This window comes from Triticum urartu, chromosome 2A, assembly GCF_056163025.1.
Source record: "Triticum urartu cultivar PI428250 chromosome 2A, HENAU_Tu73, whole genome shotgun sequence".
Classification (NCBI taxonomy): Eukaryota; Viridiplantae; Streptophyta; class Magnoliopsida; order Poales; family Poaceae; genus Triticum; species Triticum urartu.
Genome location: NC_141874.1, coordinates 4,608,214 through 4,679,918, shown reverse-complemented (window position 1 = coordinate 4,679,918; position 71,705 = coordinate 4,608,214). Strand labels below are relative to the sequence as shown.

General features: G+C 44.7%; 3 protein-coding genes across 6 annotated transcripts; 2 read left to right on the top strand and 1 right to left on the bottom strand.

Annotated features, from left to right (window-relative positions):
• Positions 1–30,298: 30,298 nt before the first annotated feature.
• EFS (histone-lysine N-methyltransferase) lies at positions 30,299–46,087 on the top strand. 4 transcript variants are annotated; one of them, XR_007294567.2, is made up of 19 exons: positions 30,299–30,599; positions 31,259–33,938; positions 34,037–34,235; positions 34,985–35,124; positions 35,384–35,463; positions 36,134–36,265; positions 36,351–36,467; positions 37,456–37,548; positions 37,838–37,915; positions 38,031–38,087; positions 38,324–38,990; positions 39,065–39,120; positions 39,993–40,174; positions 40,251–40,333; positions 40,423–40,502; positions 40,691–40,770; positions 44,215–44,260; positions 44,896–45,778; positions 45,861–46,087. XR_007294567.2 is itself a non-coding variant. In XM_048698026.2 (18 exons), exons 2-18 carry the CDS (start codon positions 31,316–31,318, stop codon positions 45,613–45,615), a joined length of 5,433 nt encoding a protein of 1,810 aa, XP_048553983.2. In that variant the 5' UTR covers positions 30,299–30,603; positions 31,259–31,315; the 3' UTR covers positions 45,616–45,859. The 4 variants fall into 4 exon arrangements, 1 of the variants encoding a protein (XP_048553983.2); XR_007294568.2 differs by having other exon boundaries at positions 30,299–30,603; positions 45,905–46,087; XR_007294569.2 differs by having other exon boundaries at positions 30,299–30,603.
• Positions 46,088–47,992: 1,905 nt separating this feature from the next.
• Positions 47,993–50,116, top strand: LOC125534967 (desmethyl-deoxy-podophyllotoxin synthase). Its single transcript, XM_048698027.2, has 2 exons — positions 47,993–48,993; positions 49,198–50,116. The coding sequence occupies exons 1-2, from the start codon at positions 48,091–48,093 to the stop codon at positions 49,831–49,833; spliced, it is 1,539 nt and encodes a 512-aa protein (XP_048553984.2). The 5' UTR covers positions 47,993–48,090; the 3' UTR covers positions 49,834–50,116.
• A 220-nt stretch (positions 50,117–50,336) lies between these two features.
• HXK3 (hexokinase 3) lies at positions 50,337–53,521 on the bottom strand. Its single transcript, XM_048697832.2, has 9 exons — positions 53,149–53,521; positions 52,823–52,973; positions 52,488–52,670; positions 52,207–52,281; positions 51,782–51,937; positions 51,445–51,540; positions 51,237–51,367; positions 51,059–51,140; positions 50,337–50,970 (listed from the first exon to the last, which is right to left on the bottom strand). Exons 1-9 carry the CDS (start codon positions 53,421–53,423, stop codon positions 50,620–50,622), a joined length of 1,500 nt encoding a protein of 499 aa, XP_048553789.2. The 5' UTR covers positions 53,424–53,521; the 3' UTR covers positions 50,337–50,619.
• Between the last annotated feature and the right edge of the window lie 18,184 nt (positions 53,522–71,705).

The window sequence follows — 71,705 nt, the reverse complement described above, 5'->3', positions numbered from 1 at the left end:
CGACCATGGGTTGAATTTTGGGGCGACTGACTCTATGGCATAAACGTCCCTTAGTGCGTGCTTGCGCTCCTGATAACCCACAAGTATAGGGGATCGCAACAGTTTTCAAGGCTAGAGTATTCAACCCAAATTTATTGATTCGACACAAGGGGAACCAAAGAATATTCTCAAGTATTAGCAGTTGAGTTGTCAATTCAACCACACCTGGAAACTTAATATCTGCAGCGAAGTATTTAGTAGCAAAGTAATATGATAGTAGTGGTAACAGTAGCAAAAGGTAACGGTGGCAAAAGTAATGTTTTTGGTATTTTGTAGTGATGATAGCAATAGCAATAGAAAAGTAAATAAGCGAAGAACAATATATGGAAAGCTTGTAGGCAATGGATCGATGATGGAGAATTATGCCAGATGCGGTTCATCATGTAACAATCATAACATAGGGTGACGCAGAACTAGCTCCAATTCATCAATGTAATGTAGGCATGTATTCCGAATATAGTCATACGTTCTTATGGAAGAGAACTTGCATGACTTGAGGATGGAGGGAGTACTTAAAAAAACTTGTGCTACCACTAAAGTGGGATGGCCCATACCCGAGCATTGCAGGCGATGGGGAGAGCTGCGGATAGCGCTAAAGTACTTTAGCTAGTGCATGAGCGACACCCCGCACATATTTTTGGGAGGGCAACTAACTAAGAGGCACCCCCTGACGGAGCCCTTCAAGGGTAACTTTTGGCGGGATGAGAGCATGCCACTTGGCGCGCTTTTAGCCGCCGCTACGTGTCGCGTGCTCGACGCTCCCTCAAGACTTTTTATAGGCATTTTCTAGTTTAGATGGTTTGTTTTTTAGGTTTTTCGGGTTTTGCCTTAATTTCCTGAGATTTTGAAGAAAAAACATATTTGGAAAAATAATTGCGTGAAAGTGTTTTTTTTTTGCTTTCACAAGAGGCACAGATTTTCTTCTCGTGGAGGCACAAAGTTGCTTCCACGAAGCCTCCTGGAAAGGTAAAAATGTGTTTTTTACTTCGGGTGAAAGAAAAAAATGTGTTTATTTATTTTTTTTTTGCTTCCACGAGAGACATAGATTTTCTTCTCATGGAGGCACTGGTTGGCTTCTGCGAGAGGCGAAAGGAAAGAAAGACTTCTTTTGCTTTTGCGATAAGAACAAGTTTGTTTTTTGTGGAGGCACATGTTTGCTTCCGCGAGAGGCAAAGAAACAACACATTTTTTCCAACGAAGAGGCACAAGATTGCTTCTTGTGGAGGCGCATATTTGCTTCCATGAGAAGTATTGTTGTGCCTCCGGAAAGCTAAAAAGAGAGAGAAAACGTGCTTCTGGCTATGATTTTTTCTATCGGTTTTATCCAGGGTTTTTTGTGAAAAAGTTCATCGAAACCTATTAACACAGTGTCTAGTTTCAAAGATCCCGGTGCGAGGAACCCAGTGGTGAAAGCGCTTTGAAATTTGGACGCATGTTTTGAGAGATAAAACATTTTGAAAAATGAATCTAAAAAAGGAAAAAACTCCCAAGCTACCACTTGTCAGCCCCTGAGGAGTTGAGAGTGACCTTTGCAAGAGGTACCCTTAACTAGTGATTTCATATTTTTAGTCCTCGGCTTTGTGTGCGGGGATGCGTCTGCCCAGGCCAGTAAATGAAAAACTTATGAATAGCCAATATTGGATCTTATGCCTAAGATAGATATGTGGTACTTAATTAAGATTTAATATTATCTATCCAGATGCCACACTGGCCAAGAATCATGATGTTGATATATTCCACATAACATATATTGTCTCATCAACAAACTAATCAACTCTGTGTTAAAATGGTATACATTGCTTGTCAAAATCATTGAGGGACTCTTAAGTACGTTTAAGACGCCTAATAAACTCATATGGAACTAGTTCTGCAAGTGCAAGCCATGCGGGACTCTGTGGGCTTGATCCTTGAGGGATCAATACCCATTTTACGGACAGTGTCCTGATAAAGCAGGTTAAGACTTCTGCTGCCATCCATGAGGACTCATGTGAGGTGACATCCGTCGATGATTGGATCGAGGACCAATGCTTCCGAACCTCCATGATGGATACTGGCCGTATGGTCTCTGTGGTCAAAAGTGATCGGACAGGCCGACCATGGGTTGAATTTTGGGGCGACTGACTCTATGGCATAAACGTCCCTTAGTGCGTGCTTGCGCTCCTGATAACCCACAAGTATAGGGGATCGCAACAGTTTTCGAGGCTAGAGTATTCAACCCAAATTTATTGATTCGACACAAGGGGAGCCAAAGAATATTCTCAAGTATTAGCAGTTGAGTTGTCAATTCAACCACACCTGGAAACTCAATATCTGCAGCGAAGTATTTAGTAGCAAAGTAATATGATAGTAGTGGTAACAGTAGCAAAAGGTAACGGTGGCAAAAGTAATGTTTTTGGTATTTTGTAGTGATGATAGCAATAGCAATAGAAAAGTAAATAAGCGAAGAACAATATATGGAAAGCTTGTAGGCAATGGATCGATGATGGAGAATTATGCCAGATGCGGTTCATCATGTAACAATCATAACATAGGGTGACGCAGAACTAGCTCCAATTCATCAATGTAATGTAGGCATGTATTCCGAATATAGTCATACGTTCTTATGGAAGAGAACTTGCATGACATCTTTTGTCCTACCCTCTCGTGGCAGCGGGATCCTAATGGAAACTAAGGGATATTAAGGCCTCCTTTTAATAGAGTACCGGAACAAAGCATTAGCACATAGTGAATACATGAACTCCTCAAACTATGGTCATCACCGGTAAGTATCCCGATTATTGTCACTTCGGGGTTAACTGATCATAACACATAATAGGTGACTATAGACTTGCAAGATAGGATCAAGAACTCTCATATATTGATGAAAACATAATAGGTTCAAATCTGAAATCATGGCACTCGGGCCCTAGTGACAAGCATTAAGCATAGCAAAGTCATAGCAACATCAATCTCAGAACATAGTGGATACTAGGGATCAAACCCTAACAAAACTAACTCGATTACATGATAGATCACATCCAACCCATCACCGTCCAGCAGGCCTACGATGGAATTACTCACGCACGGCAGTGAGCATCATGAAATTGGTGATGGAGGATGGTTGATGATGACGATGGCGACGGATTCCCCTCTCCGGAGCCCCGAACGGACTCCAGATCAGCCCTCCCGGGAGGTTTTAGGGCTTGGCGGCGGCTCCATATCGTAAAACATGATGAATTCTTCTCTCTGATTTTTTTCTCCCAAAAGCAAATATATAGAGTTGGAGTTGAGGTCGGAGGAGCTCCAGGGGGCCCACGAGGTAGGGGCGCGCCCTAGGGGGGTAGGCGCGCCCCCACCCTCGTGGATAGGTGGTGGGCCCCCTGGTCTTCATCTTTTGCAAGGATTTTTTATTACTTCCGAATAGATGTTCCGTGAAGTTTCAGGTCATTCCGAGAACTTTTGTTTCTGCACATAAATAACACCATAGCAATTCTGCTGAAAACAACGTCAGTCCAGGTTAGTTCCATTCGAATCATGCAAGTTAGAGTCCAAAACAAGGGAAAAAGTGTTTGGAAAAGCAGATATGACGGAGACGTATCAACTCCCCCAAGCTTAAACCTTTGCTTGTCCTCAAGCAATTCAGTTGATAAACTGAAAGTGATAAAGAAAAACTTTTACAAACTCTGTTTGCTCTTGTTGTTGTAAATATGTAAAGCCAGCATTCAAGTTTTCAACAAAGATTATGACTAACCACATTCACAATAACGCTTAGGTCTCAAGTTTACTCATATAAATGGCATAATCAACTAGCGAGCAATAATAATAAATCTCGAATGACAACACTTCCTCAAAACAATCAAGATGGTATCTCGCTAGCCCTTTCTGAGACCGCAAAACATAAGTGCAGAGCACCTTTAAAGATCAAGGACTGACTAGACATTGTAATTCATGGTAAAAGAGATCCAGTCAAGTCATACTCAATGTAAACTAACAGTAATGAATGCAAGTGACAGTGGTGCTCTCCAACTGGTGCTTTTTAATAAGAAGATGATGACTCTACATGAAAGTAAATAGATAGGCCCTTCGCAGAGGGAAGCAGGGATTTGTAGAGGTGCCAGAGGTTTTGAAATAGAGATGAATAATATTTTGAGCGGTATACTTTCATTGTCAACATAACAACCAAGAGATGGCAATATCTTCCATGCTACACACATTATAGGCGGTTCCCAAACAGAATGGTAAAGTTTATACTCCCCCTCCACCAACAAGCATCAATCCATGGCTTGCTCGAAACAACGAGTGCCTCCAACTAACAAGAGTCCCAGGGGGAGTTTTGTTTGCAATTATTTTGATTTAATTTGCATAAAGCATGGGACTAGGCATCCCGGTGACCAGCCACTTTCTCGTGAGTGAGGAGCGGAGTCCACTCCTCTTGAGAATAACCCGCCTAACATGGAAGATACAGACATCCCTAGTTGATACATGAGCTATTGGAGCATACAAAACAAGATACTTATTTGAAGGTTTAGAGTTTGGCACATGCAAATTTACTTGAAACGGCAGGTAGATACCGTATATAGGTAGGTATGGTGGACTCATATGGAAAAACTTTGGGGTTTATGGAGTTGGATGCACAAGCAGTATTCCCGCTTAGTATAGGTGAAGGCTAGCAAAAGACTGGGAAGCGACCAGCTAGAGAGCGACAACAGTCATGAACATGCATTAAAATTAATCAACACTGAATGCAATCATGAGTAGGATATAATCCACCATGAACATAAATATCGTGAAGGCTATGTTGATTTTGTTTCAACTACATGCGTGAACATGCGCCAAGTCAAGTCACTTAAATCATTCAGAGGAGGATACCACCCTATCATACCACATCACAACCATTTTAATAGCATGTTGGCACGCAAGGTAAACCATTATAAGCTCCTAGCTAATCAAGCATGGCACAAGAAACTATGATCTCTAGTTGTCATTGCAAACATGTTTATTCATAATAGGCTGAATCAGGAATGATAAACTAATCATATTTACAAAAACAAGAGAGGTCGAGTTTATACCAGCTTTTCTCATCTCAGTCAGTCCATCATATATCGTCATAATTGCCTTTCACTTGCACGACCGAATAGTGTGAATAATAATAATAATAATAATAATAATAATAATAATAATAATAGTGCACGTGCATTGGACTAAGCTGTAATCTGCAAGCATTTAATAAACAGGAGAAGACAAGGCAATATGGGCTCTTTTGTCAGATCAACAATAATGCATATAAGAGCTACTTCATCAATTTAATTATGGCCTTCTCCTATCGACCCCCAAAGAAAAGAAAAGAAATAAAACTATTTACACGGGAAAGCTCCCAACAAGTAAAAGAAGAACAGGAAATTTTTTGGGTTTTCTTTTTAATTACTACTACAAGCATGGAAAGTAAACTAATTAAAAGCTACAACTAATTTTTTTGTTTTTCTTAAGGTTTATTAAACACACAAGAAGAAAGCATAAAAAGGAAATAAACTAGCATGGATGATACAACGAAAAAGTATGAGCACCGACATCTAGCAATGAGTGTGTGAACATAAATGTAATGTCGGTAAGAAATACGCACTCCGCCAAGCTTAGGCTTTTGGCCTAAGTTGGTCTATGTCCACGGTTGGCCTAGCGGATATACATAATAATAGTTGGGGTTGTACTGAGATGCAGCGGCTATCGCCTCCTGAGCTGCAGCGTGGCGACGAGCGGCCTCTGCCCTCCTCTCGTACTCATCTGCCTCCTCTCTGGTAATAACATATCTTCCTTTTGCCTGATAATCAAAGAAGGCAGGAGCAGGGAGAGTAATACGGACAGCACGACGTTTGTCAAAGATTAAACGATACTGGAGAGGTGATTCATTCCTCTCGACAAACTGGTGGCGAACCATAGCATTAAAGTCTAGGTAAGCAGGAGGTAATTCAATATCATCATTACGTATAGTTACACCAAGAAAATCAGCTAAGCGGGTTGCATAAATTCCACCAAAGAAATCTCCATTAAATCTATTCAGATGCAACTTACGTGCAACAATGGCTCCCAAATTATAAGATTTATCTCCCAACACACCACTCCTAAGAATATGAGGTCGGGGCACACATGTGACATACTTCATCTTTACCGTTAATGCATCTACCTATGAAGAGAGCAAAATAATGTATAGCAGGAAAATGAATGCTCCCTATGATAGCTTGTGTTATATCTCTAGATTCCCCCACAGTTATACTAGCAAGAAAATCTCTAAATTCAGATTTGCGAGGTTCCCTGATACTACCCCATTGTGGAAGTTTGCAAGCAATGGTAAAATCCTCTAAGTCCATAGTGTAAGAATTTTCATAAAGATCAAACAGGACAGTTGGAGAATTACGTGAAGATGAAAATTCAAACCTCCTCACAAAGGAACTAGTGAGACAGTGGTACTGACGGCATTTTTCTTCCTCGAAGCTCACAAGATCAGCGTTACGCAAACATGCGTTAAATTCTTCCTTAATTCCCGCTCGATCCATAAAGTTTTCCGAAGGCCATTCACAAGGACGCACTAGAGCGTTTCTTGGTGGCTCACCATCAGCATCACGCATTGCAAGCCTGGGCTCTTGTTTCCCCGAAGAGCCCCCTTGGTACATTTTCCTAAACATATTTCTTTCTCTGAAAAATTTCTGAAATTTTTAGTAACTTCAAAATAAAAGTGAACCAAACTCAATAATATTGATAGCAACTACTCCTACAAGTGCCTAGAGCCTATATCATGCATCAAAACTACTTTTGACCATATAAATTTGACATGCAAGCTCAAGAACAGGGTCACCTAAGCAGCACAAATTTGCAATGAATAAAGCACTAGAACAAAAACTAATTGGACCAAAAATGGTAGCAAAATGAGCTTGGACTCGGGTTTGAGTTGGATATTCGTGTTTGTGGGAGGAAGAAGGAGTGTGTGGGTGCAGGAATAAGTGGAGGAGGGCTACCGTGGGCCCACGAGGCAGGGGGCGCGCCCAGGGGGGTAGGGCGTGCCCCTGACCCTCGTGGCCAGGTGCCAGCTCCTCCTGCTGTGTTCTCAGTGCCAAATATTCTCAAATATTCCAGAAAAAATCATATTTAAATTTCAGGGCATTTGGAGAACTTTTATTTTTTGGGTATTTTTATATTGCATGGATAAATCAGATAACAGACAGAAAAATACTATTTTTATTTTATTTAATATAAATAACAGAAAGTAAGAGGAGGGTACAACAGGTTGTGCCTTATAGTTTCATCCATCTCATTATCATCAAAAGGAATCCACTAACAAGGTTGATCAAGTCTTGTTAACGAACTCATTCCGAATAACATGGAACCGGAGAAATTTCGAATAACACTATGTTACCTCAACGGGGATATGCACATCCCCAATAATAAGAATATCATATTTCTTCTTGACAGTAGGAAGAGGAGATTCAAAACCTCCAAATATAATCGATGGATTTTTTCCAATAGAGTTGATACTATGAACTTGAGGATGTTTCCTCGGAAAGTGTACCGTATGCTCATTACCATTAACATGAAAAGTGACATTGCCTTTAGTGCAATCAATAACAGCCCCTGTAGTATTCAAAAAAGGTCTTCCAAGAATAATAGACATACTATCGTCCTCGGGAATATCAAGAATAACAAAGTCCGTTAAAATAGTAACGTTTGCAACTATAACAGGCACATCCTCACAAATACCGACAGGTATAGCAGTTGATTTATCATCCATTTGCAAAGATATTTCAGTAGGTGTCAACTTATTCAAATCAAGTCTACGATATAAAGAGAGAGGCATAACACTAACACCGGCTCCAAGATCACATAAAGCAGTTTTAACATAGTTTCTTTTAATGGAGCATGGTATAGTTGGTACATCAGGATCTCAAAGTTTCTTTGGTATTCCACCCTTAAAAGTATAATTAGCAAGCATGGTGGAAATTTCAGCTTCCGGTATATTTCTTTTATTTGTAACAATATTTTTCATATACTTAGCATAAGGATTCATTTTGAGCATATCAGTTAATCGCATACGCAAAAAGATAGGTCTAATCATTTCAGCAAAGCGCTCAAAATCCTCATCATCCTTTTTCTTGGATGGTTTGGGAGGAAAAGGCATGGGTTTCTGAACCCAAGGCTCTCTTTCCTTACCGTGTTTCCTAGCAACAAAGTCTCTCTTATCATAACGTTGATTCTTTGATTGTGGGTTATCAAGATCAACAACAGGTTCAATTTCTATATCATTATCATTGCTAGGTTGAGCATCAACATGAACATTATCATTAACATTATCACTAGTTTCAGGTTCATTACCAGATTGTGTTTCAGCATCAGAGATAGAAATATCATTTGGATTCTCAAGTGTTTCAGTAATAGGTTCACTAGAAGCATGCAAAGTCCTATCATTTTTCTTTTTCTTCCTATTAGAAGGACTAGGTGCATCCACATTATTTCTCTGAGAATCTTGCTCAATTCTCTTAGGGTGGCCTTCAGGATACAAAGGTTCCTGAGTAATTCTACCACCTCTAGTCATAACTCTAACAACGTTATCATTATTCTTACTATTCAATTCATTGAGCAAATCATTTTGAGCTTTAAGTACTTATTCTACTTGAGTGGTAACCATAGAAGCATGTTTACTAATAAGTTTAAGTTCACCTTTGACATTAGCCATATAATTACCCAAGTGTTCAAGCATATCTGAATTGTATTTCAATTGTCTATCAAAATAAGCATTAAAATCTTCTTGATTAACCATAAATTTATCAAAATCATCTAAGCATGGGCTAGCAAATTTAGTAAACGGGGTTTCAGCTTTATCATTCCGAGAACTTTTGTTTCTGCACATCAATAACACCATAGCAATTCTGCTGAAAACAGCATCAGTCCGGGTTAGTTCCATTCAAATCATGCAAGTTAGAGTCCAAAACAAGGGTAAAAGTGTTTGGAAAAGTAGATACGACGGAGACGTATCAGCTCCGCTTAGGGATATGAGTGACGTAGATCATATTCACTGTTTTTACCTCGGGGGGATTTCTTTTGCCCCCTATGTTTGTTGGTGAGGCCCATCGTCATCCTCGCTGGGTGGCCCTTTCCCCTTATCTTCGGTGTTTATCTTACCGGCCTGTTTGAAGACCCAACAGTTTCTATTGGTATGATTGGTAGGCTTGTCCGGGGTGCCATGGATCTGGCAAGGCCGATCTAGTATTCTGTCTAAGATAGATGGACCATCTTTGTTTCCTTTGAATGGCTTCTTCCGCAAACCGGGTTTAGAGCCACTGAATCCGGCGTTGACCACCGTGTCTTCGGTATCTTCATTGTTGCTTCGACGCTTGTGTTTGTTGCGTCGTGGCCTGCCATTGCCATCTCTAGCTTCGGAGGTGCCAGGGTCGCTGGTGTTGTTGCTTCTGCGAACTAGCCAGCTATCTTCTCACGCGCAAAAGCGGGTCATGAGTGCGGTGAGAGCTGCCATGGACTTTGGTTTTTCTTGGCCGAGGTGTCGGGCGAGCCACTCGTCACGGACGCTGTGTTTGAAGACCGCGAGGGCTTCGGCGTCCGGGCAATCAACAATTTGGTTCTTTTTAATTAAGAACATGGTCCAGAGTTTTCAGGCTGACTCTCCGGGTTGCTGAACTATGTGACTGCGATCATCGGCGTCTGATACGTCTCCAACGTATCTATAATTTTTGATAGCGCCATGCTATGTTATCTACTGTTTTTGGCAATATTGGGCTTTATTATCCACTTTTATATTATTTTTGGGACTAATCTATTAACCGGAGGCCCATCCCAGAATTGTTGTTTTTTTGCCTATTTCCGTGTTTTGAAGAAAAGGAATATCAAACGGAGTCGAAATGGAACGAAATCAACTGGAGAAGTTGTTTTTGGAAGGAAAGCTACCGGATGGACTTGGACCCCACGTCAGGAGCCAAGGGAGGTGCTCACGAGGGCGGGGGGCGCCCCCCCCCCCCCGGGCGCGCCCCTGCCTCGTGGGGCCCCCGAAGCTCCATCGACGTACTTCATTCACTCATATATACCTACGTACCCAAAAACTTCCAGAACACACAATAGATCGGGAGTTCCGCCGCCACAAGCCTCCGTAGCCACCAAAAACCAATCTAGACCCATTTCGGCACCCTGCCGGAGGGGGCAATCCTTCTCCGGTGGCCATCTTCATCATCCCAGTGCTCTCCATGACGAGGAGGGAGTAGTTCTCCCTCGGGGCTGAGGGTATGCACCAGTAGCTATGTGTTTGATCTCTCTCTCTCTCGTGTTCTTGAGATGATACGATCTTGATGTATCGCGAGCTTTGCTATTATATTTGGGTCCTATGATGTTTCTTCCTCCCTCTACTCTCTTGTAATGAATTGAGTTTCCCCTTTGAAGTTATCTTATCAGATTGAGTCCTTATAGATTTGAGAACACTTGATGTATGTCTTGTCGTGGATATCTATGGTGACAATGGGATATCACGTGATTAACTTGATGTATGTTTTGGTGATCAACTTGCGGGTTCCGCCCATGAACCTATGCATAGGGGTTGGCACACGTTTTCGTCGTGATTCTCCGGTAGAAACTTTGGGGCACTCTTTGAGGTCCTTTGTGTTGGTTGAATAGATGAATCTGAGATTGTGTGATGCATATCGTATAATCATACCCGCGGATACTTGAGGTGACATTGGAGTATCTAGGTGACATTAGGGTTTTGGTTGATTTGTGTCTTAAGGTGTTATTCTAGTACGAACTCTAGGGCTATTTGTGACACTTATAGGAATAGCCCAACGGATTGATTGGAAAGAATAACTTTGAGGTGGTTTCGTACCCTACCATAATCTCTTCGTTCATTCTCCGCTATTAGTGACTTTGGAGTGACTCTTTGTTGCATGTTGAGGGATAGTTATGTGATCCAATTATGTTAGCATTGTTGAGGGAACTTACACTAGCGAAAGTATGAACCCTAGGCCTTATTTCCATGCATTGCAATACCATTTACGCTCACTTTTATCATTATTTACCTTGCTGTTTTTATAATTTCAGATTACAAATACCTTTATCTACCATCCATATACCACTTGTATCACCATCCCTTCGCCGAACTAGTGCACCTATACAATTTACCATTGTATTGGGTGTGTTGGGGACACAAGAGACTCTTTGTTATTTGGTTGCAGGGTTGCTTGAGAGAGACCATCTTCATCCTACGCCTCCTACGGATTGATAAACCTTAGGTCATCCACTTGAGGGAAATTTGCTACTGTCCTACAAACCTCTGCACTTGGAGGCCCAATAACGTCTACAAGAAGAAGGTTGTGTAGTAGACATCAAGCTCTTTTCTGGCGCCGTTGCCAGGGAGGTGAGTGCTTGAAGGTATATCTTTAGATCTTGCAATCGAGTCTTTTAGTTTCTTGTTTTATCACTAGTTTAGTTTATAAAAGAAAACTATAAAAAAATGGAATTAAGTTTGTCTCATACGCTTCACCTTTTTAATATATTTCGTTAGTATGATGGAAAGGATAATTGTGCTTAGGTGCTAGAAGAAGAAATCTATAAAATGTTTGGCACTAAATATTTGAATGATGAGCATGATTGCAATGTTGTTAGTACGAATTCTTTGAATATCCATGATACTAATGATGATTGCACTAGTTATGATGAAAATGTCTCCTATAAACATGTCAATTTTTGTGGAGTGCATTGGGTTTGTAAGTACACACCAAATAGGGAAGATAGATATTGCAAGAGGCATAAGTACTTAGAAAATGAATTGTTGCAAGAAAGTCTTGATGATTGTGCTAAAAAATTCAATATTTTTCGCGCCCCTTGTGAACTTTGCAATGAACATGGTCATTTAAATCTCCAATGTAAATTGTTTCATGACCGAATTGTATCCAAAAATTGTGATAATTTGATTACCCTTGAGCATCATAAAGAGCTTAGTCTTATTTTGGGGTATGAGGAAATGAAACGTATAACTGAGGGTATTCCAAAGTTTAATCTTGATAAATTTCTTGATTTTGATCTAGAGAAGATTTATATGTATTGTGCGGTGAATTGCATTGAAAATCCTTATATTGCCAATTACATAAAGAAAAGAAAACAAATAGAAGATGAAGAGAATACTAATGAAAGGGAAGAGGCTTCCCAATACCCTCCTATTATTTCTTATGATGAATTAGGTAACGAGGAGGAGCCTCCTATTCAACCAATCTCATTAATAAGGAGCTACAAAAGGAGGATTGAACCCACACATGATGTGGTGAAGAAGAAGAAAAGAAAAAGGAAGAGAGGTAAAAAGATATCTCTCCCAAATAGTGCTGCTCCTATTACTATTGTGCCTCATGAAAATATGATTGTGGAAGATAATGATACCTCTTATGATCTTGAAAATCTTTTTGGCACTTTCTTGGAAGAATATGATAATTGCTATACTATTGGTGCTATCCATACTATTAATGATGAGAGTGATTATGCTTATGATATGAAAAGGCCCAAGCTTGGGGATGCTATGTTTGATGAAGATGATGTTTTTGAGAATATATTTGCTGCAATTAATGTTTGTAACAATCTTGGGGAAGCTATGATTAATGAAGATGATATTTTTAGTCTCCCAAGTTTTGATATGCAAGTTTATAATGCTGATAGCATGCCTGCTACTTATGATGATTATTGTGATGATACTTATGCTATAAAAAGTAGTGATTATATTTATAAAACTTGTCATGATTATGATTACCCCTTCTCTGAACATTACTCTTCTAATTTGGAAACAATTTATAATATTCGAGTTTCCTATGATGCTCCCACTATTCCGAATGAGAAGAATTTTGCTTATGTGGAGAGTAATAAAATTTCTATGCTTATAGATCATGAAAATAATGCTTTAGGTGCTGGTTATATTTTTGAATTCATTCACGATGCTACTGAAAATTATTATGAGGGAGGAATATATGCTTGTAGGAATTGCAATAGTATCAAGTTTCCTCTCTATGTGCTTAAAATTTTGAAGTTATGCTTGTTTATGCAAGTTGATTCTTGTTCCCACAAGTTGTTTGCTCACAAAATCCCTATGCATAGGAAGTATGTTAGACTTAAATGTGATAGTCATATTCTTCATGATGCTCTCTTTATGTTTCAATTCTTATCTTTTATGTGAGCATCGTTGAAATCATCATGCCTAGCTAGGGGTGTTAAACGATAGCGCTTGTTGGGAGGCAACCCAACTTTATTTTTGTTACTTGCTTTTTGTTCCTGTTTAGTAATAAATAATTCATCTAGCCTCTGTTTAGATGTGTTTTTATGCTTTTAATTAGTGTTTGTGCCAAGTAGAACCTTTGGGAAGACTTGGGGAAAGTCTTTGTGATCATGCTGTAAAAAACAGAAACTTTAGTGCTCACGAGAACTGCTGCCATTTTTATTTGGAGAGTGCTATTTAGTTAACTCTTTTTGAAGACGATTAATAGATAAATTCCTCAGGTCCATAAATTTATTTGAGAATTTTATGAGTTCCAGAAGTATACGTTTGATCTAGATTACTACAGACTGTTCTGTTTTTGACAGATTCTGTTTTTCATGTGTTGTTTACTTATTTTGATGAATCTATGGCTAGTAAAATAGTTTATGAACCATAGATAAGTTGGAATACAGTAGATATTACACCAATATGAATTTAGAATGAGTTCATTACAGTACCTTATGATTGTGATTTGCTTTCTTATACTAACGGAGCTTACGAGTTTTCTGTTAAGTTTTGTGTTGTGAAGTTTTCAAGTTTTGGGTAAGGATTCGATGGACTATGGAATAAGGAGTGGCAAGAGCCTAATCTTGGGGATTCCCAAGGCACCCCAAGGTAATATTCAAGTATAACCAAGAGCCTAAGCTTGGGGATGCCCCGGAAGGCATCCCCTCTTTCGTCTTCGTTCATCGGTAACTTTACTTGGAGCTATATTTTTATTCACCACATGATATGTGTTTTGCTTGGAGCGTCAATTTATTTTGTTAGGATTTTCTTTCTGTTATTTAGAACAATTTTTTGCATCTTTTATTTCAATAAAAGTGGCATTGATAGCCTTTACTATGCCTATGTTACAAGTGCACATGTTGCTGTTTGAAAACAGAAAGTTTACCGTTGTTTCAATAATTCCTTAGAAAATTCAGAATGTGATAAAATGTTGAAACCTTTTTAATATTAAGCTCTGATAAATTTACTACAGTGGGAACTTTCTTTCATAATTTTTGGAGCTAGGGAAGTATGGATGTTTCTGCATTCTTTAAAGACTATCCTGTTTAGGCAGATTGCTGTTATGTTTGCATATGTTTGCTTCTTTAATGATTCTATTTGAGGATGGGACTATTAAATATGCAGAGGCCTTTAGTATGAAATGTTGAATAATAATTTTAGTGATTTGCTACAGTAGAGTATGATAAGGTTTTGGCAATGGTTTATACTAACTTATCTCACGAGTCCTTGTTGAGTTTTGTGTGGATGAAGCTTTTCAGATTTAGGGAGACCGTGATATGAGAGGAATTAAGGAGACACAAAAGCTCAAGCTTGGGGATGCCCAAGGCACCCCAAGATAATATTTCAAGAAGTCTCAAGTGTCTAAGCTTGGGGATGCCCGGTTGGCACCCCACCTTTCTTCTTCAACAACTATCGGTTAGTATCGGTTGATCCTAAGTTTTTGCTTCTTCACATGATGTTTGCTATTCTTAGAATGTCATTTTATTTTGTTTTGCTTGATGTTTGAATAAAGTATCAAGATCTGAAATTCTTAAATGTTAGAGAGTCTTCACATAGTTGCATAATTATTCAACTACTCATTGATCTTCACTTATATCTTTCGGAGTAGTTTGTTGTTTGCTTTAGTACTTCACTTGTATCTTTTAGAGCATGGTGGTAGTTTTATTTTGAAGAAATAGATGAACTCTCATGCTTCACTTATATTATTTTGAGAGTCTTAAATGGCATGGTAATTTTCTTAAAATCCTAATATGCTAGGTATACAAGATTAGTAAAAACTTTCATATAGAGCATTGAATACTAAGAGAAGTTTGATGCTTGATGATTGTTTTGAGATATGGAGGTAATAATATCAAAGTAATGCTAGTTGAGTAGTTGTGAATTTTAGAAATACTTGTGTTGAAGTTCGTGATTCCCGTAGCATGCACGTATGGTGAACCGTTATGTGATGAAGTCGGAGCATGATTTATTTATTGATTGTCTTCCTTATGAGTGGCGGTCGGGGACGAGCGATGGTCTTTTCCTACCAATCTATCCCCCTAGGAGCATGCGCGTAATACTTTGCTTTGATAACTTGTAGATTTTTGCAATAAGTATATGAGTTCTTTATGACTAATGTTGAGTCCATGGATCATACGCACTCTCACCCTTCCACCATTGCTAGCCTCTCTAATACCGCGCACCTTTCGCCGGTATCATACACCCACCATATACCTTCCTCAAAACAGCCACCATACCTACCTATTATGGCATTTCCATAGCCATTCCGAGATATATTGCCATGCAACTTTCCACCGTTCGTTATTATGACACACTCCATCATTTGTCATATTTCTTAGCATGATCATGTAGTTGACATCGTATTTGTGGCAAAGCCACCGTTCATAATTCTTTCATACATGTCACTCATGAGTCATTGCACATCCCGGTACACCGCCGGAGGCATTCATATAGAGTCATATTTTGTTCTAAGTATCGAGTTGTAATTGTTGAGTTGTAAGAAAAATAAAAGTGTGATGATCATCATTATTAGAGCATTGTCCCAGTGAGGAAAGGATGATGGAGACTATGATTCCCCCACAAGTCGGGATGAGACTCCGGACGAAAATAAAAAAAATAAAAGAGGCCAAAAGAAGCCCAAATAAAAAAAAAGAGAAAAGAGGCCAAAAAAGAGAAAAGGCCCAAATAAAAAAATGATGAGAGAAAAAGAGAGAAGGGACAATGCTACTATCCTTTTACCACACTTCTGCTTCAAAGTAGCACCATGATCTTCATGATAGAGAGTCTCCTATGTTGTCACTTTCATATACTAGTGGGAATCTTTCATTATAGAACTTGGCTTGTATATTCCAATGATGGGCTTCCTCAAAATGCCCTAGGTCTTCGTGAGCAAGCAAGTTGGATGCACACTCACTTAGTTTCTTTTGTTGAGCTTTCATATACTTATAGCTCTAGTGCATCCGTTGCATGGCAATCCCTACTCACTCACATTGATATCTATTGATGGGCATCTCCATAGCCCGTTGATACGCCTAGTTGATGTGAGACTATCTTCCCCTCCTTTTGTCTTCTCCACAACCACCATTCTATTCCACATATAGTGCTATATCCATGGCTCACGCTCCTGTATTGCATGAAGATCGAAAAAGTTTTGAAAATGTCAAAAGTATGAAACAATTGCTTGGCTTGTCATCAGGGATGTGCATGATTTAAATATTTTGTGTGGTGAAGATAGAGCATAGCCAGACTATATGATTTTGTAGGGATGAACTTTCTTTGGCCATGTTATTTTGAGAAGACATAATTGCTTAGTTAGTATGCTCGAAGTATTATCATTTTTATGTCAATATGAACTTTTGTCTTGAATCTTTCAGATCTAAATATCCATGCCACAATTAAGAAGAATTACATTAAAATTATGCCAAGTAGCACCCCGCATCAAAAATTCTGTTTTTTTATCATTTACCTACTCAAGGACGAGCAGGAATTAAGCTTGGGGATGCTTGATACGTCTCCAACGTATCTATAATTTTTGATTGCTCCATGCTATGTTATCTACTGTTTTGGGAAATATTGGGCTTTATTATCCACTTTTATATTATTTTTGGGACTAACCTATTAACCGGAGGCCCAGCCCAGAATTGTTGTTTTTTTGCCTATTTCAGTGTTTCAAAGAAAAGTAATATCAAATGGAGTCGAAACGGAACAAAATCAACTGGAGAAGTTATTTTTGGAAGGAAAGCTACCGGATGGACTTGGACCCCACGTCAGGAGCCCAGGGAGGTGCTCACGAGGGTGGGGGGCACCCCCCCTAGGGCGCGTCCCCCTACCTCGTGGGGCCCCCGAAGCTCCATCGACGTACTTCTTTCACCCATATATACCTACGTACCCAAAAACTTCCAGAACACACAATAGATCCGGAGTTCCATCGCCAGAAGCCTCCGTAGCCACCAAAAACCAATCTAGACCCGTTCCGGCACCCTGCCGGAGGGGGCAATCCTTCTCCGGTGGCCATCTTCATCATCCCAGTGCTCTCCATGATGAGGTGGGAGTAGTTCTCCCTCGGGGCTAAGGGTATGTACCAGTAGCTATGTGTTTGATCTCTCTCTCTCTCTTGTGTTCTTGAGATGATACGATCTTGATGTATCGCGAGCTTTGCTATTATATTTGGATCCTATGATGTTTCTTCCCCCCTCTACTCTCTTGTAATGAATTGAGTTTCCCCTTTGAAGTTATCTTATCAGATTGAGTCTTTATAGATTTGAGAACACTTGATGTATGTCTTGTCGTGGATATCTATGGTGACAATGGGATATCACGTGATTAACTTGATGTATGTTTTGGTGATCAACTTGCGGGTTCCGCCCATGAACCTATGCATAGGGGTTGGCACACGTTTTCGTCGTGATTCTCCGGTAGAAACTTTGGGGCACTCTTTGAGGTCCTTTGTGTTGGTTGAATAGATGAATCTGAGATTGTGTGATGCATATCATATAATCATACCCGCGGATACTTGAGGTGACATTGGAGTATCTAGGTGACATTAGGGTTTTGGTTGATTTGTGTCTTAAGGTGTTATTCTAGTACGAACTCTAGGGCTGTTTGTGACACTTATAGGAATAGCCCAACGGATTGATTGGAAAGAATAACTTTGAGGTGGTTTCGTACCCTACCATAATCTCTTCGTTCGTTCTTCGCTATTAGTGACTTTGGAGTGACTCTTTGTTGCATGTTGAGGGATAGTTATGTGATCCAATTATGTTAGCATTGTTGAGGGAACTTACACTAGCGAAAGTATGAACCCTAGGCCTTATTTCCACGCATTGCAATACCGTTTACGCTCACTTTTATCATTAGTTACGTTGCTGTTTTTATAATTTCAGATTACAAATACCTTTATCTACCATCCATATACCACTTGTATCACCATCTCTTCTCCAAACTAGTGCACCTATACAATTTACCATTGTATTGGGTGTGTTGGGGACACAAGAGACTCTTTGTTATTTGGTTGCAGGGTTGCTTGAGAGAGACCATCTTCATCCTACGCCTCCTACGGATTGATAAACCTTAGGTCATCCACTTGAGGGAAATTTGCTATTGTCCTACAAACCGCTGCACTTGGAGGCCCAACAACATCTACAAGAAGAAGGTTGTGTAGTAGACATCAGCGTCCGGAGGCCAGACATAGGTACCTCGGAAGTTGTCTCTAAAGGCATCCTCCAAATCTTCCCAGCTACCAATAGAGTTCTCTTGGAGGCTATTTAGCCTGTGCCATGCTGGTCCTTTTAGTTTTAAGGGAAGGTATTTGATGGCATGGAGATCGTCACCGCGGGTCATGTGGATATGGAAAAGGAAATCTTCAATCCATACCGCGGGATCTGTCGTGCCGTAGTATGATTCGATGTTTACGGGTTCAAACCCTTCTGGGAACTGGTGCTGCATTACCTCGTCGGTAAAGCATAAGGGGTGTGCGGCGCCTCTGTATCGGGTAACATCACGATGAAGTTAGGATGACATCCGTATGCGGTTTTTGGCCCTGGTGAGGTTATGCCTGTCGTGCCAAGCTTGACGGTCGTCTTCTCGCGTTGGGGCGCGCCCCCTTGATCCATAGATTGATCTTGTTTGGCCTGCTCTATTGCTCAGGTCTTGTCGTAAGTCATAGGTGTATCCTGGAGCCGCTGTCTCTCTGCCCTTATGGCGAGGTGGTGCGGGTTGATGTTCGGCGTAGGTGGTCGCTTTATCTCGCCCACGTGGTGGCCGGTCTAGTTCATCAGCTGGGTCATGTTTCGACGGGATTGGCTCGAAGGCCTCGTCGTTGAATTGTGGCAGTAGCCGACGCTTTGGATTACTCTTTGTTGGGTGTTGTTGGCCATATTCTTCGGCAGCTAGGACCTGGGTCCATCTGTCGTTGAGTGTATCTTGTTCGGCTTGGAGCCGTTGCTGCTGACTTTTAAGGCTTCTTGTAGTGGTGATCAGTTGGCTCTTAAAGCGCCTGCTCGAGGGGTTTGTTGGGTATATAACTATTAGGTATGACCCGCCCAGGAGGGCCTAGGTCATCCCTATGACGATTCTTCTCAATGAATCCCAAGATCATATGGCTTAGTAGAGGGCCCAAACCTAAAGGCGGCTTAAGGCCCACGGATATAAACCGCCATGTATGTAGACTTGTTTTGTAAGGTAGGAAAGGAAGGTCACCGAGCCGGATACGTTGTATAAGCCGGTCGGGGCTCTGTAGGCCGCAGGGCGTCAACCCGTGTATATAAGGGGACGACCCAGCGGCGGCTTAGGACAAGAATCAACAGATCGAGAGCCGGGTCAAGCGTATTCGCTCCCCGTTCATCGAAACCCTAGCAATACCACCTACAACTGGATTAGGCTTTTACCTTCACCGTAAGGGGCCGAACCAGTATAAACTCCTCGTGTCCTTTGTCCTGATTAACCCCTTTAAGCTAACCTCATTGTGATGGCTCCATGACTAAGTCCTCACACTAGGACATCTGCCATGACAATTCCACGACAGATGGCACCCACCGTGGGGCTATCGCACGATGGTTTCAAGTTCTTAGAGGGCAACTTCAAAGGGATCAAGGGATACGCCATGGGCCGGATGACCAAGAGTTGTCGCGGCAAGCTCTTCATCGATGACGCAGGCTGGGGCCCCGAGGCCGGCTCAATTGAGTACGGGTACCATGTCCCCTTTGGTAGAATTCATGTCTTCATCGGCAAGATCGGCGAACCGGACCCTGAGCCGGACATCTGCACCGACATCATCGAGACGACTCAGTGTGCGAGACCCGCCCGGGTTCAGCCCACCAATGAACCATGCCTTCGTGGGATTTATCCATGGAGCGGAACCTGAGGATAGATCGACATCTAGTGGTGAGACCGTCGTCTATTCTGATGGTTAGTCATCCACTGGTGAGACTGAATCATTGTATCAACTACAAGAGGGACGGCTTGGGGGCTGTTCTGATGGCGACAGTATTCCGGACCCCTATGAGCCGCTGAACCAGGCTGCAATCTTCATGGCCGGTACACAGCCCGTACAACACGCATCAACAGCAGCAGAGCTGGTTTCCGGGTCAGCAGCGGCAGCCGCTGCCGAGGCAGGAGGCCCTAAGCGCCCAACGGCTCAGGTCTTAACCGACTTACTTGATAAGCTGACAGCGTTGTTAACAGTGGTGGTTAACCCGATGGATCAAGATCAGCATAATGTGGCAGTCGTGAAGCTGCGTGATGAGATAGCACAGGCCAAAGAGGAGTTAAACGCAGAGAACACACCAGGATGGCCAAGGAGCTGGCTGCTTTGGATGCTCAGGCGCAACGAATTCAGTCACAGTCTTACCGGCTCATGCTAGACCAGAGCGCTTCAAATGAAGTTATGAGGAGGAGACATCAGACTCATCTGCCGTCGGTTTATGAGGCAAGAAATCTCTTTAACACGCTAGGAGCAGGGACCATTAACCCGGCAGGGGTGAATCGGGCCGAAGCACCTGGGACGGGTATGCCGGTTCAGCCACGCACAACGGACCCGCCTCGTCAGAACAATAACCCGCCGCAGCACGTGCCGACGCCACCGGGTCATTATTCTAACCCTTTGGACAACATGATCGCTGCGGCGTCACGATTGGCGGCTCTCCCGGTTGATGGTGAGTCGCTGACGGTGGTTGAAATATGGAGGGCTAGAGAGCTTCTTCAGACAGCACTGACTCAGCAGCATGCCTATTCTTATAGTCGTGATAGGATTCACTCCACCCCTCGCCCGAGCCGGAGTTATAGCAGACATATTGATGAGCCGGCTGTGTCAAGCAATGGACGGAACCATAACCCGCCTCGTGGACATAACCCGGCGGGTGGAGGTGCTGATGCTCAGAACGTAGTGGATCAAGGAAGAGCACATCGAGAGGCCGAGCTGGCGGCCCAGCATGCCGCCCGTCAACCTACTCAGGTTCGTCCAATCACTTCTGTGGAGCCGGGTGTGACCTTTAGAAATTTGGGTGTGCCATGCTTAGTACCGGATCTACGTAATGAGCCTCTGCCCAAGGATTTCAAGGGTCCTCGTAAGGTGCCTAACTACATGGACGATTTAAGTCCCGAGGCATGGATTGAGAGTTATGAGATGGCCATGGAATTGTTAGATGTCAGCGAGGCTGCATGTGCTAAGTATTTCCCCCTGATGTTGGAGGGAACGGCCCGCACTTGGTTGAAGGGGCTCCCTGCCAATTCCATCGGGTCATGGGCCGAGTTAAAAGCATGGTTCATCCAGAACTTCAAGGATACATGTAAGCAGCCTGTGTCAATTGTGGATTTAGCCTCCTATGTCCAAGAAGAAGGTGAGTCGACAACCCATTGGGTGCGCTGGGTCTCAACAATCCTGCACTCGTTGGATCGCATCAGTGCCGACTCAGCGGTGTTGATGTTGGAAAACAATTGTCGTTTCACGCCCCTGAAGCAGAAATTGGGGCGGCTCAAACGCCATTGCAATGACATGGGGACACTCATGGCGGCTCTGGTTAAGTATGCTGACTCTGATAGTACCAAGGACCCCGAGTCTGATGACGAAAAGCCGGGGAAGGAACAGCAGCAACGCCAAGGGGCAGCAGCATAACCCGACAAACCAGGGAGGCAACGGTAAGCGCAAAGCTGATAATAGTTTTGACTTTGTGGCTAACAACAATGCACAGAATAATGGTCAGCGTCATAAGGGGGTAGTCTTGAAAGCCGACAGTCGAGTCTGCGATGAATCGCCAAAGGAGGAACGGGAAATCTCCTGCAAAGATGGAATCAAAATTGAGTGGTTAAAGAAAGTAACTCACTGGTAAATACAAGAGTTAAGGTTAAAAAGAACCTCATTTTGGCGTTTCCGAGGAGTGTTTGGTAAACCAGAGGATAAATCTTCACCTCCAGCGGTCCGGGTCTGGCGGCGGCTCTCATGTTGTTGTCATTTTAAGAGAAAATGAGGATCTAAATAAGCCAAAGGGGTGTGAAAACCTTACTTCCCGGGTTACCCTCCGAAGTTTCTACCTTGGTAAAGGTTCTGAGTCGGAGGAAATAGTAGTTACCTCTTCTTCGACTGCTTGGCTGGCTCCCATGTCATCCTGGCAATAGTCAGTGTCAATAAGGTTGTTAAAAAACAAGCCAAGAGAATCAAGGGCTACCTTCGACTCAGAGGTTTCATCCGGCTTCAGCAATTCAGAGGCGCTTGGTTTCTTCCTAGACCTCTTGATGGTCTTTTTGGCGGCTCTCGCAGCAGCTTTAGCCTTTTTGGCAGCCTCATGGTCATATTTGGCCTTCCAGAAGTCAGATTAGCCTGTGGAAGGATAACATATCAGAGTTCATGCAATGTTTAAGTGCCGAAGGAAAAGGAAATCAAAAGATTTACCTCTGGCGCTGGGTTAAGCTTGCAGAAGGGATTCAAACCCACTTTGTTGCAGTCTTCATATTTGCTATTTACAAGCATGGTTGCCATCTCAACGATGCCCTCTTCAGTCAGTCGTAGAGAGCTATGGCGTAAGGGATCGTCTGTTCCTCCGGTATATGTACACATCAAGCCGGATCGGTGGCTTAAGGGTATGATCCGCCATGCGACCCAGCATCGGATTAAGTCGACTCCAGTTAAGCCGCTTCCTAGCAAGGCTTGAACTTTTCTGATTGTAGGGACAAGTTTCTTGCATTCGGTGGCGGTAAGTTTATCAGGGAGTTGGTAATTTGAGTCGAGACGCTCAGCACGATAACCCGGCAATGAATTTTCATTAGACGGCGAGATATCTTTGCAGTAGAACCATGTTTGGTTCCAGTCCTTGGGATGGCTTGGCAGAGCTACTTGAATGAAGATGACATCTCATTTGCGTTGAATTGAAATCCCGCCAAGTTCCAAGCTGGGCCCATTTGTGAACTCATTTTGCCGGTTCAGGTAGAAGTATTCCCTGAAAAGCTCAACACTAGGCTCTTCTTGAAGGTATACCTCACAAAAGACTTGGAAGTTACAGATGTTTGATATGGAATTGGGTCCAATGTCTTGCGGATGGAGCTTGAAGAAGTGCAGGATATCTCTAAAGAACTTAGAGCCGGGTGGCGAGAAGCCCTGGTTCATATGATCAGTAAATACGATAACTTCACCGTCTTTAGGCTGAGGTCTCTCTTCGCCCGGGTCAGGAGCACAGTAGTGCATGACACTCTTCTCTGGCAAATATCCAACGGTGACAAAATCCTTCAAGGTGCTCTCAGTGACGGTGGAGGGAACCCAGTTGCAGGTCGTGATTGTCTTGGGCGGCATGGTGAAAGGACAACCTAAAAGACAGGAAATAATTTGCCAGCTCAAGATAATTGATAAAGTTGCAAGTTAACAAGTACAATGCATGCTCAGAATGGCGGCTTAAGTGAGGGCTAATGATATATGAAGTAACGATAAGCCAGCAAAATAAGCCACCATGACTAAAGACATTCAAGATCTACCAAGAGTAAAATTTGCTAAGTGTTAGGACAAACAGGTTCCACAGGTTGAGGCTACAAATTCAGATCTACCGCTGTTCAGAAAAGAGAATAAATTCGAAATCTACAGAGGCGACAGTGGAAAAGCAGAGGTGCCCTAGGAGAGATCTGTTGTGATGAGGATATATTCTAGTATCAGAAACAGGTGCTAAAACTACTACCGCGCAAGATTCATGTGGTTTTCGGATCTAATCCATGGATCAAAACAAAGAGAAAGAAGGGCGGCGACGAACATCGACGAACACCGATGAAACCTAATGGTAGATCTATGGCGAAAGAAGGGATGGCTTACTGATGCTGTTAGGGCAGCGGAGTGGCACCGCAGTTTTCTAGTCTGATCAGGGTGATGCAGCGGCCGGAGTTGAGGTCGAGTACGAAGGTTGACGGCGGCGGAGCTCGTGCGAGTCGATGCGTCGCGAGGAGGAAGAAGGCGAGCTGGAAAAGGAGAAGAATGGAAGATGACTCCATGGCCCTATTTATAGGCTTGGAAGTACAAACGACAAGTGCGGGAATCGAGGAATAGTAAAATGGATATGTGTTGGCACGGGCGCTTCGATTTTCCAAGAGTCGGTAAAGGAAAAGATTTGGATTCTATATAACATTAATTGCAGATGATGGCATGTTGGGTTACCGCAACTTTTGGACGCGACGTCATGGCGGGTTACAATACTTCACAATAAGAGGAGGACGGATTTTTCTAAGTGTTGAAGATTGACATGAACAAGTTCAAGTCAACCTGGGGCCTAATGTTGGGGATATAACTATTAGGTATGACCCGCCCAGGAGGGGCCGGGTCATCCCTATGACGATACTTCTCAATGAAGCCCAAGATCATATGGCGGTTCATAGATAGGCTTAGTAGAGGGCCCAAACCCGAAGGCGGCTTAAGGCCCACGAATATAAACCGCCATGTATGTAGACTTGTTTTGTAAGGTAGGAAAGGAAGGTCACCGAGCCGGATACGTTGTATAAGCCGGCCGGGGCTTTTTGTAGGCCGTAGGGCGTCAACCCGTGTATATAAGGGGACGGCCCAGCGGCGGCTTAGGACAAGAATCAACAGATCGTGAGCCGGGTCAAGCGTATTCGCTCCCCCTTCATCAAAACCCTAGCAATACCACCTACAACTGGATTAGGCTTTTACCTTCACCGTAAGGGGCCGAACCAGTATAAACTCCTCGTGTCCTTTGTCCTGATTAACCCCTTTAAGCTAACCTCATCGCGATGGTTCCACGACTAAGTCCTCACACTAGGACATTTACCGTGACAATTCCACGGCAGGGTTCCTCTGGCACGATGAAATCTTTGTTGCCGAGGCTGACATCATCCTCGAAGAGCGGTAGATAGTTACTATCTTCCGAATACTCATTCCCGACCGGATCGTCGGGGTTAACTTGCCCCTCCTCCACATCATCCTGTTCGGATGTGGGCTCGACGGGGGCTTTGGGGTCTTCGGCGTGCTCTGGAGTGTTATTGTCTCCGGTGCCGGTATTACTGTCTTTGCCACGATGCTTCGGCGGTGCCTCGTCAGGTTTGTCCTCCACCGGATCCTTCCTGTCTGCACCGTCATCCTCTTTGGGTGTGTCCAGCATATACACGTCGTATGTGGAGGTGGCCGTCCAATGTCCGGTAAACAGTAGGTCTTGGTCTTGTGCATCTCCGGCATCGTCGTCCATGCCGTCGATGTCTTCGGAGGTGTAATCCAACATGCCAGTTAAGTCCTCGACGGCGGCTATGAAGTGGGTGGTGGGTGGGATGTAAAATTCCCTGTTCTCAGCCCCTAGTCCGGGCTGGGCATAGTTCGGAGGCGATTCCTCTGTAATGGCGAGGGACCGCATCAAGTCTAGAGCCTCGTTTAAGAGCGAGGGTTGGACGGGGAAGCGAGAGTCCGTGGGGCTGGCCAGGGCAAAGGCATCCTGGCCACGCTTGCTGGGCGCGGGCTTCGAGAGTTTGGAGCTAGAGTCCGGGGGCGAGTCCGGTCTTTCCATGATAGGGGGAACCCAGCCTGACTCCTGGCTGGACGAAGACAAAATCGCCTTCGGATCCTCGATTGTGAGTTCCGTAGCTGAGAGTCCAGCGGGCTTCAAACTCCCTCTTCGAACCCGGCAGTTTGCTCCGAATCTAAGGCTAGAGCGGTGGTCGGGGCCGCGAACCCTTCGAACATCAAGTCTCCTCGGATATCATCGACATAATTTAGGTTCCCGAAACTGAGCTGATGACCAGGGGCGTAGCTGTCGACCTGCTCGAGGTGGCCAATCGAGTTGGCACGCAGAATGAAGCCGCCAAACACAAAAATCTGGCCGGGGAGGAAAGTTTCCTCGGAAATGACATCATCGTTGATGATCGAACGAGCCATCGAACCTTCTGTCGACGACACAGTGGAACTCTCAATGAAAGTGTTGGAAATATGCCCTAGACGCAATAATAAAAGGATTATTATTATATTTCCTTGTTCATGATAATTGTCTTTTATTCATGTTATAATTGTGTTATCCGGAAATCGTAATACATGTGTGAATACATAGACACCAACATGTCCCTAGTAAGCCTCTAGTTGACTAGCCCGTTGATCAACAGATAGTCATGGTTTCCTGACTATGGACATTGGATGTCATTGATAACGAGATCACATCATTAGGAGAATGATGTGATGGACAAGACCCAATCCTAAACATAGCACAAGATCGTATAGTTCGTTTGCTAGAGTTTTTCCAATGTCAAGTATCTTTTCCTTAGACCATGAGATCGTGTAACTCCCGGATACCGTAGGAATGCTTTGGGTGTACCAAACGTCACAACGTAACTGGGTGACTATAAAGGTATACTACGGGTATCTCCGAAAGTATCTGTTGGGTTGACACGGATCAAGACTGGGATTTGTCACTCCGTATGACGGAGAGGTATCTCTGGGCCCACTCGGTAATGCGTCATCATAATGAGCTCAAAGTGACCAAGTGTCTGGTCACGGGATCATGCATTACGGTACGAGTAAAGTGACTTGCCAGTAACGAGATTGAACGAGGTATTGGGATACCGACGATCGAATCTCGGGCAAGTAAAATACCGATTGACAAAGGGAATTGTATACGGGGTTGCTTGAATCCTCGACATCGTGGTTCATCCGATGAGATCATCGAGGAGCATGTGGGAGCCAATATGGGTATCCAAATCCCGCTGTTGGTTATTGACCGGAGAGCCATCTCGGTCATGTCTACATGTCTCCCGAACCCGTAGGGTCTACACACTTAAGGTTCGGTGATGCTAGGGTTGTAGAGATATGAATATGCAGTAACCCGAAAGTTTTTCAAAGTCCCGGATGAGATCCCGGACGTCACGAGGAGTTCCGGAATGGTCAGGAGGTGAAGAATTATATATAGGAAGTGCAGTTTCGGCCATCGGGAGAGTTTCGGGGGTCACCGGTATTGTACCGGGACCACCGGATGGGTCCCGGGGGTCCACCGGGTGGGACCACCCATCCCGGAGGGCCCCATGGGCTGAAGTGGGGAGGGGAACCAGCCCATGGTGGGCTGGTGCGCCCCCCTTGGCCCACCCCCTGCGCCTAGGGTTGGAAACCCTAGGGTGGGGGCGGCGCCCCACTTGCCTTGGGGGCCACTCCACCTTTGGCCGCCGCCCCCCTAGGAGATCCCATCTCCTAGGGCCGGTGCCCCCCTTGGGGAGCCTATATAAAGGGGGGGAGGGAGGGGCAGCCGCACCCTTGACTCTTGGAGCCTCCCTCTCCCCTGCTACACCTCTCCCTCTCGCAGAAGAACGGCGAAGCCCTGCTGCGGTGACTGCTGCATCCACCACCACGCCGTCGTGCTGCTGGATCTTCATCAACCTCTCCTCCCCCTTACTGGATCAAGAAGGAGACGTCACGCTGACCGTACGTGTGTTGAACATGGAGGTGCCGTCCGTTCGGCGCTAGGATCTCCGGTGATTTGGATCACGTCGAGTACGACTTCCTCATCCCCGTTCTTTGAACGCTTCCACGCGTGATCTACAAAGGTATGTAGATGCAATCCGATCACTCGTTGCTAGATGAACTCATAGATGGATCTTGGTGAAACCGTAGGAAATTTTTTGTTTTCTGCAACATTCCCCAACAGAAAGCACCAATGTCGGTGTCAAAACCGGGCGATCTCGGGTAGGGGGTCCCGAACTGTGCGTCAGAGGATCGAAGGTAACAGGAGACAAGGGGGACACGATGTTTACCCAGGTTCGGGCCCTCTTAATGGAGGTAAAACCCTATGTCCTGCTTGATTGTATTTGATGAGTATAGGGGTTACAAGAGTTGATCTACCTCGAGAGCGTAATGGCTAAACCCTAGATGTCTAGCCTGTATGAATTCTGATAGCCTCTATGGACTAAACCATCCGGTTTATATAGACACTAGAGGGGCCTAGGGTTGTACAGAGTCAGTTTACAAAGAAAGGAAATTATACATCCGGACATTAAGCTTGCCATCCACGCATAAGAGAGTCCTACCCGGACACGGGGGAAGGTCTTCTACCTTGTATCTTCACAACCCATCAGTCCAGCCCATATCAAATAGCCCGGACACCCGAGGACCCCTTAGTCCAGGACTCCCTCACCGCTTCAGCACGATCTACATTCAATGGCAACATACCGCTTCACGCGGAGTCGGTATAACATAGTCGTCTATCCGGCATCAAGCGTCTCTCGTCTTCGACGCTACTGCTATTTGAATTACTTTCCGCCAGTCGACATTTCACCATGGGAAGGTTGTAATTTAAGGCAATAATTCCTTTCCAACTTATTCTGGATCTAGGCCCATCAAAGTTCAAAGCTTTTCCCCGTAAGCTTGCAACGAAAGCAATCCAATCTTACAAAGTTCAAAATGTGGAATCTACAACCATATAGGCACACATCTTCGAGCATTCACAGACACTCGAAAATACATTTCAAATATCACTGTCCGTTTAGATTGATGGAGAGAGTTGGGCATGTGTCTTACAAGCTCCTCTTTCTAGATGGATGCAAGTTTCATCATACATTTCACATCGATCGACTGAAGAAACACGTAGGGCCTGAGGCTGTGCCTAATCTAATCCGTCCCTCTTACTCTGACGACACAATTCTCATTGAACCAGATGAGCCACTCAGTGCAAACTTAAAACAAGAGTTTAGGAAAATATTAATGTCCGTGACTATGTAGTCCAATTGCTCATCAAATGGGAGAATCTGCCCGCCATGTAGCAAGCAACATGGGGAGATTGAACATGCATCCAAATGATTTACCGAGGCTTTCATCCTTGCGGGCATGTATTATCTCGCGGGGGGGGGGGGGGGGGGGGGGTTACTAGGCCTCAACTAAAGAAAGCGTATAGTTTTACAATTTTCCACCAAAGAAATAATCAACACCTTTGACTGGCGCCAACTTTCGGCCCACTTCAGCCACCCCGATCTCTGTTCGGCGGCGGCATACTGGTTCGCGCGGAGTCACGATGCAGCGTAGCCATCCACCTGGCATCAAGCGGCTCTCGTCTTCGCCGCTGCTGAGGTTTGAATTCCCTTTCTGTCACCAGACACTTTACAAAGGAAAGGCTGCGATTCAAGGCCATGACCCCTTTCCAACTTATTATATATCCAGATCCCTCAGAGTTCAAAACTTTCCCCATGTAAGCCTGCGTCACCCGCCGTGGCAGAACCAACCCAATCTCGCAAAGCGATCCCATCATATGTTTCCACAGAAGCACGCCTCCAATTTTGGCACCAACTTCCGGCTCGCTTCAGCCGTCCGATCTCCATTCAACGGCAGCATACCGCTTCGCGCGGAATTATGATGCAGCGCAGCCGTCGATCTGGCATCGAGCGGCTCTTGCCCTCGCAGCTGTCGCTATTTGAATCCCCTTTCCGCCACCGGACACTTCACAACGGGAAAGGCCGTAATTGAAGGCCATAACTCCTTTCCAACCCACTCCAGGTCCAGCTCTCCCTCGAAGCTGAAAACTTTCCCCATGCAAGCTTGCGCCTTGAGCCGTGGCAGAACCAACTCGATCTCGCAGAACGATCCCATCATATGTCTCCACACAAGCACGCCACACCCGCGTGAACACGGAGAGAAAAAGAACTGAACAATGGTGCGACAGGGAACCGCAACCGCATTCGGTTCCTCCCTCCCTAACCCTGACAGAAAGAAAGCAATGCCTTCCTTTTCCGCCCGACGATGAGAAGCTCATCCACAGGCCTTTGTTTCTCTTATTAAGATTATTATTATTAGGAAAGCCATCATGGCAAGCAAATCATCTCATTTCTTCATGACTAAGATAAGACAGATGATCAGATGAAAGTTTATAAATCCGTTCATTCACTTGGGTATGAATATGATGCAATGTTGGGGGGAGGAACATGAATCCTCCAACAATTTCAGTGCCAACAAAAAACGTTGCAGCACGCACGCACGCACGCACGGACGGACGCGCTCGTGAATATATTTGCTGCTGGAGGAGGAGTAGTATATTTGGTTTGGTGAGCATCGTACGCGTCCTCTTCTCTTCTCTCTCTCCCGGACCCGGTCGGTCGGTCGGTCGTCTCCCTATCCGCCTCCCCTCCTCTCCCCAACGACCAGACCAGAGCCAGAGATCTGCCTCCCTCCCCTCCCCGAGCGCGACGGCTAGGGTTCCTCGCCACCGCCGGCCCGCCGCCGTTCCTCTGCGGCGCGCCCAGCCGGCCGAGGCCCCCGCCGCCCCGCCGCCCGCACCGGGGCCCAGCAGCGCCTCCCTCCCTCCCTCCCGCCCTGGCGCGGCCGGTCCCGCCGCCCGGAGCGACCCCGGCGACCGGTCCATAGGCAGGTACCAGCCACCGCCCCTCACCCTCCCCTCCCCCCCTTCCTCCTGCATCCTCTGCCCGTTCAATTTCTGTTTTCCCGATTCTTCTGTCGGATGAGTGTTTTTTTCTTTCTAGAATACGTGTCTGATGAGTGCTTGCTGTAGTAGATTGGGTATTGCGAGGAGGATGCATACAGCGACGGCTGTTCCTTGACGAGTAGTTGCTGCGTGATTTTCCCAGTGCGCGTTCGAGTTCACTTGCGATGGGATGTTGTCTGATAGGTGTTTGTGATAATGCTTCTAGGGGGGGAGGGGCCAAATGCTTCCAGATTGTGGTTTGAACCTTTTTTACTCTCTCTCGGATGAGCAAATTGACTGTTAGCAGTGAAACATGTTAGACTGAAGATATACTCCTTCTATATATAAAAAGGAAAAGGCCGAGCCGTTTATTTATCTCTGTACTGCCTTGAACTGAAATCAAAGCTTATAGCAGTAACGTGCGGTTTGAGAGCAGCACATTGGTACTGGTGGTATTGTTGCCATGATAGATGTCCTGAATTTTGTTTATGATTGGGAACATAGTAGTGGTACTGTTGCGCTGTGTTGTTTGATTTTATAAACAGTCAGAACTAAAATATTATTACCGTTTGAAGTGACCGTTTCTCCTTTTGCATGTTAGCTCTTTGCGCCCTCTTGTGGAGGATCTCAGGCCAACTATTCTGGATGCATCTATGACATGGTGGACAAGGCAGCAGAAACGAGTCAGCTTGAGGTGGCAGCCGAGGGAGTTGTTTTGTGGGATGAAGCCTTGGTAAAGACAAGCCCAGAGGATCTGCAGATGCGTTGCAAGGAGTTGCGCTGCTATAATGACATCCCTGTCATGTGTTTGAAAAAAGATGTTAACTGTGACCTGGAAAAGGACGGTTTGTTGCCAAAAATTGAAGCTGAGGTCTCTACTCCTGCCCACCAAGATTCAGTTCCTTTGAATTTTGGGCGTAACCTTGCTGTTTGTTTGGATAGCAAGGCTGGTGAGATTGGTGAAGTATCTGAACACAGAACTGGCATGGAGAGAGCGGCTTGTGGCTCACAGGGAGGAGGTATGCTGTCATTTGACCATGGATTTTGGAAGGGGGCTGTTGGAGACAAGAATCAGTTTCCCAGGATGGAAGGATGCCATGAAAATGGGGGCTTGTCAGATTTGGGAAACCATGACACTGACAAGTTTCCACAAGGTGCTGATGCCCTGAGTTTGATCGATGATAATCATGAGCTGGGAAGGGATTGTTTTCTGGCAAATATTGATGAAGAGGTGTCCTTCCCCGTTGATGAAGCTTCGGTCCCTTCCTTCTACCAGAAGAGCCATATGGATGTTTTTGTAGAAGATAGCAAGTCATGCATAGAGAAATTAACTCAAGATTCACTGGAAGGAGATATGCTTTCATGTGAGCGCGATGCCAGATTTCGTACTGAGGCTTCTGGAGACGAGAATCAACATAGGATGGTGGTGTCGAAGGGTCAGGTTTCATCTATTTGTGAAGATGCAAATAGTCCGAGTTTAAATGCTTGTGGTCTTTTTCCTGAAATAGAAGTTCTACGCCAACAGGCTGACAAAGAATACAAGGTCTTTGAACTACCCCCAGAGATATACCTGGCTAGATCTTCCTATAACCCACCTTGCCTAGATGGACTTTGTCGTAGTGGCAAGGAATCATCTGCTGTGTGCCTGGGCCATCAAGATTCTTCTGGTGTCAAATCACGTCGTCCAGATCATTTGGTACAAGAGCTCAATGCATATAACTCTTCCATTGACAAACCTTGCTCTGCCAATTTTGTTGAAAATGCCAATGATGAAGAATCACAAAATAAAATTTCGGAGTCATTAAATGCCTCCAAGCGTAGGAATCCAAGAAGAGCCGCCTCATCAAGAAATCGCGCTCCTGCAGAACATGATCATCAAATAAACAAAGGAAGCAGTAGCACATGCAAATCTAAGAAGGTTGAGAGTTCGTGCTCATTAGTTGAAAGCGCCTTGATTAAGTTCCCAAGCAAAACTACCAAGGTAAGAAGTGGCATCAACAGACCAGTGAATTCGACTGCCTGGGGCAGTCTAGAAAAGCTAGCGGATGGTTTTGGTCAGAACTGTGAACCTTCTACCTCTAATTCTCATCTGATTTCCCTTGAAAACGGTGGGAGATCAAACAAAAGATCTGGGAAGAAAGAGCAGCCCATTGTTCGAAAGGCTCGAAGTTCAAGATGTCCAAAAAATAAGTTCCCTGCCTTTTCTGTTACCAGATATGCACCGGATGAATTGAATGGCGAACCTACCTTTTCAGTCATGGATGGTGCTTATGGCTCCGCAGAAGGTTACGTAGGAAACTTCCCTAAGTTGGTTCCTCGTGCATTTCTCAATGTTTCTGATGATGCTCACAGATCTGTGCAACATATGTCTATCCAGACTGACATGCAGCAGTTAGACAGGTGCTTGGATAGTGTTGCTCAAGAAACATGCCCTGCGTACATGTGTGGAGAGTTTGCTAAATCAATTTCCGAACCTTCTCTTAATAATGGCGGTGTTGGATTTTCACCTGACTCTGTTTTGGAGGTAGCCTCTGTTACATGTGAAAACAACACCTCTGCAAGCCATGATGTTAAACTGCGTGGAAACCCATCTTATCCTGCTGTATTGACTGAAAGTGATCTTCATGCATCTGATTTATCTATTCCTGACTTTGGAAAAAATCATGCGTCATCATCAACAGATTTTGAGCAGCAGCCCAAAACTGTGAGGGGTGATGAGAACACAAGAAGTGAAGAGATTAATCAGTCTCATGCCATAATTGGTTATGTTGGTGAGGGAAAAGTGCAAGGCTTAGAGAAGTCCAATGCAGTGAGGAAAACTAAGATGTTGGAAAAGCAGAAAGGCCGAAAGAAAGATGGAATAAAGGGAAATAACATAAGGGATGGAAGTTCCACCAAAATTTCATCAAGTGAAGCTTCACAATACAGGGTCTTCTCTGATGATCCATCTTCACTTGTTTCATCAGGACCTTTAAAGTTCAGTTCTTGTTTTGAGGTCGTAACTTCTGCCACACATGGTATCAGTATGCATGAACATGGCTGGGTGCAGGGTACTTCTGTAATTGGCAAGGAGAAAACGAGTGCACTTAACAATGTAAAATCACCGAGGTGCAAGAAAAGTGGTGGTCTTAGAGGGAAGAAGGATATGGTGCGGGATCCGCATGTGAAGCAAGAAAGCAAGAAGAAAAATATAGCAGATGCCATTTTCATTGATTCTGGATTGTCTACTTTACCTTATCAGCTCGCTACTAATCTGGCAACATCTCATACGAATGAACAGGGTAGGTCTCCTGTTATTTGAAGTTTATTACTTAATCCTGTTTAACTGTCATGTATCAAGTAACTTCAGTAGATACTGACATTCTTCTAAATTTTATAGGTTATCGTAGTCCAGCTATTGAATATACATTTCAGAATCCAGTAGCTATATCTACCGAATTACCTGGAAATGCTGCTGGCTCAACAGGTGGGGCATCTGTATCGCAGCCTAAACGTGCTGCATGGGCATGTTGTGATGATTGCCAAAAGTGGCGCTGCATACCATCTGAATTGGCAGATGTCATTGGAGAAAACAGATGGTATAGCTTTTCTTCCTGTTACCTTTTGATCATCTTCCAGGGTTGCACTTGTCTGCTAATAGCCTAATCTAACTGAGAATCATATACTGGAGTTTTGTACTACATCGCTCCGCTCTGCGAGAATTCAGATTTTCCTTTTAAACTTCTTCCTTTTTGCTTAGATAGTTTTAATTTTCCAGGCTACTAATCCTGAATCATGAACTTGAGCTGCAATGGTTTTCGTAGAAAGATGCTAATTTGGTTAATGTCAAGAGATTAACTGGGATAATACTGTCACACACACTACATTCCCTCATGTGTTGTGTAAAGATGACATGTCGATACTATCTTCATGTAATTCCATTGAGAATCTTGGCAGTAGCTGCTAGCCCAGTTACTCAGTGGAAGAAATACTCCTTGATTGTTCCCATGCAAACAGATGTGGAGCTACAATTTTTTGTCTGTGGGTTCGGTTCTAATATATAGTTCACATGTCTGTGTTGGGTCTATCCCTCTAATAATTTGTGTTTCATCAAGGGTGTTTCCAAGAAATGCACTGCTCATGCATATTAAGGTTTTTATACAAATATAATATGGGAGCCCCACAACCTATCATGTGGCTCTGCTACTCTGTGAAAATATGTATTTTGGTATTTCTTTTGCTCTTTCTGTTATGTTCTGTTATGATATAGTGCATTTGTGTGCTAATTTTAATCATGGTTCATATATCGAATGCTTTATGCTTCTGATCCATCCTTGTTACTGTGAAGGACTTGCAAGGACAATGATGACAAGGCGTTTGCTGATTGTTCTATACCACAAGCGAAGACAAACGCTGAGATCAATGCTGAGCTTGAACTTTCAGATGCTTCTGCTGATGAAGCTGACAAGGATGGATCAAACTCAAAAGGTTTTGAATTGTTTTTGCATTTTTCTTCATTTCACTTTCTAGCATAGTTGAAAAAGCGCGCCTAGGCTCTAGTGCTTAATTGCACTTGATGTGCGCATACACTTTGGTCAGAAAAGCACAAGGCGGTGGCAGAACACACAATTAACGCCTAGCACTTTTTTTTAAACTTTGCTATCTAGTCATAATACATAAGGCTCTATATTGCACATCAATAGAATCTGATTTTAGGATGCTCTTTTGCATCATTTCTGTTGTGTAGCTTCTAGGGCACCGTCCTGGACAAATCTCAGATCGAACACATATCTACATCGTAACCGAAGGAATCAATCCATCGATGAGGTATGTGCTGATTGTATGATTCACTCACTTTTTTCTGTATTGATCATATTCATCTACTTCTCTGATTGCAGTTATAAGGACAGTTAGTAAATAAAGTTGGTATAGATTCTTATAGTTAGTGTATTGGAGTCAGAACCTTACAATGTTATCAAGCTTAATGGGGATGAATGTGGTGCACTTTTAGAATTCCAAATAAATTTCAATCTTCCTCGACTTCCACTTGTTGGATGGGCTGGGAAAAATTGCTGGAGAAGTGCATAATAAAATGATAAACATTTGTACCATAGTCAGTGTAAATCAGAGATGGGCGGATGGCTATTCTTAGCTAAGTAATTAAGTGCACACAGTCACACACTTGCAGTAGATTCTTTTTGCATAATACCATCTCTTACTTTCTACTTATAGGATGAAATAGTGAACTGTGGGAAAGTCAAGTGTATAAAAAAGAACAAATTTGCACCCTAGTCACTGCTAATTCTCTTCTCAACAAATGCATTTTCTCTCCTGTGACAACTATTCTGATCCATTATAGATTATACTATTTTGAACCAGTGTACACAATGTATTGATTCTTTGTTCTTGATTCATGGAGCGTGAATACCACTTAACATATCAAAATAATGGCCTGATTTTTTATCTTGTGTATTTTTTACATTGAAAATACTATCAGAGCATGGTATGCAACTGCAAGCCTCCTCAAGACGGCCGAATGGGTTGTAGAGATGGCTGTTTGAACAGAATGCTCAACATTGAATGTGCAAAACGTACATGTCCATGCGAGGAGCAATGTTCTAATCAGCAGGTCAGTTTTTGCATTTTTTTTTCTTTGTTCTGATGCATATTTCCTGTATTATATTGGGTTTGATCTTATAAAATATCTAAAACAGTTTCAAAGGCGCAACTATGCAAAAATTGCATGGTTCCATTCTGGTAAGAAGGGCTATGGATTGAAGTTGCAAGAAGAAGTATCTGAAGGACGGTTCCTTATTGAATATGTTGGCGAGGTACCAATTCAGACTGCCTACTTTTTTAATCCTTTCTTCTGTTGGTGGTGATCATCCTGTGGGATGGGTTGGGTCACTTGGGTGCATGTGTGGTTGCTATATTCCTGTTGGTGCATGTGTGTGTTAGTTTTGTGCTATTTGTAATATTTAGGTTCATTAATTTGAGACAAATTAATACAATAATTTCTACCACTCACACATCTTTTGACCAAAACAAATTGATACTATAATTGATCAGGGTAGCTATATTTCACCAAAAAAATCTGTAGCACAACCTGTACATGGCCTCAGTCGCGCGTCGTGACAAACACCGACATCTTCTCCAGCAACCATTGTGGCTCTCTCCCATGCCGCCATCCTTCTCCTTCTTGATTGCTTCACAGCTGACCCTCTGGCTTCTTGTCAACCGGCTGAGAGTCCACGAGAGGATTTTATCACGAAACTTTCTACATCATCCAAAGATATTACACCATTCAAGTCCATTGGGTTGCTCACACAATCCAAAAAGCACATTGCCTATAGGCACATCTGAGGATTGTGCCCGTGAGCACAAGCAGCGTGCCAAAACAAACTGAAATATTACATCGTGTTGAATATGTTGAATATGAAAACTGGTTCGCCACTTCCACAAAACGGGACTCTGGGTGCAGCTAGCACTATTGTCTAATGGCTCACCTAACCTTCTTGGGTCGACAGGCAAAAGGATTCAAAGTAATCAATAATTTCATGGCCCAGTCATACCAGTCGGTCCATATGCATGATGTAAATGCCCATCATCTATTTTGACACAGTTGTAACATCATTTTGTTGTTTTTCCAACATGCAAATAATTACACGCTCCACCCATAATACATATTTACAGCCCACAGGGGTACAAATCCTCCTGCTCTTCTGTTCCATTAAAATCCAAAAGTATTTTTACCAAAGTATAAATCGTACCTTTAAAGAGAACGTCTTTGTTGATTTGTTTACTTCGTTGTTCTTTCAGGTCCTTGATATAACGACTTATGAATCCCGCCAAAGAGATTATGCTTCTAAGGGCAAGAAGCATTTCTACTTTATGGCACTAGATGGTGGTGAGGTAGGCTTTATGATTTCTGTCATTATGTTTTGCCCAAGAACTCTTCTATTGTATTAGTTTTTAACTCCCTCCATGTTCAGTTGCAAGCCTTTCACCATTTTCTATGTGTTTGATGCTAAATATCTTATTATTTCCCTTTATATCCTTCTGTCTGCCATTAATAGATGATACCACACACATAAGTACATAACCCTATGTTGCACCCACTATTCTAAGTCATTTGTCCTGATACTAGTACACAGATATATCTGTTGGGCCACTTTTAACCTCTTGCTTTGAATCCGTCCAGGTAATAGATGCCTGCACCAAGGGAAACTTGGGCCGGTTCATCAACCACAGCTGCAGTCCTAATTGTCGCACAGAGAAGGTGGAAGTTCTGTTTATTTGTCCTTGTATTGTTGTGCACATTTCTTGCCTTGCTAAAATATGCTGATAATCTCTGTTACCAACATGAGCTTACTAAATTATTTCTCCTTGTTTAGTGGATGGTCAATGGAGAAGTTTGCATTGGAATTTTTGCTATGAGGAACATCAAAAAGGTAATGCTAGATATCATCAACAAACTTAGCTTCTCACAGAGCCTTGTCCCACCTCCTATGCCTCATCTTTTTAGATGTTAACTTAAGTTTTTACCTTTAAGGATGATGATTTACTTTGTGATAATATTTCTAATTGAACTTGCAACAATCGAAGGTCCTCATTTTGTTATTTGACTAGTTTCCTGTATCCGCCTATATCTATATGATGCATGTAGTTGATATTTATTTTCTCACAGGATGAAGAATTAACGTTTGATTACAACTATGTTCGTGTATCTGGTGCTGCTCCTCAAAAATGTTTTTGTGGCACTGCCAAATGCCGGGGTTACATTGGTGGAGACATATCAGGGTCTGGTATCAGCACCCAACATGTTGCAGAAGCAGAGTATTTTGAACCCATGGTCACTTACAAGGATGCCGAGGAAATGCTAGGAAATGCATGTTCTCATGGTGCAAATCCTAGTGTTGTTGAGCTTGAGCATGAGACCTCCATCCAACAAGAAGATTCAAATAACTGCATACCTGTAACCCCAGACTCTGAACCTCACCAAACTTCCCCTATCTTATTTGAAAATAGTGAGCTAGAAAATTCCTGGGAAATGTGGAGCCCCCAGGATGCCGAAGACCCCACCCGTACACCTGTCCATGTGCCCAGAACAATAGATAGTACTTTGCAGCAGTTACCAGTATATGACACTCAGCCATTAGAATTCTTGCCGAAGGCTCCTAACACAATGGATGGATCAAAGGCTCCAAATGTGATGAATCAATCAGCACGTAGCTCCGATTTGGGGCAAAACCTGGTGGTACCTGGTTTCCATGCTAAGAAGAAAAACAATCTAAAAGATCACAGAGATGTAAAATCATCATCATGTTCTACTGACAATGAAAATACTCTCGGAGGTAACACTTGCTGCCAAATGTTCTTTTCTTGCTGCCTGGCATAATAAATTTAATGATGTCTCTGGTATCTGCAGTTGAAGCAAGACTGAACAACCTACTGGATCGAGATGGAGGTATTAGCAGACGAAAAGTATGTAACTAACTTATCCATTTTATTGTATACCTTTCTGAATACTGGACTTGGATTGAATATTCTGCTCTAACTTGGAACAAGTATGCTAAATTGGAAACAACACTCTCTGTCTTGTGTATCTGTCCTTAGCCCACCGTGTGCACAGATCAATGAAATAATTGACTAAGTTGGAAATAGATCATTGCTATCCCTAACTAAAGCAAGAGAAATTATTCAATCCACTGGCTACTTCGCTGCACAGTCACTACCAACTTCTAGTACATGCATACCATTCATCTTAGCTGGTGCTTCGTGCATATCGAACCACTAATGCTCCATGCATTTCGTTGTGCTGCAGTGCTTTAGTTGGGACAGAATTTTGATCAGCACTGTAAGAAGCCTCGTAGGTTTAGATGTGCAGTACATCAAACACCACTTTTGCATGGAATGTGGCTTCTTTAATAACGAAATATCATGGTTTTCATGCATGGACAGATATATCAAAACACAGTTTCCTGTGGCAAGGACACATAGTGAAACAGAGGGAGTAATTTAGATATGACATTGTTCACTGAAAGTTGGGAAGGCTTAGGGGATGAGCATAATTTGATTAGTGATGCTGACATTTTCATAGTGTATGAAAGACATATTACTATGGTGGCACTCACATTTCTTCAGTACAAAAGCTCAAGGATTTGTCGAACCTTCTTAGTTTTCAGATTCTTTTTGATTGCTTATACTCGTGTAGATAGCAAGGCATAGCTCCATCTTGGAAGGGTTCACTATTACTATGGTGGCACTCACATTTCTAATGGTGCAGATGTTTGTTTCTGCTCCACCTTTTCTTACATGTTCTAACTAGTGGTGTGAACAATTTGTTTTCTAAACAGGATTCAACAAATGGATATTTGAGGCTTCTTCTATTTGTGACCGCAGCAGCACGTGACAATGCCGCGGCCGCAGCAGCACGTGACAATGCCGCGGCCGCAGCATCACATGATGCGACCGCAATGGAACATGAAAATGCTGCGACCCCAGCGGAACGTGACAATGCTGGGGGCACATCTAAAAGGTTTGGTTACCGTGTTGGGATGTCTAGCAAGTTTTCTGTATCCAGTCTAAGTGAGCTACTGTTTAATCTCTTTCAGTGCAAGGGATCTTTCGTTAATTCTTGATGCACTTCTAAAAACAAAATCACGCTCTGTCCTGTTGGATATCATCAACACGAATGGTATATTTCCTTGCCTTTCTGCAACTTCCTATATGAAAGATGATCTTTTATAATTACAAAATGGTAATTTTGTTTCTATTCTGCGACAGGATTGCAAATGCTTCATAATATATTGAAGCAGAATCGAGACACCTTTCTTCGAAGACCTATAATACGGAAGCTTCTGAAGGTTTGCCACTTTTTTGATTTCATCCATTCCTATAATCACCTGTTGTATGGTTTCAGTTGTGATCATCTTTGTATGGTTTCGACCATGGTGATGTCCCACCACCTGGTCTTTTCCTGTGTATTTCACATTTTATTACTATTCTATATTTCCATCAACTAGTCTTTATGAATGTTGGCACCTTCCTTTAGGTATTGGAGTTTCTTGCTTTGAAGGGAATCCTGAGAGCTGAAAAAATAAATGAAGAAGCCCCACGTGAGGAAATGGAAAGGTTAGGTTATTCTAATTTGTAACTTCTGATTCTACTAAATGAAATGCTGATTAAAGAATTTCATAGTGGGTTGGACGGTTAACCTTTTTCTTTTTATGCAAATATCATACATTTTTCTATTTTGTTGTAATGAGTTCTTAGTTTGGACTACATAGGGTTTCCCAAAAGGATAGCAAATTATTGCTTGAGTTATTTCTTTGTATGTTATATGATTGAACTCTCTAGTTTCCTATAAGGGCATTTCCAAGGGCAATCCCCCATTTGCCCAAAAAGTGGGTGGGTGAACAAATGAGGTGTCGAGCCATCACAAATAATTCAAAGAAAAAATATTGCAACACAAAAATTTGTTAAACAATTCAAATAGGAATTCGCAAATTAAAATTCAATTTATTCAGAGATCCTAGGCTTCTATTGGTTTCCATGATGCACACACTCATGATCATTGATAAGTTGTTGATGCACTTATTTACAATGCATAAACAACAACAGCAACAACAACAACAAGCCTTTCAGTTCCAAACAAGTTGGGGTAGGCTTGAGTTGAAACCTACTCCCTCCGTTCCAAATTACTCGTCGCAGAAATGGATGTATCTAGAACTAAAATACATCTAGATACATCCTTACCTGCGACAAGTAATTCGGAACGGAGGGAGTATTAGATTTCGGAACCTAGTCATGGTTCTGAGCATCTTGAGAATATTCTGAATTTCAGCCGGTTCTTGTTCTGGGAGTTCGAGAAGCTCTCCAGTGTAGTCAGCCCATGGGGTGTAACTTGACGACACTCATCCTCCACCATCATGTTGTGCTCAATTTGTCCAAAGGCCCTCTCCACATCCTTCCTCTCACCTTCTTGCATTTGGGCAAATAGAAACTTTTTGGTACTTTGTCGATTGGAGATTGTCTTCATAGATGTCGCCTGTTGAGGGTAGATACCATTGGCAAGGGTGCGTGCTAGGCGCCAGCCAGATGTAGGAGCGGAAATATCAACCGTTTTCTTGCCGGCGAGCGACCTTGCAGCAATCGTTGCTTCCGATGAGCGGCCTCGCAACACCGGTGCTTCCAGCGCTCCTTCGCCGTGCTCGTCGCTGGCCTTGCAACATCCCCTCGTAGCTTCTTCAGACGCCATTGCAGCATCACTGGCTCATTGGAATGCTGCTCCCAGCTTGCAGCAACGCTGTAGCTCTCGCAGGCATGCAACAGGTGGCGATCCTCGCCGCTCTGCCGTACCCTTGTCTCACAACAGCGGCACCAGCCATATGGAATGGGAGCGCCCTTGTTTGTTGAGGTGTAGAAGGGAATCAGTTGAGGTGCAAAAGGGGTGTGTGTGAGAGAGAGGAAGACACACATGACATGGGAGATTGGGTAGAGGATGAGTGGATGTGGTGCTTCGGCTGGTGATAAGGCAAGAAAGATAAGCAGTAGATGGGCCCACTCAACAAACGTCGCACAGGTCAGCTGTTGTTTTTGTGTTTACAACCGGGTGTGTCAAATCAGTTTCCATCGGCAAGGTAGTACCCCATGGTATAGTTGTTGCCATTAATAGTAGGAAGTGATGCCTAAACATGGCATCATGGAAGGGCAGCGTAGCTGCTAAATAGTCTTGGAAGAGCATAACATGACCCTCAGCCCTTGCACTAGTTAAGAACTCGATGCCCCGGTGAGAACCTGTGAAGTCAAGAACATGATCCTCTTCCAACTCCATTCAAGTGCCTCGCTCATCATCACCAATAGAGACGGTGAAGACAAGGCGAAATCCTTGCTTCGAAACATATTCATTAGTGATGTCAAAACTTGAGTCGGGTTGGTCTTGGGCCGACGACATGTGGGGCTAGGCAGCATGTAGCTCCGTGATTGATTTTGGGCGTTGCCGCGAGAGCTAAGGTGAGGCGGCGGCTATCTTGGGAGGGACCTAGATCGTGAAATTGGGGTGGACAATGGCGGAGGGGTGAGGCAGTGCAACGACGAGTGGGGCAACATGGTGTCGGTCAGGGCCTGCGGGTCAAGAGGGCTGGGTTGGGCTCGGGGAGGGGAAATCCCATCTGCTGGTGGGCTCGAGGTGGGGTCAGTGTGGGCCCTATCTGACGTGGAGGTGGATAGTTGAACTCCCACATTTCCGTCTCAATTTTGGGGAGAAAGGGGCAATGGGCTATCCGCGGTCATATGGAGGAGCCCTTCGGACAAGATTTTTGGGCCAAAAGCGAGCATTGTCAGACAAACAACAAATGGGGTGTTTTAGGGCCGCTCCTTGGAAAAGCTCTAACATCTAGTTGGATGGCCTTGTAATTGCTTGTGTTTATATAGCAAACATATGCAAGTAAAGTTTTTTTTTGTTTGAGAAAGCACAAATCGCAAAGGTAGGAACAAAGTTACTTACATGCCCAAGGGAACAAATGGGGGGGGGATCATTGGACATCTATCGGCCTGGATGCACGACCCTCGTCGATGATGGCCCTAAGAAGAGTGTGGTGGTCTGGATGCAAGTTGTCATTTGTCAAATGTTGCATGCGTTTGGGTGCTTCCAGAGCATCTAGGATGTGAGGAGCACGACACTCGCAAGGCAGCATTTGCGCCGCTCTTTTGGTGTCGTTTGCTTAGTAGTGTGTCACCAGTTGATGAGGGCTTCGCCGGGGATGGGGCCGCAGAAGTGGGCATGGGTCCAGGAGAGGACTTTTAGTAACATCCCGGCTTAATGGGTCTAGGAGATAGACTACTCATAAAAACGAGGTGCGCTTTCTTTTCTGGGAGCCCATCCGAAAGGCACCTCAAAGTTAGGCTAAGCGTGCTTGGCTTGGAGCAATTTGAGGATGGGTGACCGACGCGGAAGTTGATCTCGGGTGCGCACGAGTGAGGACAAAGTGCGTACGAAATGCCCCATCAACCTGCAGTGTGGGTTACCTTGAAACATAAGCGGCGTGCAGCAAACAGTTCGTCGAGGAACTCAATCTTGGCAGCTTCCTTTGATGGCCGTAGACCATGGTCAGCCACCAATTGCCTGGCCGGGGAGGAAACCTGGGCTGAGACGGCGTTATTGGTCGGCGTCACATTGGTTAGGGAGACGCAACAACTCTTCCAAGCAACAATAATTCCACCTGAAGTACCAACTGCTGGGAGACAAGTGTAACCATCAAACTCTGATCCCACCGTTTAAGAACGAGTTAGGGAGTTAAAGTTTTGACTTTGGGCATTGGAAGAGACGACAGTAGAGCGAACAGCTATGCACTGGTCTTTGTCGTTAAGACCTCGCAGTTGATATGAGTGAGGTCTTGATTTACAGCTATGTGTAGTTGCAGGTTTTCGATACTGCGTTACCCCTGACCCTATTAGTCTATCACTAAACCTTGCCGGTGGATAATGGTCATAGAAAAATCTCCATTGCCAATACCTTTGAGTTTTGTCCTTTTTGGAGCTTCAGTTGTACAAATTTTCATTACCTTGTTGTTGCAGATTCAGGGACTCGATGTTGAAATTGACCCGGCATAGTGATAAACAGGTAATGTACTAGAGATGATGGATGCTTTTTAACTTGGTACTTTGGACATGCATCTGCATGCTGTTTATTTGTTAGAATGTTTAACTGACAAGTTTTATGCATGGAAAGATACGCCATTTTCTGATGTAACTTCATAAATGTAACAAATGAATTAAATAATTGAGGAGGGGAAAACCTTATATAAAAGTGTACATGGATGTGACCATACTTGTGGCGTGCACAGCTTATCCCACAAACCTTTGCTTATTTTCATGTTCATAAAACTTGGTCCCAACTCCCCCACCATTCTTGTCCTGGCTTAACACCAGAGACAGGTCTGCTAGTTAAGTGAGCTGCAGTTTCCCCTATTAAAAAATACTGTTAAGAGCAGATGCATTTCATGAAATTGACATGCCTGTTAGGTTTACCAGTCATGGTACCCTACGGAAGTCTTTGCTGCTGGCTAAGTAGCTATTTGTCAGTTATTATTTATTATTTTGTCTTTCCTAGCCCTGTTCACATTCTTTTTAGGTTTTGCAGTAAGAAACAAGGAAATTAAAATTTGTTACTCTCTGCAAGCATAGTTTAGGTTCTTCATGAATAGCTATGGTCTTGTCCAGTTTTCCCAATATCTGATTTTATATTCATTTTAACAGGTTCAAACTATTGCTCGGCACTTCTGTGAGAAGTGGATCCATCCTTATATGGATGGACCTGTTTCAACTTCAAAATGGTGTACAGATTCATATTCCAATAGAAGAAAGCGCAAGAGCCGTTGGGATTATCAACCAGAATCCCACTATAAAATGGTTGGATCACTAGTTCGGAAAGTCTATGGAGAATTGGGTCTTCAGGCTGGCTTGACCAGAAATAGGTCGCAGCCTGTGATGGGAGGCAGCTCAACAGGCACAGACGATGATGTGCCTCCTGGGTTTGAGCCTCAGCAGGGTCGTTCTGTAGCTCCAGGATTCTGCCTCCCTAACTTGAATATTTCATATGGGATTCCCATCGCTCATGTTCAGCACTTGGGAACCCCAGAAGTCGAAGGAGGTGGCAACCGTGGACAGAAATGGAAAGTCGCACCTGGTGTGCCTTTTATTCCTTTCCCACAGTTGCAACGAGGGAGTCCTTGTCCTTCTACTTCAACTCAGATGTCCTGTCATGACGCCATGAGGCAGAACAACAGTTCAGGATATCGAGGAAGAGGTTTCGACAGAGGTGGAAGGGTGCAAAGGAATGGGAGGAATGGGGCAAGAACGAGATATCCATATGATCATCAAGGAAGAAGATTCCCAAGCAATCATCATAGATCTGAAAGATGGCAGCCCTGGCCCCAGGAACATGATGGTGGTTCAGGATCTAGGGGCAGACAATGAATGACCCAGCCCCTGGCATCAAACATCAATTAGTTGTGTGTATACATGGTAATTCCTTCCTGTTCATCAGAAGTGTACACAAGCAAACTGTGTTAGCTTCTCATTCTATGTAACAGAAGTTTTCCACTGATTCCAACAGTAGCAGAACATGTGCTACAGATAGGTAATTGCCATTGCAGTTTTGTTACTAACAATGTGTAATCTCAATAGGAATAATAATTGATTTGATTCAAATCTTCTTACAGGCCAAAATTGCTAATTCATTTGTTGTCAACTTCTTGATGTTCAGTGTGAGCGGCAATCAATCGGAGGAAGAGGACTAGTACGATTTTCATTGTAATTTTAATTTTTTTACTGGTCATTCTGCCTCCAATTGTCTTTCCTTGTACTGGCCGTTTTTCTGGATAATAATTATCAGTTCTAAGATGCCCTTTGGGTGTCTTTCTTGAAGAAAAAAACATCTTGATGCCCATGTTACCTGTGTTATTTTCTGTTTTATTTTGTTTTGTTGTGTGCCTGCAGCTTTTGTTCTCAGGAAAGTGATGCGCGCTTTTGATATTCTACAAGAATGTTCTGGCTTAGTATTCCGTTTCTCATCTTCTATGCCAATAATATTCATTGTTAGCTGTGCGTTGGGCCAACTGCAATAGAATCTGGACCTGTGGTGCAAATATAGAAAAGAAAACTATCTGAGTCACAGGATCCGACATGGATGGCTCAGATGAGCATGAAGGCATCCCAGGCCAATGTACATCTCAGGAAATGCCCCCTGAAATACTGTTGAAGTAAATCTGAACTTTCTCATTTTAATTGTTTTGTCCTTAGTAAATAAGATTATTTTAAAAACTACATCCTCCATCCCATAATATAAAAGTGTTTTTTACACTAGTGTAGCGTCAAAAGCTTTGAAAGGATCCCGACTCATCTGCACCTGTGTTGAATAAAAAAATCAAAACAAATACTAGAAAATTTTGATGCGCGAGTTCCGCCCCAATTTTCAAATCATTTGGATCCGATTTATTTTTTTTTGCTAAAAACTATTCAGATGTCCAAATGAGCTAATATTTGGAGTGAACTTCACGCAATAAATTGTCTATCATGAGAGTTTTTTTGGAATTTTTCTAGTAATTTATTTTAAAAAAATTCTGACCGGTTGCACATGAGCGTGGGCATTGAATTCGCTGCACTCCAAAAGCTCTCTTATATTATGCATGTGTTTTGAAGTACTTGCCTTCTTTTATATCAGTAATTATGCAAGAAAATTGTAAACGTTGGAAACAAAAAAAATATGTCAATATCTTATGAGAAAATTTCTGAGTACATGACAACATTAGGTCATCCTGTTCAAGTACATGGCACAATTTGGGTACATGTCAAAGTGGACAATCCCAACAACAACCATTTGAGTACATGTCAAAATGAACCATCCGAGGCACAACTATTCAAGTACTCCTTTCGTCTCAAAATAAGTGACTTAACTTTGTACAGTACAAAGTGACGGAGGGGGTACATATCAAACTGGACCGAGGAAGACTAGTATATGATCTGTGGTCTTTAAGTGAGATAGGATCAACTCCAAAATTTCATATTTAGGCAATTCAAAAAATTCTGATTTTTTTAGACAACATACCTGCAGGGTATGTCTACGACTCCAAAACAAATCAACTCAAAACTCGATCTACAATTAGAGATTCAAAAAACACAAATTCCACTATGAATAGTGTCAGCTTTGAGTGACTTGTATTTGCCACTATTCACATCCAAATTTGTCTTTTTTGATTCTTTATGTGTAGTTTGAATTAGGAGCTGAAACTTTTTGAGGTTGTACATCAAACATGGACATGTGTCTGCAAATATTTTCATAATGTTTGAACATGTTTTGTGTCTTCAAAAAGATTGATCTCACTTAAAGGCCAGATCCTATACTAGTCTCCCCCGGCCATCGGTACAAATATTCTAGTACTAGTACCATGTCAAACTGGGGGCATCCCATGCAAAACATCAGACATATATAAATAGCAAGTTATACGTAACATGACACGATCATTTCTAGACTTCTAGTGCATGAATGGCAAGACTGAGTATGAAGGACTGAAATGATCACCACTTGCATCAGCTTTGCTTTCTTGATGGTACATGACATTCTGATTCCCTAGCCACGTCGAAAATTCTGAAATAAATTCTGCATAAAAACAAGCACCATGATTTGAACCCTGATGAACTGAAAATTCCACTATCTTTCTAATCATCCAATCATAGATTGGTTCATGCTTTCTAGTACACGTAGCTTTCGTATTAGCCCATCCCGGCCGGGACCAAATTCAAATTTGCATTCTTAGCAGCCAGGCAAGAGAAAGCTGCTCGCCCGTCGATGCTTCTCCCCTGGCCTATGAAAGCTCCGCGAAGCCAAAGGACTGTTATAATATTTAATACTTTGGTGCCGTCGGCGTCACTGCACCTGCCAAGCTGCCTGCCATGGAGGAATGGTTCAGCTTGTGCTTCATAGCACTATGCACGCCGCTTGCCCTTTGGCTTCTCAAGCTCGCCGGCAGCAAGAAAGAGCCACAGAAGCACCATCCGCCGCCGCCAGGGCCATGGACTCTCCCGATCATCGGCAGCCTCCACCACGTCGCCAGCGCCCTCCCTCACCGCAGGATGATGGACCTGTCTCGCCGGCACGGCCCACTGATGCACCTCATGCTAGGCGAGGTCCCCACCGTGATCGTCTCCGCCGCCGAGGCGGCGGCGCTGGTGATGAAGACCAACGACCTCGCCTTCGCGGGCCGGCCGCAGAGCGCGACGTCCGACATCTTCGGCTGCGGCGGCAAGAACATCGGCTTCGCCCCCTACGGCGAGCACTGGCGCCAGATGCGCAAGGTGTGCATCGTGGAGCTCCTCAGCTCCAGGCAGGTGAAGCGCATAGAGAGCACCAGGGCGGAGGAGGTGGGCAACCTCCTCCGCTCCATCGCCGCCATGGATGGCGCCACCGTCAACGTCAGCGAGAAGATGACGGAGCTGAGCAACGACATCGTGACGAGGGCGGTCTTCGGAGGCAAGTTCACGCAGCAGGAAGAGTACCTCCGCGAGCTGGATGAGGCGTTTGCGCTGGTGAGCGGCTTCTCCCCCGTCGACCTTTTCCCGTCGTCGCGGCTAGTCCGGTGGCTCAGCAACGACGAGCGCCGCATGAGGAGGTGCCACGGCCACATCCAACGCATCATCGCCAACGTCATAGACGGGCGCAAGGCCGGGCGAGCCGCCGCCGGAGTTGGTGCCTCCGGCACCGACGAGGAGGATCTGCTGGATGTGTTGCTCAGGCTGCAACAGGAGGACTCGTTGGAATTCCCTCTAACCACCGAGATCATAGGCGCCGTGTTGTTTGTAAGTGTTCCTGTTAGTTTCATGGTGCTATTAAACTATTTAGAGTTACTATTAATACTATGTTATTCTTCACAGAAGAAAAGTGACATGCTATTTGAAGAAAAGTAACATGCTAATGTTAAGTAGCTTTTTAGTCATTCATACTACAACATTATTTTATATGCAGAGATGTTTGATTGTGCTTTCCACGGCCTTGGTTTACAGGACATATTTGCAGGTGCCACGGCGACCATAGGAACCACCTTGACGTGGGCTATGTCGGAGCTTGTGCGCAGGCCTGAAACTATGGTCAGGGCACAACAAGAAGTCCGAGAGGTTCTTGGCGAAGACCGGGCTGTCATTACCAATAACGACCTCGCTAAACTCGCCTACACGCAGATGGTCATCAAGGAAACCCTCAGGTTCCATCCGCCTGCTTCTCTAATTCCCCGCGCGTCCATAGAGGATTGTACTATCATGGGTTATGACATCCCCAAAGGCACCAATGTATACGTTAATGTCTTCGCGATTTCTCGAGATCCTGCATACTGGAACAATCCTGGCGAGTTTATGCCAGAGAGGTTTGAGAACAGCAACACAAATTACAATGGCTCGTACTTTGAATTCACTCCCTTCGGCGCAGGGCGGCGGCAATGCCCCGGGATTCAGTTTAGCTCGTCAGTCATGGAGATGACATTAACAAATATTCTCTATCACTTCAACTGGAAGCTTCCTGATGGTGCTAGCCCGGTTTCGCTTGACATGTCCGAGAAATTTGGGCTTGCAGTAAGCAGAAAGTATGACCTGAAACTTGAAGCTACTCCACACGTGTGGTTCAAAGCTATGCGGTCGAAGTCATAGAGAAAACTTGCATATTCATGTGCAAATGCAAGTAAACATACCTACACTATCAGAACATGTCAATGATGTCATTATTGTGCGTATGGTTGTACCTTTATGCAATAGAATAAGAGAAGCTCATTGCAAACATCGTGTTCTCGTATGAACAAAAACATTGTGGTATTGTACTGCTTTATCTATTATGAACTTCTGAATAATCATGACAGAAGATCATGTAGAACATGGCTGTATTAGTTCTGTATGTTCTTATGAACTTCTGAATAACACATTTACCATTATTTAATTACCGCACGACGTGCTTATGGAATGGCTTTATTTAGAGAATATGATTTGTGGATTAGCAATATATATATGTGTTCTATGCAATTTTCATATCAGTGAATATGCTCAGCTCATATATCAGTGGTTGCCCGGTCCAGTACAGCTCTTGATATTTCCCCATGCAGGGCACCTATCTTAGGACAACCGACACACTTGACTGTAATATAATAGCAAAATATAACTGAACTTATTTTACATTCCTGAAACATACCAGATTCTATAGTCCAATACTAACAAGTAATCTCAGCCATCTGAGAGAGACTGAGGAGCAATGTTTTTTTTTTTTTTTTTTTTTGCGGGATGACTGAGGAGCAATGTTGAAAGTCAATGAAGATCATTTTTATCTACCTCTCAGTTGTGTCGAAGCAATATATGTTCCTGAGCATGAGAATACATTTCCAGAGCTCACCCAAGGTTACTATCAGGCTAGAGCAAACTCTTCGCTTTGCAAGTTCCTAACGAACGTCACGCCGAGTGCTGAGCTGCTGCATATTTTGAGTTTGCGGCTGCTAAAAGTGCCGCGCCGATGCCCGAGCCGTCCTTGGTGTGCTCGACGACAATGTGCTCCATGTCCTGTGGACCAAGCAGCTCCGCCATAGCCTCAACCATGTACGACCTGTACTGAGGGTAATTCTCGTAAAGTCCGCCGTCCATCGCTACCACTGTTCTTCTCCCCAAGATCAGACCCTTGGAATCATTCTCCATCTTCTGAAGAATGCCAGCAATGCCGGCACCAGCCAACCGCCCACCTCTCTTGACGATGCAATCGGAAACTTCTACGATAACCCTTCGTGCCGCTACAGAAGATTGGTTGACCTGCAACCATGGTTATGGACAAAATTGCACGCTCAAGTACTGGCTGTCTTAGTTGGCCATATATGACTGAATAAGTTTAGGAACTTACCCCGATGATATCGCGCAAAATTGATTCAACTTCTCCAAGATCGTCGGAGTTATCTTGTTGCATAGCACACAAATGCGGTGTTCTACAATCGTGTTTGCGGTTCAGCTTAGAACGGCACAAAATTGTGAAACGAAAAGGATAATGTGGACTCTAGAAGCTACAACGTGGAATAACTTGCCTTAGAACAAATGGCTCAGTTAGTTTGTCAGCGAACGAGTGACCGAACAGATCAGACTCTTGAGCCATCCTGGCCAGCACCCTCCGAACAATTTCTCCAAGGTACATCCCGGAAATCGTCTTCTCAAATATCTGCATGTATTGCAAGCTTACCATGCCATCAAAATAAACACATGAACGGATAGGCGAGCAAACCAGAGGTGTTTTACCTGTTCACCAGGATTTATGCTCTCAGCATCCATGTCCCTGTCAAATTCAGTTAGTGGAAGACCATCTGAAAAGGCTCCCCACTCAGTGTTGATAATCTGCATTTTACAAACTTTAACCAACTCAGTGTGCTGGCATTTATTCTCTTATTTCAAGCAATGAAATATTTCACTGAAATTTTATGGCTATGTGGATCGATTGGTGCCTCCTTTTCCAAAAAGGAAAGACTTCATTTGCTCCACTCACCCTTTTTTTTAGGCAAAGCAACGTTGGAATGGCATGCATCGAATGTCAGTTCAGTACGGAGTAAATAAAAGATCTGATCTTGTTGCAGCATACCGTGTTTCCTGTTCCAAGCCCGAGGTGTTGGAGCTTTGGGATGGACTCTGTTCGCTCAATGTAGCAAGCATTTGTGCCAGTTCCCAAAATAACCGCAACCATCACATCCTCGTCCCAATAGTGCGCTCCAGCTAACGCTCCAACGGTATCATTTACCTGTTAAGTGTGATTCACTTGCTTCAAACCATATCATATACCTTTTGATGTGAAATGATGTTGTTTCAGACGCATTTCAGCCCGTGCCAAAGCAGAGCACAAGCAAAAAAGCAGAGTTCAGTATCCACTATGGTAATTGGGTATCCCATTTGCTTTGCTAACCATGAAGTTTGCTGTCGCTATGTGCATTTTCCAATACAGAATCCGGAAGGCAATGAAGCTCTTCCCCTTATCTAAAAGTAATAGTACGAGTTTTGATGGTTGCTTACCAGAGCAGATACACTCATGTCAAGCCCCTGTCTTTCCATGGCGGCATTCAGACAGGCAACCACATCCTTCCCGGCCTGTGAAGACCAACATATTGCTTTATTGTTAGCATGAATTCAACTGAAAAAAGAAACTAACATGCTGATCCATAAGCTATGTCCAGTGGGAAAAAATATTCTTGGTTCAAGCAGGGAACTTTTGGTCTTGCAACTCTTGGTACTAGAAATAACTAAGTACAACACACAAAAATGAGAAAATTGTATTCGGGAAAAGAAAATCTTACAGTCCCAGAGACAGCAAAACCCTTGGTCCACTTGATCAGAATGCCAGAGTCAATGGAAGTCTGCTTCACCGGGAAGGAGAACGTAAAGCCTATCTCCCTTTTCCGGCCCTCCTGAAGATGAAAATTACCACCCGCCTTCGCTACAAAATTCGATAGGCGGGCCGCAATAAAATCGAACAGCTCCTGTTCAATAGCGACAATCGCAGCGTCAAACATCAAACGTGCTCCGTCCATATGCAATTATATGCTAATTCTGTAATCACTGTAAAACCTATTTTTCTTTCTGAAAACAGAGCCAATTAGCTTATAAGAAAACAAATCAATGAACCGGCTACCTCGGTTGTACCATGCATGATTTCCTTTGGGATCGACACTTGCTCGGACTCGGTGTCGACGACGCGCCCATCTTTTCCCCCCAGCTGCACCCTCAGCACTCTGAAGTTGGTGCCTCCCAGATCCAGAGCATAGAACAGCCCTGTTTCACTCCTTCAGCACAACAGCGGTGATGCAGAAATCATTTCATGTACCGAACTGAATTAACTGACATTCATAACCAGATCAAATCTAGTGGCTCACGACACTCACTAAGTCCAATTTACAAAAACTAATTGGTGGACTGAATTGAACCACAGTAACTGAAAGTCAAATGAGGATCAGTTACCCGGTGGGGAGCGAGTAGACATAGCTGGGGATCATCTTGAGCTCGCCGGCGCCGTCCACGGCGAGCCCGGCGCGCATGCCGGCGGCCATGGCGCCCGCCACGTGCCGCAGCAGGGGGAGCGGCGTCGCGCACTGCAGCCTCAGGTCGTCCAGGATGGGCGCGGCCGCGGCCGCAGCCACCTTGGAGCACCGGAGCGTGACGGCGCCGGCGCGCCCCTTCCGGCGGTGCTGCGCGGCGGGGGCGGCCCGGTACGGCGAGCCGACGGCGGCGGACATGTCGAGGCTGGCGGGGGGATGCTGGGAGTGATCTGTGCGGCGAATGATGGGATGGAATCGAGGAAGGTGGCAGGAAAAAAGCTCTCTTGTTGCCTTTTTTAAGCAGAGATAAAAATTGCTTCTTTGCGCGCTCCGCTCCTATTTGTCATCGAACAAGTAAAATCATTTTTTATAGACACGTCAGCTTTTCTACAGTTTTGCCGCGTCAGCATCTGGCATATTGCAGTTATTTTTTTGAATTGTCTGGATTGCTTACCATCTGGCATCTTGCAGTTCATAGTACTTTCTCGGTCTGGATTTTTTTTTAGTTGTTGATTGTTTTTGAGATAGCTAACCGCTTAGTCCAAGCGGTCTCGGTCTGGAATTAGTTGACATTCAAATGGATGTATGTATCTAGACGGAGGAGTTTTATATAATTATGAGCTGAGAGACAGATAAACATATCATATTTTAGAAACATCGAGTATAGCTGGGTTTTAGCATTTGTCGAAAACAATGAAATTTTAGCTTCGTATAGAAGATTGAATTTTTCATTGAATTTCTTCAAATTAATCTTTTTTCTTAAATACATTTCCATGCTTTTCCATTTTGTAGATTTTATTCATATTTTATATTTTAGAATTTTGTGTGTTTACTGATATGCCACATGTGTGAAACCGCTTTCTCTAGGACATATACCAAATATATACTGCTTTGACAGGTCTAAAGTACTTAAATTTAATTATGTTCACTAAATTATTACCCAAAAAATCATTTTAGTTTTCTTGATTTTCTCTGGTTTTTTCTAAAAAAATCATTTTAGTGTCCGTAGATGCACATTCGTCTCGCCAAAGTCGCGAGAAAGAAACCAAATTTGGAGGTCAAATTAAGTAGTGGTGGTGTTTGTTTCTCATCTCTCTTTTTTTTTTCGAAAATCAGGGGCCTCCTCCCGGCTCCAATTTCATTCAAGAAAGAGAAGCCAACCGAGTACCACAACATCCAACGACTAAAAGACACCGAAACTAAAAACAGGTGGAAAACAGCTCGCTGCAAACCTTGTTTTTTATCTTATAAAATCATTTTTGGCATGCTATTTTTTTAAATACTGCTGTTTTTTTCTTCATATTTATGCATGTAGCTGAAACGTCTCATTTGGTCTCATGGAAAGCAACGACCAACTGTAAAAGGTGTGGAACCCATCCCAAGTGGCCATGTGATTGTGCACGAGATCGACGACAGGTCGGGCCAGTCTTTCCAGTTCTCTTCCTCACCCAAACGAAAGCTCAACGAGTATCCAGTATCTGGTGCACCGGGGCAATTTATGCTACCGGTGCACCGGTCGCCAGTTGCACATTAAAAAATGCTCAAAAAATTCCGAAAAAAAACTAGTGCATTGACACAACATGAATGTATGTTGTCATAAAAATTTAGATAAATATTCAAAACATTGCTCGAGATACATAAATAACAAATTTGACACTGAATAGTACATAACACAAGTTGGGCTTCAGTTTTGGCCCACTAGCACATTGACGTCAAATTTGTCATTTTTGTATCTTGACCATTGTTTTGAATTTTGATTTGATTTTTTGTGACAACATACATCGATGTTGTATCGATACACTAAATTTTTTCCAGATTTTTTTGAACATTTTTTAGTGTGCAACGGGCTCCGGTGCACCGGTAGCACCAATTACCTTGATGCACTACCTTGGTGCACCAGATACGTTCCCCGAGTATCCAAGCCTCGTGTCAGTATTAACATTTTTGAGGTAATATGACCAGAAGTCATCTTACCCTAAATGTTCAGTTTGATACTATAACTTTAAAAATACTAATTTATGGTAATCTAACTTGATGTATGGTGCAAATACGATGCTTTTGGTGTACACCTTGCCTTGCCAGTGTGGCAGTGGCCCACCGGTCTTTGACAGTAGAATTATTTTCTGATAAATCCCTGGATTTATTCTAATTACGCAGAAAAGCTTAGGTGGGACCAACCTGTCAGTGAAGAGTATGAAGAGAAAAATTGTATAATAATCTGAGAGGCAACATTATTTGAAACCGAGATCTTCTGGGCGCTCACGTGGAGAACTTTTTTCTTTTTGCGGGGTACGCTCACGTGGAGAACTACAGCGCCAGCTTCAACCAGATGCTACGTAGGAATAACTACTTCTTATATCCCTTTACTTAGAGCACGAGGCCATCAGCTACGATGCGCTATGCTACTGCAGCCCAGTTTACACCTTTGTTGAAAAAACATTGTAGATGCTATGTAAATTATGATACCCCTCGGAAAAAAATGTAAATTATTATCCAAGTAACAAAACAACTTTTAAATATTCGTGTGTTATAAATATTGTAAATACAAACAAAATAAGTTACTTTTAAAATTGTCCATGTATTATTTCCATATATTTCTGAATAAAATAATTATTTGTAAAACTAAAATTCAAAAATATATTTAGTTATACAAACATTTCAATAACAATACGCACATTTTTATAGTTAAATTTCGTCACAATGAAGAATATTCATAATTTAAATTTTAAACTGTTAATATGGATATATAATCGGGTCTAATATTTAATTTAAATTATATAATTTTTTGAACATAAGTCATGAGTAAAATTTTATATACGTCTTAAATAAACATATTAAAATTTTGGATACACTAGACATATTTCTTTAATAAACATTTTAAACGCCCATATTAACTAAATATTTTTTTATAATTTACAGGTTTATTATTTGAACATAACTTTATTACCTACATTTTACAATTATCTTAAAGAAAATAGCGTGTGTAAAATGGCCGCAGTTTCTGCAGCCCGTCTAAGCTCTGCATGTGGCTTGGTTCAGTATATATCGTTACCCACCATAGTAGTAGATAGAGAATATCAATGGTGTAGTGCCATTAGCGGGTCGTTTGTTGATCCCGGGTTCGAGACCCGGCGGCCCCATTTTATTGTTATTTTGCTCATTTATGAGCAGTACACTAGTCATTTCATACGCGTGTTGTGACTCTATCTACACGCTTGAGTCAAGTTAGATGACCACAAATTCGTATTTTTAAAGTTCTAGCACTAAACTGAACATCCAACGCAAGTTATATGACTCCCAACGATATTAGCTCAACATTTTTATATAAGAAATATCGGAACTGTGCTTCCCGGTTTCATGTTTCTTTGGTTTCCGGTTTTTTCATGTTTTTTTTTTCATTTCCAGTTCTTTTTAGGAATTTTTTCGAGGCAAATTAACATGTGATCTCGTTTCAAAGATCTCGACGCGATTTTCTTTTCCAGCCAAACCCAACGCTGAAAGTGATTCGTGATTTGAACACACAGTACCTCTAACTAGTGATTTCATGACGTTGTTAGCTCCTAAGTTAATATCGTACACTCTTGTTCCAGGAAAAGAAAAACAGTTCTCCACGAGAAACAAATCTTTGAGTACCTCTCCGCCTAGCCTCTCCGCCCCACCGCCGGTGGCCACTCCGGCCCCGGCGTCCACGATCTCGTGCCTTCACCAACGCCCTGTGACGATCCGGCCTCCTCTCACTCGCAATCTCCCAGATCAATTTTCTCCATATCCTTCCTCCTCCTAGCCACCAATGTCGCTCGCAGAACTCGACTTTGACAAGGGGCAGGACTTTGCCTCAGAAATCTGGAAAAAATGGGGTGTCCCAATCAACCACGATGATGATCAAGAATCTGAAGCATTCCCACTGGTGGCCGAATTCACCAGATCTCGTCTGCGGCTCACGGAAGAATCGGTTAGCACTATTCTCTTGGCTTGTTTTGGAGGTAGAGCATCACTTTTTAAAGTCAAGTTGCTTCAGAATTGGTCTTTTAAGTTTATTGTCTCTTCCAAAGAAGTGGGATTCTCTATCATCAAGGGAGGTAACATTTCACTCCCTCTGCTTAATGTTAACTTCCTTCTCTGGGGTGAAGGAGGCCCCAATTCTTGCTGGGAACTTGATCAATATCTCCAAGAAAAGGAGGACGAGTGGACACATGTTTTTCGTCGTCATCCTAGGAAATCATACGTTGCAGCTCTTAGATCCCCAGCTATTTTCCCCGCTCCTGATCTTGTTGATCATCGTGATTCACGGGATCGTTCATCTCAATCATTAAGTCATGCTCCATCAACGGGACATGATGGTCATTATGGCCATAATGGTCATTCATCAGTTGCTATTGATCAGAGGGTGGGATCACAGCAAATTCAAACTAATCAACATGCCTTTTGTGTGCGCTGTTTGCTCTTTGGCCATGCGAGGCCCAATTGCTCTAATCGCATTAAGTGTAGGTCTTGCAAAAAATGGGGCCACATTGCTAAAAACTGCTTCTCCGCGGCCCAGCCCAGACAGACGCAGCCCACCTTCACTTTACCGGTGCAGCCCTCCAATTTTGCTGGCCCATCCCGGACGATTGCCCTTCCGAGGTACCCCACCACTGTTCCCGCTGCGGGTTTGGCAGGTGCAGTCAATCAACCATCATCTCCTGCACGCCTCGATTTTACCTCCTCTGTTCCTTCCCGAGTTACCTCCCTCCATTACTCCGCCTCTCACCCCTCTGCTGCACAAAGATTGCTGGCCGCCACCATCCCCATTGCCCAGAGATCCCAGCTCCGCTCCTCTCCCTCCCACAATCCAACAAAGAATACCATCACCATGGCTTCCTTCCCTTTCGATCCCTCCCCTTTCCTCCCCCAACCATCAAAGCATCACAGTTGAAGGGAGGCCAGCCACACTACTAGGAAAAGGCCTACTAATGGCGCACCTAATTTGGCCATTAATGGCGCATTAGTGGTGCGCCATTAGTGCCACGCCATTAATATATTTTACTAATGGCGCACCACTGGTGCGCCATTAGTATACCAGATACTAATGGCGCACCTCAGATGCGCCATTAGTATATACAACAGTGCACCATTAGTATGCCTCCCAGGGGGCCATCTATACCCAGGTGCTTTGGCATACTAATGGCGCACAACAACAAGATGCGCCATTAGTAACTTCGGCATACTAATGGCGCACTGTTTAATGATGCGCCATTAGTATCCTTTGGCATACTAATGGCGCACTGTGATGTGATGCGCCATTAGTATGAATATTAGGTTTTTTTTTATTTTTTAATTTTCTATTTTTTGCACAGGTTACAAAATGTATAATTGGACAAAATATAGACAGCACACATCAACAACAGATTCATCGAATACAATAGAAGATTAGTCTCTGAATACAATTCATCATATTAGTCTCCGAATACAATTCATCATATTAGTCTCCAAATTGAAAAGACCGAACAAAGATAGAACATTATATTACAAGTCTCGAGACCGCGAGTAGCGAGTTTGTCTTCACATTACAAGTCGATATCGATCATCTAAACTACCATCACATAGAAGAGAGCTGCGGTCATCACGATGAGCGTCATCACGATGAAACTCATCTTCATCCGGTTCCTCCAGCGCTCCCTCCCCTCTCCCGCTAGATAGCGGGCGTATCTAGATTCGGCCTCGGCCCTAGTGGTGTACCCTTTGTAACTGTTACCGCTGAATCGGTGAACCTGTCTCCGACACTCCTCCCAGTCGTCGTAGACTCCGGGAACCTTACCCTTGTACACGACATACGACGGCATCGCTATGCAGTAGCCAAACTAAACGTTAGTACCAATTCACAGACAATACATAAGCAATATATAAGTATGCAACAGAACGATCGGAAGAGAAAAGCAAGACATTAATAGCATCGATTACATCTAAGTTGAACGACTCTCAAAACCAAAGAGACATACTACAAGTTCATTAAAGTTTAATTACAACATGAGCCAATCGATGTTTCAGAACTAGACACAGCATCACTGCTTTCAACTCGACTCAAGGGACCGGAGCGTGGATGAAGCCGCCATCTATCATGGGAGTCATGAAATAACGGTCGTTGTCAGCCTGCATTTGTAGCATTGTGTCGATGTCACTGTTGGACGGTTGATTTCTGAGGTAGAACTGCCCCGAGGTACGAAGGACATCTTGATGGATGATTTCCGCAAACTCCGACTGGATGCGAAAGAATTCTTGTCTGATGTCCGCGTCCTGGATTGCCGACACGCTCGCGGCCCAATCTTTGAGTTTACTCGGTAGCAGAAGTTGATGATGGTCCCGTACGATCGCCCGCATGTGATGGATGGCGTAGTAGGCACCCTTCTGACCGCCAGGCGGCTGCTTGACGCAGCAGAACGTCGTATTGTGGGAGAACACGTGCTTGCCGTACTTACGAATAAGCCTGGTGAAGGTGCCTCCAGATTTGACGTAGCCGGGGAGAATATCATCAAGAACCTTCTTGACATTTGTGTAGTCTACGTTCGACTGACGGTCCGGGTCGAAATACATGGCCATGGAATATTTGGGGCTTAGGAGGATGAGCGTGCAATGTGTGTCACTGCAGAAAACACGGAATGTTAAAAGAAAAACGATCGAAATCTAAGAATTCATATGTTACGGGGCGGTTGAGGGGAGGACTTACTCGAGAAAGTAAGGCACGAGGAAGTTATCCTTATCTTGGTTTGCCAGAATGACGCCTTCGAGGTAAGAAGTCGCGACTTGCCGGTCCCCAGCGCTGCCCAAGATCTTGGCACGCATGTAGAAGGGGTCGACTATCACGATGTCCGGGGTCTTGTCGCGAATGATCCGCATCTCCATACTCAGCGAAAATAGCCGAACGAAGGTGTAGTGCAGCGGATGAAGGTTCAACATAGCGTGGATGTCATCAAACCGCAGGACGATCGTACCCCCGATGGAGTTATCCACAAAGCCCTTGCCCTCTGGCACCTTGGCCGCGAAAACCGGGTATGCCACATCCTTCTCTCCGAGACGCCGCTTCTCCAAAGAAAGAACACTGTCATGCAGACTCCGCATAGCACCGGTTGCAGCATCGAGCATATTTCTCGGTAGCATCGGCCTACCCGCCACATGCACCCTCCTCGAGATATCCTCAGGTGAAGGTGGCCCGTCCTGAGCACGGATAGTACTCGGTGCCGGCTGGCCCGCACCCTTGTTAGTCTTTCTTTTGCGTGCCTTCTTCTTCTCCTGTAATGGGACCGAGTTCTGCTCACAGACCGCCTTCTTGAGTGTGTTGGGGCTGATAATATTTCGCACCTCGCCTATCTGAGGCTCGGTGAAGTCGGCAGCTAGAGGCGTCTCCTAAGAGCTGAACAGCAGACGACGCCTGTTGCAACTTGGCTTCTCCGCGGTACCAGCTAGATCGCGCACGTCTTTTGTTGGGTTGGGTTCTTGAGAAGGAGGCCCCATGAAGTCGCCACCGTACCCATGATCGGCAAAGTACTGATCGACGTTGGCAAATGTATCGTCGTCATCGTCGTTCTGATCCTGTGCCATATGCATGTTTGGATCCAGTGGCATAGGGATGTCCGGCACCGTTGCGGCGGTCTTGCCATGGGGCCGACTTGGCGCCGGCACGACTGGCGGTGTTGTCTTTGGGGTGGTGTCCCCCGCCCCCAAACGAATCTGGCTCTTCGGCCAAAGCAGGGGCCAGCTCAGGCAGGCGCTGAGGGTCATCACGTCATCATCGTCGGCCCCGACGGGTCGAATCGGAGGTAACAACTCGTCGCAGCCTGGCAGCACCCGAACCAGTTGAACCCTAAACAAGTTGGGTGGCATCTGGGTACCGTGGAACAAGGGGTTGCCCGGTTGAACGATTTTTCCCTTGGCAACATCGACCAACTCGTTGTTCACGAAGTGCAGGAGAGTGCACGGAACGTCGGCGGCGCCTTGCGAAAACATGTAGGGCGTCAGGGATGCCCAGTCAAAGGCAAGGAGATGAAGTCCTCGGCCGAGAGAGGCTTAATTAGTTACCGTGATGATGGCGTCGAGCTCGGCTAATGTCGAGGCACCGCCAACGGCGGGCCTGCAGTTGACGGAGGGGCCGCTTGCTGCAGAGGTGTCGGCCGGCGTACACCCGGGTGCATTAAGCTCCCGTGCCGGCGTCGGAGACACCAATGGCCCCGCCATCGCGTTCTGCGAGTTGCTGGCCGTGAAGCTAGGAATCGGGGGCGGCCCCTGTTGGTCGCCCGCAATCCACGCACTAATCCCCTGGATCAAGGTAGGCACAATGGCGGTGATCGTCGCTCCGAGTTGTTATTGCACTTGCTCTTGGACAATCTCCGGAATCCGCGCCACCTGTGCCCTGAGTTCTTGAACCTCGCGCGCCTGGCTTTCCGAGCTGGTATTTTTCTCCTTTCGCCCACCAGTGTTATAGTATGACGACCATTTTGTCGACAAGCCTTTGCCGGCCACACGACCAACTGACGTCGTGAGCTTCTACTTGTTCTTCATTACATTCAACGCCCTATTTAGAGTGGTGTCCCAAGGGTTGCTCTTAGTCGACCCCGCGCTACTGCTTTCAGTCGCCTGCGGAAGGAATGTGAACCATTTAGAAATTTGGCTTCATTAATTAGAATGCAACCATATGGAGCTAATTACGCGGGGGTGTATTCCTTACCAGAACAAGCTCAAGCGCCCGGGTCTTCGGATCCGTGGTAAGCTCCTTTGTTTTCGGGTCCTTCTTGTACCAGGCCCTGACAAAGTTCCTGGTCTGCTTGTCACCGTATTTATCGAAGAGGGGCGGTAGGCCTTGCTCGGCACGGTCCGCCTCCTCCTCGTCCCATATAGGCTCCGCCACTCTGTAACCGCCGGGACCGAGTGTGTGTTCCCCTAAGTTCAGCTCCCGCATTTCTTTCCCCCACTTACTTGATTCGGAGTTTGCGGTGCTCGAGCAATTGATCTTGAAGTCGTTGTAGTCATCTTTGGTGATCGAAGGATTTTTCTCCTTGATCTTCTCATAACTCTCACCTTTCTCGATCATTCTCTTCACATTGCTTTTCCAAGTAGACAGGGCCTTGCTCATCTTCGTGAGGGCAGCATTGTTCACTTTATTCCCTTTGAGGCTTGTGTTTTCAAATTTAATGAGGAACTTGTATCGTTCGTGCAGCTTCGTGAAGAGGAGGTTGCGCAAATTCCCTCGGTCAGGATGCCTCAGGTTCTCGGTGTTGATCGAGACGGCGCTCCGGAGAATGCACCCGAGCTGAAGCGAGTACCCCTTGACTATTCGTTCGGGCGCCGTTGGATTCCCGTCGGAGTCCACTTCAGTAACTTCCTCCTTGAGGGTGCGGAGCACGGTCGGGCGCCGGTCCTTCCGTTGCCTCTTCGGTTGGCTGCCATCTGTGCATGCGCCGCCATCATCAGTGGTGGCATCCTCGGCGACACCATCAGTGGGGTCATCCTCGGGGGTACCATCAGTGGTCTCAGGATCGGTGGGGAAGGCGGCGTCCTCATACAAGTGAGGTTGTTCCTCCATCTCCTGGGACAGCTCCTAGAATGCCTTGACGCCCGAACCCCCGGCCTCATCGTTGTTGGCCATGTTTCTCTCTAAATAGGAACAAAGTTTGGTCAAAAAGTTGGTTATTGTCAAGGAACAAGATCATGGTCTCATCATTTAGGGTTTGTCGACACCGAGGCATCCTAAAAGCTAAGCTTTTATCATTGAGGGTTTTTCGACGCCGAGGCACCCTAAAAGCCTAAGCTTTCATCATTTCGGTTTTTATCGACACCGAGGCACCCTAAAAGCCATGCATTAGTCACAAGTACGCCGGGGCACTTGATCCTACTTAATTAACTACTAAGATACCCCGGCCCATGCATTAGTCACAAGTACCCCATATGTCCTATTTTTAGCAAAGTCATGCTAAAATTCACGGAAAATTTCAGCATGACCTTTGCTGAAAATAGGACATATGGAGTACCCGAATTTGCCGGAACGGAAGTTAATCGACATTCCAGCAAACTCAAGGGCCTCTCGGGTGGACAAGGCAAAAAAGGCCTCCATCACAACATGGAAAATACATTGGCATGTGAAGAGGTGAAACAATATATGCATCTCCAAGCAGTGTCATTCAACATTTTGGACAAACCACTACAAGCAATACTGGACCATTTCTCCCCCAATACATCATAGCAATATTATTTGGGTACCTATATGGTATTAACATGCCATTCTCTGTCAACAGAAGTAGCACAAAATCATTCAAGTACCAGTGTTTAACTAAAACTTGGTGTGAATAAGATCCTCTGTCAGTACTTCATACCAATAATCAAAACCCCAAAACCTGACCCCAACTAGTTACCATAAGGTCAAATACTGTCCACAAAACCATAACAGAAATAGCACAAAATTATTCAAGTATCATTGTTTAACTAAAACTTGGTGTAAATAAGGTAATAAAAGCAAATTATCCTAGCCAATATGGGTTTTCAGGAAATATTGAGACGCCGCACTTCTGATCGACTCCTGAGGTACATTCTCAACTAGCATAGTTTGTTTACCTTCTATTCCTATGTGGTTCATTACTTGATTTCCTTTCAGCCTCAAAGTTTATGTTTGTCCTGGTCATATTATGCTTTTGGCAACCACTAGAAATGTAAAAGATTTTTTGTGAACTTGGGAAGAAAAGAACCAACTTTCATCAAAGAAATAAAAATAAGATCATGAGCAGAATAGTTGTTAGGGTACTGTCATTTATAGGACCATTTAACATTGGCTAGGCATTTCTTGGCTGCAACAATCACTGAGTTTGAAATAGGTAGAATAGAATGTATTTTTCTCACTTGGGAAAGTAATCAGTTACAGCAACTTCAATATTTTGTGTCTCTGAATATTTGCATAAATTCCTACCATCATCCATAACACTGACAGAGCTTTTTGGCCAACACTCATAACACTGATCAACATTTCTCTAACTCAGACTACTTTACACTGATCAACTGTTCTAATGGAGGAGAGGAGGAACAGCTGAGGTGGCTACTCACATCTACTTCTGGTGGGTGCTGAGGTAGGACTTCTCACAGTACTCGGAGGCGGAGTAGAGCTGCGGCCGCAGGTTCTTGAGCTCCTGCATCAAGCATGGCCACAACGCTCAGTTTATCTACCATAGACAGTTTAGCAGAAACAAAAGCAACACACACATGTCTATGAAGTATCTGAATTTTGCAACTTTATTGTGTCTGAAATAGCTTTACTCGATGGTGTACATGCAGATCTCAGTTTCAAACTGGAATAATTTACAAGCAGGTCTAGAGTACTGTCAAAATTCAAAATGGTGACTGAATTTAACTGACAAACACATATGACTGTGCCATTCTAAGATTAAAAGGAAGACACAAAGAACTTAATTAGATAAAGCAGTGTTAGCTTTCCTAAGACAAGTATCAGCAAAGCATACACAAAAAGTATCCAAAGCAATAAGCACCAAAACATTACTACACACAAAATATCCAGTCTACTCACTGAAACCTTTGAATCTCAAACTGTCCCAACTTGACAAGTCAAGGGAAACTCAGCGTTCACAAATTAGTTCAATTAAAGGCATTAATGCCGGTGAAACTATGTACTGGTTCAAGGACCAAAGAACACACATGGTGTGGTGCCGTTGGTCGTAATGAACACCACCTACAATGTCAGAGCCTAATCTCCCCAACCACATTGGTTGCAAAGGGCCAAGGCACCACCAAGAACCACCCAGAACGCTAAACGAGCTCAGATTACCCACCTGTTCATTCCAAGACCGACAAAGAAATCCCCAAATTCGCTAAAAGAGGCACCGACCCGAGGATCGGGAACTAAATTACCTCGCTGAAATCACTTCGAGACCACCCAAGAAGAAACGGAGAACTAATAAGAACCTAATGCGCATTCCCCAACTAATAAAACCGATCAAGAAGCAGCAGCAGCGGCACGACGGGGCGGCGGCGGCGAGCTCCTGCTCCTAACCCTAGGTCGCCGCCCCGTGGGGGCATGGGGATGAGCGGGGGAGAGAGGGAGGGAGGGACATAGACTAACCGTCGTCGATGAGCAGCAGCCGCGCGGGGAGGCTCGCGCCGCCGTCGAGGAGCACGTCCGACGAGGCTAGCCGTCGTTCGTCCGTCCGTCGAGGAGCCCGTCCGTCGAGGAGCGCGGGGAGGCTCGCGCCGCCGTCCGTCCGAGGAGGTCGCGGGCTCGAGGGGGAGGAAGGGGAGAGGGAGGCGGCGGGGGCGCGTGGGCGGCTGCGGCGCAGTGGGTCGGGGCAGCGGCGGCGGCGGCGCGATGGAGGGAGGGACGAGGGAAGGAGCGGCGCGGTGGATCGAGGGAGAGGGAACTGGCGAGGGGGAGAGGGAAGGGGGGATCGGGCGAAGGGGTATCACAATACTAATGGCGCACCACCCCTCGGTGCGCCATAAGTACATCCATACTAATGGCGCACCTCACCGTGGTGCGCCATAAGTACATCCATACTAATGGCGCACCTCACCGTGGTGCGCCATTAGTAGTTTTTTTCTTATAGCAATGGCACAATACTAATGGCGCACCACCCCTCGGTGCGCCATAAGTACATCCATACTAATGGCGCACCTCACCGTGGTGCGCCATTAGTTTTTTTTTTGATTTCTACTCGAGCCAACAGGTTATCTTCCACCTGACCTGATTCACACCAAGTTCCCTCTACTAGCTCGACTCGTCAGCAGCCAGTTCTCACACCAGGAGGTCCTGGGTTCGATTCCCAGGCTCCACAATTTTTTTATGCATTTAAAATGCTGTTTGATACTTATTTGTGTTTAAATATGTTCAAACTTGTTTAAATCATAATAGTAATATTTTTTTATAAGACAGTAATAATTTTTTTAAAAATATCATCAAACAGTAATGCCGGTGGAGCGGGGGAGGGTGCGCGGGGTGCGGGGGGTCGGCGGCGGCGGTTGAGTAGGGAAGGGGTGCGGGGGGTCGGCGGCGGCGGTTGAGTAGGGGAGGGGTGCGGGGGGTCGGCGGCGGCGGTTGAGTAGGGGAATCGAGGGTGCGGGGGGTCGGCGGCGGCGGCCGGTGGACCGGGGGGTGCTCGGCGGCGAGGGGGACCGGATCTGGCGAGGTGGGATAGCGATCGAGATGGAGGGGGATCGAGATCGAGTGTCCATGAAATTTAAAAATATTCATGATAGTTCAAAAAGTGCCCATGAAATACAATCGAGAAATGAAGGCTACGATTTAAATACAATCGATCTTAGCTAGCTATCTATTCACAATCTTCTTGCCCTTCTTTTTCGCAAATGGAGTTCTTCTATGGAACGGACGTCCTTTAGGTAGGGTGGTCCTGCTTCTTCTTGTGGTGTATGCTGCTACTTCATCATCGTCGTCATGTTCGATCCTCGGGTCGCCGTACTTGTCGAAGTCTTGCTCATTGGCTACTCCATCCATTCCGATGATCTTCCTTTTGCCTCTCCTCACGACAACACGACTGGGCTTTGACGGGTCGGTAATGAAGAAGCATTGGTCCACTTGGGAAGCCAGTACCCATGGCTGATTTTTCGCGGTGACGTTTGGGCCCGCGGTCTTGGATTTGGCTTCGGGTATAACCATGATGGTGAAATACCGGTCTTCTTTTAGGACGCTCTTGGCCCATCTGACACGGAACATCGGGACCTTCTCTCCAGCATAGCTCAGCTCCCAGATCTCCTCGATCCTTCCGTAGTATCTGTCCTTGTCGTTACCGGTGTAGGATTCCATCGTTACCCCGGAGTTCTGATAACCATCGCTCTTCATGTCCTTGGCCTCGGTGTAGAATGTGTAGGCGTTGATATCGTACGCCTCATAGGTCATCAGGTTGTGCTCGGCGCCCTGTGACAAGGCGAATATGAGTTGTTCTTCCGCGGAAGAATCCTCATGTAAAGGGTACGACAGAAGCTTCTGCTTGAACCAACGCGTGAAACATGAGTTGTGCTCTTTGAGTATATCTCCGTCCGTCCTCTGTTGGCCTCGGTCATTGTACGTCTTCTTAATAAAGGTTTTGTGCTCTACCACCCAAGGATCGACCACGTCTATGTGTTGTAGCGCGACTAGGTTTGCTCTTTCAAAGTCGGCGAGTCGACCCTCGAAGTCGACATGCATTTCGCGACGACCCTCACGGTGACCCCATCCAGCGAGCCTGCCGAGGTGCCTGTTGACGGGCAGACCAACAGGGTTCTCGATGCCTAGATAATTCGTGCAGTAGGAGATGCACTCTTCGGTCAGAAAGCCCCTGGCTATGCTTCCCTCTGGACGTGACATGTTGCGAACGTATCCTTTGATGACACCATTCATCCTTTCGAACGGCATCATGCTGTGCAGGAACGTCGGCCCGAGTTGGATGATATCGTCCACGATATGGACCAGCAGATGCACCATAACGTCGAAGAATGCGGGCGGGAAGTACATCTCAAGCTCGCATAGTATCACCACGATCTCTTCCTGTAGCCTTCTGAGTTGCCTCACGCCAACAGACTTCCGAGAGATGACGTCGAAAAAGTTGCATAGGCCAAATAGGGTTTCACGGACGTGCGCGTCCATGATCCCACGGATTGCAACTGGAAGTATCTGCGTCATCAGCACGTGACAGTCATGAGACTTCATCCCGCTGAACTTCAGCTTTGCTGGGTCTAGGTATCTGCTTATCTTCCCCGCGTAACTGTAAGGAAGTTTTACTCCTACGAGGCAGGTGAAAACTGCTCGATCTCCTCCTGACTTAGAGTGAAGCACGCGGGAGGGTAGTCATTTCCGGTCTTCTTGGCCTTTTTGCCTTTGCGACGACTTTCCGTGTCCTGCTTCGCCTCATCATCATCATGATCATCATATATAGCGTGAAGCTCCTGCCTGATGCCCATTGATTTCAAGTCTGCCCTTGCTTTCGGCCCATCTTTGGTCCTCTCTGGCATGTTGAGCAGGGTACCAAGCAGATTCTCGCACACGTTCTTCGTGATATGCATGACATCAAGGCTGTGAGGCACACGGTGGATCTTCCAGTACGGCAAGTCCCAGAAAACAGACCTCGTTTTCCATACCTTCAGCAGCGGCTCTGGCACCTTTCGCTTCTTTCCTGGCTCTGGCGCCTTTTGCTTCTTTCCCGGCAGTGGGCAGTCTTTCCAATTTTTCAACAGCTCGTCTATTTCCTCGCCGCTCCTCGTACGCGGGCGTCCTCGGGGTTCGGTTTCACCATCGAACAGATCCTTGCGTTTTCTTAACAGGTCATCGTCGCGAAGCCACCTTCGATGTCCCATGAACACGGTTTTCGAAGACCCGGGATCTCTATCTAGCTGGCAATACGTTGTGTCATCCATGCACCTGACGCATCCAGAAAATCCATGGACCACCTGCCCCGTGACATGTCCGTAACCGAGATAGTCGTGCACCGTCGTGAGCAGCGCGGCTCTCATAGGGAAATATTCTTTCTCTGCGGCGTCCCACGTATTGGCTGGCGTTTTCCACAACGTGTCAAGCTCCTCTTTCAGCAGCCCCAGATACAGATTGATGTCGTTCCCTGGTTGTTTCGGTCCTTCAATTAGCATACTCATGTGAATGTACTTCCTCTTCATGCACAACCAGGGGGGAAGGTTGTACATCCACACAAACACAGGCCAGGTGCTATGTGTGCTTCTCTGGCTGCCAAACGGATTGACTCCATCGGTGCTCGCGCCCAGCACGATGTTCCTTGGATCGTTCCTAAATTCCGGGTCTTCAAAGTTCAACGCTTGCCACTGGCTCGCATCCTTAGGGTGACTCAACATCTTGTCTTTTTTATCTATCTCCGGATCATTTGCGTCATCTTCTCGCTTCTTCTCCTCCCTATCCGCGTGCCAACGCAGGAGCTTTGCTACCTTAGGGTCCGCGAAATACCGCTGCAGACGAGGAGTGATTGGAAAGTACCACACCACTTTTCGAGGAGCTTTCTTTCTCTTCTTGTATCGAGTGACGCCGCACACCGGACATATGGTAGACTTCGCGTGCTCGTCCCGATAAATGATGCAATTGTTCATGCACACATGGTATTTCACGTGCGGTAAATCCAGAGGACACACGATTTTCTTCGCCTCCTCCAAACTGGTCGGGCACTTGTTCCCCTTGGGAAGACGTTCGTGCCAGAATGACATGTTCTCGTCGAAGCATGCGTCGGTCATTTTGTGTTTTACCTTCATCTCCAGAGCCATGAGCGTTACTTTCAGGCGGGTATCCTCGGGCCTGCATCCTTCATACAATGGAGTAACCGCGTCTAACTCAAGTTGATCCATCTTGGCTTTCTCTCGGGCGGCAGCTCTTGCGTTATCTGTCTGCTTGAGAAGCAGCTCTTGAATATGAGGGGTCCTGCATCCAGCCCATCGATGGTCCAGCGTCGTCTGCTCCGCCGGCATCATCATCTTCATGATCATGCCCGTCGTCTGCTCCGGCATCTTCCTCATCATCATGTGCTGCATCTTCTACATGATGACTGTGTACAGCATCACCATCATGATCATCTCCTGGGGATTCTTCGTCTTCTCGCCCGCCCGAGCCGCGGTGGTCATCTTGCTGCCCTTCCTTATTTCTTGCCCGGCCCCCATGGACGACTTCGTAGTCATCTTCATCACCTTGCCACCGATAGCCATCAATGAAACCACGCAAGAGCAGGTGGTCCCGCACCTGCCCGGAATCCGGGTCCGCAATAAGGCTCTTCAGCTTGCATCTTCGACACGGACATCTTATCTCCGTCTCGTTCTTTTGAAGCATCTCGGCCTTCGCGGACCTCAAAAACCTATTCACGATGCCTTCGGTCATCGTGCGGACCATGGTCGCCTGCGGGGTAGAGCAAAACGATATTTTAGAACCAAGAAAAAATTTGGCATGACTTTCCCTAAAAATAGGACCAAAAAGAATGCTTAATGCCAAAATTCTCGTCGAAACGGAAATGAATCAACATTCCGGCAAAATATTGGCAACTATCGCATTTCAAATACCGGTACACCTCCAAACACAAACACATATGCAACACCACAAACATATGCAACATCACGAACATACATAGATCTAGCTAGGCCATAAAAAGTGCATGTGCACATTGTTGTAGGGAGAACAATATAAATATAGCTTCCCCCCTTACTTACCTATCAAAACAAGGTAATTTAACCACTTAATTTGAATGAATCTATGGTGGAAATGAGGTGAAAAAGAGGAGGCACCCGAGACAAGGAGGAGGTGGAGAGAATGAAGTGGGGAGAAAGTGAGTGTGGGTAGGAGAGGCTGTCCAAAATATCTTGTTGCTGCCCACTTACTAATGGCACACCAACTCTAAATGCGCCATTAGTAGTTTTGCAAAAAAAGGAATAAAAAATATAATAAAAAAACAACATTAGTGGCGCACTCTCCGACAGGTGCGCCATTACTAGTTACAACTAGTAATGGCGCACTGTCTCTGGATGCGCCATTAGTATGTTTGGACAGGCGCACTAGTTCAATTTTTTTTTGATACTAATGGCGCACACTGGGCCAGGTGCGCCATTAGTAGTTTCAACTCTAATGGCGTATCAGAAGGTGGTGCGCCATTAGTATATAATGGCGCACCGCTAGTCTGGTGCGCCATTAGTGTCAATCCCATCTATAGACCTTTTTTTAGTAGTGCCAGAGTCAAGGTGTTGTCGGCGGCGCCAACACCACTCCATGAAGATTGGGCCATCGTCTCTATCGTGCCTATGCCGAATCTGCCTGTGGAGTTCAACACGGTGCACGAGGTACTCACTGATTTTCTCACTGACAGAGGACTAGGGTTCAGAGAAATTACTCAGTGTCCTTTCGGCCAAGCCTACATTCAGCTCAATAGTGTCTTTGATCGTGATGATTTGGTAACTCATAGCCCACATCAGTTTACCGATGTCCATGTCATTTTCCAAAATCATGATAAGGGGCTGAATTGGAGAAAGCTTGTTGTTACTAGAGAGGTCTGGATTCTGCTTTGTGGTTATCCGTTGGAAAGAAGGAACATTTCTGAAATTAATGATGCAGTCAGTAAGTTTGGGAAGTTTGTGATGTGGGATAGAGTTAGAAGTACGAAAGCCAACCAAATGGTGAAGATAAAGGTGGAAGAGTTGAGAGATATACCTTCCAGTATTATTTTTGGAGATGGGGAGCATGCTGATTCACTGACAGTCCCAGTTGTCATTCTGCAGCACCATGTTCTGGGGGAAGAACCACAGGATGAGGATCCTATCCCTCCATTTGGCAATCCCCATCCTCAACCAGCTCAACAACATCATCATCCAAATCAGCATAACCACTTCCTGGGCCCTCTTCAGCATCATGAAGTGGTTCCACCTGAGAATCCTCCACTGGATCTTAACCTGGCTCTGCACAATGAAGATAATGAGGATCAGATGGAAGAGGAAGAAGAACCATAAGAGATGCCTGACTGGGGCCACTGG

What these genes read in the sequence shown, in the direction of transcription:
- LOC125534967 (XM_048698027.2), top strand. Translation starts at nt 48,091, where the DNA reads ATGGAGGAATGGTTCAGCTTGTGCTTCATAGCACTATGCACGCCGCTT. An exon ending in TCATAGGCGCCGTGTTGTTT is followed by an intron (nt 48,994 to 49,197) that starts GTAAGTGTTCCT and finishes CTTGGTTTACAG; the next exon opens with GACATATTTGCAGGTGCCAC.
- EFS (XM_048698026.2), top strand. Translation starts at nt 31,316, where the DNA reads ATGGTGGACAAGGCAGCAGAAACGAGTCAGCTTGAGGTGGCAGCCGAG. An exon ending in GGAATCAATCCATCGATGAG is followed by an intron (nt 35,464 to 36,133) that starts GTATGTGCTGAT and finishes AAATACTATCAG; the next exon opens with AGCATGGTATGCAACTGCAA. An exon ending in CAATGAAAATACTCTCGGAG is followed by an intron (nt 38,991 to 39,064) that starts GTAACACTTGCT and finishes TGGTATCTGCAG; the next exon opens with TTGAAGCAAGACTGAACAAC.
- HXK3 (XM_048697832.2), bottom strand. Translation starts at nt 53,423, where the DNA reads ATGTCCGCCGCCGTCGGCTCGCCGTACCGGGCCGCCCCCGCCGCGCAG. An exon ending in ACATGAGTGTATCTGCTCTG is followed by an intron (nt 51,938 to 52,206) that starts GTAAGCAACCAT and finishes CACACTTAACAG; the next exon opens with GTAAATGATACCGTTGGAGC. An exon ending in GCATAAATCCTGGTGAACAG is followed by an intron (nt 51,368 to 51,444) that starts GTAAAACACCTC and finishes CAATACATGCAG; the next exon opens with ATATTTGAGAAGACGATTTC.